At 48.5% G+C, this 69832-nt stretch overlaps 4 protein-coding genes across 8 annotated transcripts; 1 reads left to right on the top strand and 3 right to left on the bottom strand.

Moving 5' to 3' along the window:
• Positions 1-6345: 6345 nt before the first annotated feature.
• Positions 6346-11383, top strand: LOC133078934 (protein FAM187B-like). The gene is made up of 2 exons (XM_061174157.1): positions 6346-7055; positions 10268-11383. The coding sequence occupies exons 1-2, from the start codon at positions 6346-6348 to the stop codon at positions 10653-10655; spliced, it is 1098 nt and encodes a 365-aa protein (XP_061030140.1). The 3' UTR covers positions 10656-11383.
• A 32179-nt stretch (positions 11384-43562) lies between these two features.
• Positions 43563-55372, bottom strand: FXYD5 (FXYD domain containing ion transport regulator 5). 5 transcript variants are annotated; one of them, XM_061174192.1, is made up of 10 exons: positions 55237-55365; positions 54600-54715; positions 54449-54509; positions 52561-52641; positions 51756-51809; positions 50333-50431; positions 47619-47687; positions 46321-46350; positions 46167-46241; positions 43563-43882 (listed from the first exon to the last, which is right to left on the bottom strand). In XM_061174192.1, exons 3-10 carry the CDS (start codon positions 54507-54509, stop codon positions 43833-43835), a joined length of 519 nt encoding a protein of 172 aa, XP_061030175.1. In that variant the 5' UTR covers positions 54600-54715; positions 55237-55365; the 3' UTR covers positions 43563-43832. The 5 variants fall into 5 exon arrangements, with proteins under 5 accessions (XP_061030175.1, XP_061030178.1, XP_061030176.1 ...); XM_061174195.1 differs by lacking the exon at positions 47619-47687 and having other exon boundaries at positions 55237-55372; XM_061174193.1 differs by lacking the exon at positions 54600-54715 and having other exon boundaries at positions 55237-55366.
• Positions 55373-55796: 424 nt separating this feature from the next.
• FXYD7 (FXYD domain containing ion transport regulator 7) lies at positions 55797-64166 on the bottom strand. The gene is made up of 6 exons (XM_061174211.1): positions 64045-64166; positions 59792-59821; positions 58096-58170; positions 57937-57979; positions 57738-57778; positions 55797-56170 (listed from the first exon to the last, which is right to left on the bottom strand). Exons 1-6 carry the CDS (start codon positions 64073-64075, stop codon positions 56148-56150), a joined length of 243 nt encoding a protein of 80 aa, XP_061030194.1. The 5' UTR covers positions 64076-64166; the 3' UTR covers positions 55797-56147.
• Positions 64167-64363: 197 nt separating this feature from the next.
• On the bottom strand, positions 64364-68909 carry FXYD1 (FXYD domain containing ion transport regulator 1). The gene is made up of 7 exons (XM_061174206.1): positions 68795-68909; positions 67527-67591; positions 67027-67059; positions 66369-66443; positions 65842-65878; positions 64864-64913; positions 64364-64668 (listed from the first exon to the last, which is right to left on the bottom strand). The coding sequence occupies exons 2-7, from the start codon at positions 67585-67587 to the stop codon at positions 64646-64648; spliced, it is 279 nt and encodes a 92-aa protein (XP_061030189.1). The 5' UTR covers positions 67588-67591; positions 68795-68909; the 3' UTR covers positions 64364-64645.
• Positions 68910-69832: the final 923 nt, after the last annotated feature.

Genomic DNA, 69832 nt, shown 5'->3' with positions numbered 1-69832 from the left:
CCTACTAGAGAATGGACTTGAGGATATGGGGAGGGGGAGGGGTGAGATGTGACAGGGTGAGAGAGTGTCATGGACATATATACACTACCAAATGTAAAATAGATAACTAGTGGGAAGCAGCCACATAGCACAGGGAGATCAGCTCGGTGCTTTGTGACCACCTAGAGGGGTGGGATAGGGAGGGTGGGAGGGAGGGAGATGCAAGAGGGAAGAGATATGGCAACATATGTATATGTGTAACTGATTCACTTTGTTGTAAAGCAGAAGCTAGCACACCATTGTAAAGCAATTATACTTCAATAAAGATGTTTAAAAAAATAAATAAATAAATAAATAAAAAAAATTGGGGCGTCATTGAATCTAAAGATAAATTTGGGTAGAATCAATATTACAATATTTAGTCTTCCAGTCCATGAACATTGTAAACACTTTCATTATTTAGGCTTTCTTTAATTTCTCCCAGTAACGTGAAGTTATTAATGTAGAGGTTTTACATTTATTTTATTATATTTGTTCCTAAGTATTTGATTTTTTCATGCAAGCTGTGTCTTTTTTTTCCAAATTTTGTTGTATATAAAAATATTTGGTATTTATATATGACCTTGTAACTAATTATTTTGCTAAATTCACTTACCTCCCGTAAAATGCTGAATGGAGAAGTTGATGGCAGACATGCTTATGTTATTCTTAATATTTCACTATTAAATATAATTCTGCCCTAGGTTTTTAATAGAACTTTAATAGAAGATTAAGAAAATTCTTTTTCATTCCTATTTTGCCAAGAGTTTTGAGCCATGAATGGGTGTTGAATTTTATCAAATGATTTTTCTGCATCTACTGAAATGATAATATGGTTTTTTTCCTTCATTCTGTTAGTGTGGTGAATTACACTGATTGATGTTCAGATGTAAAGCCAACCTTGCCTTCCTGGGATAAACCCAATTTGGTCATGATGTTTATCCTTTTTATTTATCATTGGAGGCAATTTGCTAATATTTTGCTTAGGATATTGTGTTCACGTTCATGAAAAAATGACCTGATATTTTCCTTTGTTGTAATGTCCTTATACGTTTTTGGTATCAAGGTGATTCAGACCTCATCAAAGTTTGGAAGTGTTCCATCCTTTTTTATTTCTGGAAAGATTTTGAAAGATTTATGCCATTTCTTAATTGTTAAAAAATATCTGGAAGAATACACTGGTAAATCTCCCTGGTATTGGAGGGGGCTTGTGCATAAGTTTTAAATTACAGACTCAATGCCTTTAATAGTAAATATAGAATGGTTCAGTTTTTTCTTGTGCCAACATTGTTGAGGTTTTCAATGAATTTACCCATTTAATCTAAATTTTCAGCAGTTTTGACCAAAAGTTTTTTGCAATATCCTCTTATTATCTTTTTATGCCAGTAATTTCTGTAGTAATGTCTCCTTTTTTTGTTACTGTTATTAGTTATTTAAGGCTTCTTTCTGGTTTTTTCCCCCTTGATCATTCTTGCTAGGGCTTTATCAATCTCATTCATCTTTTTAAAGAACCAACTTTTGGCTTGTTGATTTTCTTTATTGCACTTTTGTTTTCTATCAGTAGATTTCTGGTATTTGAGATGCTTGCTTAGATCTCCAAGTTTTATCCTTTTTTCTCCAGGGTATGTATTTAGGCTGTAAATTTCCCCATAAGCACAACTTACCTGCATCCTGCAAGTTTTTATAAGTTATACTTTCATCTTTGGTCAAGTTAAAAATACTTTCTGTTTTCAATTGTGATTTCTCTTTTGATCTATTAGTTATTTAGACATTTCATTGTATAGTTTTCAGATATCTGGGGACGTTCTTTGTTGTCTTTTTGTCATTTGTGTCTAGCTTAATTCCACTGACCAAAAAATGTGATTCTATTCCTTTAACGTTTATTGAGACTTGTTTTATGGCCTAGAATATGGTCAATTTTGGAAAATATTTCATATGAATGTGAAAAGAATGTATGTTCTGAAGTTAAGTGCAGAGTTCCATATATATGAATTAGGTCAAGTTTATATCATATGGTTCAAATCTTCTATATCTCTCCTAAATTTTTGTTTGCATGTTTAATTGTGGATTTGTCTATCTCAACATTTAGTACTATCAGGTTTTGCTTTATATACTTCTAGGTTCATACAAACTTAGGATGTCACTGTATCTTCCAGTTGGATTGACATTTTATAAAATGTCTCTTGCAAGTCTCTATTAATACTTTGACCCTTATATCTACTTTTGTTATTGGTATAACTACTACACCAGTTTTCTTTTAGCTAATGTTTGCATGACATTTTCCCATGTTTTTACTTTCAACTTTTCTATATTCTTTTATTTAAGGTGAATCTCTTTTAAGCAATATATATTTAGATTTTTGTTTTGGTATTAAGTCTGAAAATCTTTGCCTTTTAATTTGAGTATTTAGTTCATTTACTTTTAATGTAATTACTGATTTAGTTGGGTTTAAATCTACCATATTCCTATTTGTTTTCTACTTGTTCTGTCTCTTCTTTAGTTATTTGGCCTTTTCTTGCTTTTGAATTCACCAAGTATTTTTTTAAATTGTCATTCCATTTTCTCCTCTGTTAACTTATTAGATATGCATTCTTTTATCATTTACTCTAGAGCTTACATTAATTCTCACTTACTACAATCTAATATAAATTTGTACTTGTACCATTTTCTAGACAATGCAGAGACCTTACAACCCTTTAGCTCCATTTACTCCCCTTCCATTTGTTGTACTCTTGTTATCAGGTATTTTTAGTTTACATATATTTTAAACCCCACAAGACATTATTTAAAACACTCTGAATATTAATTTAGTTTTAACCACATATTTATTCTTCTAGTGCTTTGCATTCCTGTATTACCTTGCTTCCATTTGGGATCATTTTCCTGCTGCCTGGAGAATTCTCCTTAGTATTACCTTTAATGTGCTCTGCTGTGGTGAATTCTCTCAGCTTTCATCTGAAAGTATCTTTATTTTTTACCTCCACCTTTGAAGAATATTTTCATTGTGGTATATAGAATTCTATATGTAGAATTCCAGATGGCAGTCATTTTCTTTTAGTGTTTTGAAGATGTCATTCCATTGTCTTTCTAACTTTCATTATGTCTGTTTTAAAGTCAATGTAGAGTGTTATGATTGTTGCTTTGAAAGTAGTATATCTTTTTCTCCTCTGGCCATTTTTAAAATTTCCTCTCTTGTTTTCTGCAGTGTTTTCCTATAAATTGCCTAGGTGTGGTATTTTTTTTGTCTTGTTTTGGTTTTGATATCTATCTATCTATCTATCTATCTATCCTGTGTGGAGTTTGAAGACCTTCTTGAATTTGTGCCTTGATGTCTTTCATCAGTTTTGGAATATTTTCATTCAGTATCTCTTCAAGTATTACTTATGTTCCTGTCTCTCCTTTTCTTCTGAATCTCCATTTACATAAATGTTAGACTATTTCACCATGTCCCATGTCTCTTACACTCTTTTGTGTATTTTCCTATTGTTTTCCTTAGCATGCTTCAGTATAGATATTCTCTATGAACCCATATTTCATTTCCTCTCTTCTATTGTGTCCAAAAGATTGTTATCCCACCTAGTGAATCCTTAATTTCACAAATTTTATTTTTTTATTCTAGTGTTTCCATTTGATTCTTCTATATAGATTCAAAATCCTCATCTTGTCATCTCTTAGACATACTAATCTAAGTGTAGACTTTATCTTAAAGTCTACACTTGTTATTAGCAAGAGGGTAGTCTGATATAAGTTACTCAAACATAGCAGTGAGCAGAAATCTCATGCATATTATTTAAAGAATAGCAGGGAATTTGGAGTCTCATGTGAAATGTCTTGGATTTTACATGTTGGTCACAGATTTAAATATTCTAAAAACACCTTAGGGAGGCCAATTAAAACATTTCTTCAGGCTGGCTCCAGCTAGTGTGACTTCTCACCTAGATAAAGTGAAAGTTGGAAGTGAGATTTCTCACAGTGTCCGCATAGCCCTGTTTACTTGTTTAGAAAAGATTCCCTGGGCTGAGGAGAGAGACAGAGAGGGAGAGAGATGGGGGGAAGCAATAGGGGTATAAATGTTAATATGTCTCAGACAGAGGGTCTTTATAAAGTTCTGGGAAGCAGACAAAAACTCTAGATGGTTTTGTAGACCTGAGAGCAGAAGGGATGTGTGACCCACTCTCGGGGTGAGGGTGGCAGCAAGATAACGTAAGCATACAGCTTATGCCAAACATAGCCTGTAAAATTCCCACATGAGGTAGGGGCATGACCAAGAGAGCCCCCAGCCATTAGAAGCCAGGTAGAGGAAGGAAGGATATCTTAGCAAAGACCTAGATGAGCCTCCAACCTCACCCACTCAGCACTCTCCCCCTTGTCCTTTCCTCCTTAGTCACTCTGGCCTCCACACTCTTTACATATACTAATCAGGCAGCCATGTCAGGGTCCAGCCCTCTCCTGGAAATATCCTTCCTTCAAATACCCACATGGCTCTTTATCTCACCTCACTTAGGTGTTTGTGAAAGTTCCCCTCCTCAGAGAGTGCTCAGACAGGCCTGCTCATCCCCTCTAAAACAGCCCATCCCCACACACCAACATTTTACTTTCCATCCTCATTTCCCTGCTCTATTTTTCTCTTTAACAATTATTACATTTGATCCTCATTATTCAAGGATTCCACACTTGTGAATTCACCTACTCACTAAAATTTATTTGTAACCCCCAAGCCAATACCCACAGTGCTCTCATAGTCATTTGCAGACGTGCACAGAGTGGTGAGAAAATTGAGTCACCTAACAATGCGCATTCCCAGCTGAGGCCAAACAAGGTGACCCTCTGCCTTCTTGTTTTAGCTCCCATACTGTGTTAGCAAGTATCCTTTTCATGGTCTATTTAGTGCCATGTTTTTTGCATTTTTGTGCTTTCTATTGGTGATTTTGCTGTTTAAAATGGCTCCCAAGCATGGTGCTGAAATGTTCCTAAGTGCCTTATGAAGTAAATGCGTGTGTTAGATTAGCTTTGTTCAGGCATGAGTTACAGGGCTGTTGGCTACAACTTCAGTGTTAATGAATCAACAGTATATATTGTGTCTTTAAATAAAAACATACATAAAACAAGGCTATGTGTTGATCAGCTGACAAAAATACTGTGACCAAAGGCTTATAGGACCCTAACTTTGTATTTCTCCTAGGACCACTGTTTCATTATCTTGTAATTCAGCGACTTTATAGAACATACTTCCATGAATAATGAGAATCGACTGTATCTGACATTATGTATTATATATTTGTTTATTATCTGTCTCTTCCACTAGAAGGTAAGCTCAAGAAGGGCAGAGGCTTTGTCTAAACTGTTCACTGCTTTGATTAGAATACCAACCAGCACATAGTAGGCATTCAGTAAACATTTGTGAAATGAGTGAACAATGGCATGTCAAGCCTGCACAATAATTATTTTTTAATATTGATTTATTTATTTGGTTGCACCGGGTCTTAGTTGCAGCAGGGGGGCTCCTTAGTTGCGGCTCCAGGGCTCCTTAGTTGCAATTCACCAGCTCCTTAGTTGCAGCCTGTGGGCTCCTTAGTTGCAGCATGTGGGCTCCTTAGTTATGGCATGTGAACTCTTAGTTGTGGCATGTATGTGGGATCTAGTTCCCTGACCAGGGATCGAACCCGGGCCCCCTGCATTGGGAGCATGGAGTCTTATCCACTGTGCCACCAGGGAAGTCCCGTAATTATTTTTAATTTGAGAACTGAGAAGAAGTTTAGGAAAGGGTTTGGGAAGTGGACAACTGAGAAAAATATTTGTTTGTTTAAAATGAATTGAGTCATACAGATATCTGTGGGAGGACCAGCATGTGCAAAGGTCCTGAGGCAGGAGCTCTTTACTTGCCTGATATGTTCAGGGGACTGCAGGGAGGCCAGCATGGCTGGAGCAGTTGGGTGGGGAAGGATAGGATGTCGGAAGGGAACCAGAGAGGATTTATTCACCTCTCCATCCCTAGTACTAAGAAGTGTGCTCAGAACATAGTAGGTGTTCAGAAAAAATGTGTTGAATGTTCACATGTGACACTTTAACACCAAAGTAGGGGGATGGTAGAGAAAACCCTGAATAGACAAATTAGGTGTCCTGCTGACCAAGCAGAGTGGAAGGCTTGTCGTAGAAATGAAATAAGATTGTTAACTTGTCACAGAACAAATGTGGGAATTGTGACCTCACATCCCATGGGGGTGGACTACAGTTCATCCTGCTGCCCAGGGCTGAGACCTGAGTTTCATGGATGACCTCACAAAGTCCAGGGTGGTGCCCAGCCCACTGCCACAGTCCCAGTGCACCATGCTGCCCACCCTGTGGCTGCTGCTCAGCTTTGCTGTCCCGCTGCTGAGGTCCCACTTTTCCATCAGCTGTCCTAATCGGCATTGCCAACTGGCCCTACTCTCAAACAATGATATCTTCCTGCACTGCAATGCCTCTGGGGCACAGTGGCAATTCTTCTTCCTGCCAGTCAAGACCACCTGGACCAACAACCCCTTCACTAACTCCAACATGGAAACAATGCCCGATGGCAGCCTTCTCATTAGAAATCCATTGCCCTTGCAGACAGGCTTCTACAACTGCCAGGACAAGGATGGCAAGAAAGTGGTACAGTACGAAATTGACTTCCAGGATATTGAAACCATACATATCACACACAAAGACCTGGGCCAAGAGCCCCTGCAGAATGAGACCCTGAGTCTGGGTGGCAAGGAGCTCATCTTCACCCACTGGGAGCCCTGGCAGGGCTGTAACCGCTGTGGGGAGCCAGGTGAGCGCAAACGCCTGGGGTACTGCTACATCGAGAAGCCCCTGGAAACGCCCATGCCCTGCTGGCTCTATCTGGGAGATGTGAATCTGTGGTCCAGCCGCACGCGGCCTGAGATGCAGGTAGAAGCCTGCCACGTCCAGTGCACGTCATCAAATGTGGAATACGTCACTTTTGACAACTTCAAGCTCAGTGAGAAGTTGGGATCTGCATGGCTCACCTGCCCCTTAGGATCCATCTACAGGTGATGGAAGCGAGTACCTGCCCTGCCCTTGGCCCCTTGCCAGGCTCTCCCCATCTGGGAGCCTTTGTGGGTTAATCTGTGCAGAGAGGGAGGGGGTCTACGTGGGTCAGCCCCACAGGCTCTCTCCACTAGCTTCTTTAGATATTCCTTTGGCAAGAATCTCCTGGTGCCCACTGAGTCACACACAGGTAGAACGAGGACAGCTAACACAGAGGGAGCGCTCAGCTGACTCCGTGTCCAGCCCTGTGCTGGGTGGTGCTATGGACACGGCAGTCGTCAGACAGCTGCAGGCCTGGCCCTTAGGAAGCCCCCCAGCCCAGGGGGGAGACGGCCCAGGGCGGTTAGGGCTGGGATGGGAGAAGCCCATGATGGGGCTGTGCTGGGGGTAGCCTGGGAAGCTGTGAGACTCTGAGGCCTCAGACTCATCTGGGAAGGTCAGCAAGCCCGGGAGGAGAGGACGGTGCCCCAGGGATGCCCATCAAGACCTGTGCCCCGGCGCTCCCATTCATGTTTTTGTATTCCTGCCTGGAGCCCCTGGGAAATCTCCCCGTCCTCTCGTTTTCCCCAGCCCACCTGCGCCTACCCCAGTAATAAGAACTACAGCCACTCACAGTGCTGCACTTTCCCCATGGGCTGGTTCCTGGGCAAACTCTCTTAATAAACTCCAAGGAGGCCCATTTATAGATGGGGAAGCTGAATCTCAGAAGGGTGCAGTCCTTGCCTGGGGGAATCCGTGGCGGGAGGGGGCAGCGCAGACCCCACTGCTCACATACTTGGCCATGGGGACCCTCTTGCCCTCCTTCCCCGCTTGCCAGTGGCAGCCTCTTCCTTGCAAGCGGGGAGCCGGAACAACCTCTTGGGGCCTCTGCAGCCACAGGCTCTGTGGAGTCTGGCCTCACCGCCTCCATCTGGTTTTCTTTCCCTTGCTCATCCCAGCTGTCACTTCTATTCTTCTCTTTTTCTCTCTATATCTTTTTGTCTCCCTTTCTCCTTTCTTCCTCCTCCTCAAAGTATAAAAGTAACACCTGCTTCCTTAAAAAAGCCCGCAATTCAGAAATGCAGGAATGTGCACATACGTGACCCCTCCTCCCAACTAGACCGGACGCCTACTCTGTGTCTTTGCCAGATAAGGAGCACCCAAGTGCCCATCACAGGGAACTTAAGAAGAGAGGTCAGTGAGGCTTCAGGAATTGCCAGGTCTCTAGGGAGCCGAGGGGAGTAGAATTTCATGTGAGGTTTCTGTCTCGGGCTCTGGATTCAGCCAGGCCTGGATTCCCGTCCTAGCCCTGCCACTTTCCTGCTGTGTGACTTTGAGCCTGTGGCTTCTCTCTGGGCCTCAGTTTCCCCATCTGTAGAATAAGGGTTGTATTAGTTTCCTACGGCCGCCGTAACAAAGTACCACAAACCAGGTGGCTTAAACCAACAGAAATTTCTTCTCTTACAGTTCTGCAGCCTAGAAGTCTGATCAAAGTGTCCGCAGGGCCCTGTACCCTCTGAGATGCTGGGTAGAATCCCTCCTTGCCTCTTCCTAGTTTCTGGTGGTGGCCGGCAATTCTTGGCCTGCCTTGACTTGTAACTGCATCACTCCAGCCTCTGCCTCTGTCACCACCTGGCGTTCTCCCCGTGTGTCTGTGTCTCTGTGTCTCTTCTCCTTTTCTTATATGGTTACAGATCATATTGGATTTAGGGCCCACCTGACTCCAATCTGACCTCATCTGAACTAATTACATCTGCAACAACCCTATTTCCAAATAAGGTCACCTTCTGAGGTTCTGGTTAGGACATGAATTTGGGGAGTACAGAGGTCTTGCTGGCCCTGGCCTCTTGGGGTCATTGTGATCTCTAAGGGGGCAAATGCCTGTAAAGACACTTACAACAGTATCTGACACAGGGTTCCACACTCTAATAGGTGTTACTATTGCTTTTATGATCACTGGCCTTGTCAGTATTGTCTGTTGACAGTCCCCTCTGTTTCCCAGCCACAATCGGTGTGTTATATGCCCGATTCATGTATTCACTCATCACATTGTTCCCTGAGCATTTACAAGCCAAGCACTGTTCTAGGTACCGGAGATGCCATGAAGAACAAAACTGAAAAAGATACCTGCTCACAGAAACTAACACACCATTGTAAAACAATTATACTCCAATAAAGATGTAAAAAAAAAAAAAAAAAAGATACCTGCTCTCATGGAGAGATAAACCAATTACATGAATGAAACACAGTTATTATATTATATTTTATTTTATTTTTGGTAGAAAAAAATATTTTATTGTAATAATCATTTATCACCATCATATAACTATCTGTACTAAAAATATGTTAAGTATAAACTTCTTTATAATTGCCACAAGAAAATTATAAACCAATTTCACTTACGAACATTGTTGGAAAAACTCAATAAAATTTAGCAAATGAAATACAACTCAAAAGAATGGCTGCTGGTGGTCTGGAGGGGTTGACAGCATCCTCAACTGACAACCAGCAAGGAAACGGAGACCTGTATCCTACAACCCTACAACCGCAAGGAACTGAATTCTGCCAGCAACCTGAACAAAGTTAGAAGGAAACACACAGTATTTTAGATGGTGATAAAGGAGGGGGAATGGGAATGAGGGAGGTGAAAGTTTTAAATAAGGGGGTCAGGGAAAGTGTCTCTGAGAAGGTGCCATTCAGCCAAGACTGAGAGGAGGTGAGAGAGCCCTGTGTGCTGAGGGAGAGCGTTTCAGGCCGAGGGAATGGCCAGGGCAAAGGCCCTGAGGCAGGACTGTGTCCAGCATGTCAGAGGAACCTCTAGGAGGTGTAGCTGGGGCAGAGTGAATGAGGGAGAGCAGAGGAAATGGGGCCAAGCAGGTAAAGGGGAGCATGCCTCAATTAGGGAGTGTCCTTGCTAATTCCTCCAAAGAACCCTCTGAGGCTGTGGCAGTCATGACACCCCCAGGTTTCTTTGAGCCTTCAAATGGAGGCTCAAAGAGCTATAGAGGCATTTGGCCAAGTGGCCAGGGCAGTAAGGGGCAGGGCTCTGAGAGCTCCCAGCCGTCCAGCCCCCATCCTCCCCTTACTCACCGCTGGGTCTCTCTCCTTGGAGGGGGTGCTCTGTTTGCTGTTCCCAGGGAGAAGGGAGAAGGGTGCTGCTGTCTCCACCTCCTTTCAGGCATCGGTCCCCCCTTCCTCTCTGGGGCGCTGCAGCTGACCTTGTCCTCCTTTGCAGGCCCATCATCTGGGAAGCCGACAACATCTCCCTGACCTGGAAGGACCAGCTCTCGGGCCAGGCTGTCAGCACCGTCCTGGACACCTCCAACGGCGGCAATCGGCTGCAGGTCTTCCAGCCAGCCACTTATAAGTGCTTCGTGCAGCAGGAGCTCTCGGCTCAATTCACCCCCAAGTCCGATCTGGATATACTGGCGTCTCTGAGCACAGAAGACTTTGGACAACAGCCGGAGGTAGAGGAGGCCCAGAAAGGAAAGGCTGACTCCGTCCTCAAGGGGCTGAGGCTGATGCTGCTGGTGGGCACAGCCCTGGGCCTGCTAGGGGTGCTGCTCAAACTCTTCCACCCTTCCCGGGGCAGGAAGAGAAACCAGGTGTTGCTGGTGAAATAAAGCGAGCCCTCGGGGCCCAGGAGACCTGGCCTCCTGCGCCTTCATCGCCTCACCTGTCCTCCCATAGCTCCCGCCCTGGGCCCACCCACACCTCCCACTCTGAACGTGTGTGGACCAAAACAGACCCGGGGCCACAGCCAAGGGTGACTGACCTCTCCCTGGTCCGGGTCCTGCTCTGTTAACTCATTCGCAATCCCCATGCCACAGATGAGGAAACTGAGGCTAGACTACCTGTCTAGTCATTGGATGGGGGGCGGGGCACCAGTTCAAACCCAGGTTGCCTGGCTCAAGCCTCATGCTCCGGGAGGAAGGGAGGGGTGCAATGAGGCCATTTTGGGGACGAGTCTCTGGGTGTGTAAATTGTAGCCACCTCACTCACCACTCTCCCAAGGATGAGGGCGGGGATGGGGCATGGGAGTGGGTCACCCTCAGACCCCCCAGATCTGCACTGGGCTGCTGCCTTGCCCATCCCTTGCTCCCACCTTGCCTCAGTGGTGCCTACGGCCTCCAGGCCTCGCCATAGCTCCCCAAGTTAGAGGTGCCACCAGAGTGGTGGCCCGGGCAGCAGACACGCATCACCCTTCCTGGCTCTTGCAGTGGAGAGAGCTCCCTCGGACACCCCAGAAAGGGGAGACAGGCCCCTCCACTGGGACAAGGCACCAGGCCTGGCCCAGCTGACCTGCGGGAATCACCAGTCCCAGCTGTTCCCAAAAATGTTATACACTATTTAGCAGGGTGCAAGTGTCAGAAATAAAATATTAATGCCTTGTAAAATTCATGGCCCTGCTATTCCATTGTGAAGCAACAACAAGGCAGATCTGAAACTTCCAGAACTTCTGCCACCGAGGAGAGGGAAGCGCTCACCCCTCACATCCCAGACGCCGTTGCCAAAACACCTAAGGCTTCACGTGGTGCCCAGAGATGCAAAGATTCCTGCAGAAAGGGGAAATGTTCATGGAGAACTAAAGGGGGTGCATTGGGAAGCAGAAGCAGAGAATAATGACAATAATAGCAAACATTTGGGGACCTCCTGGCATGGTCAGAACGCACACCCTTTGCAAACGTTATGTCCTCACAGCCACCCATGAGGCTGGGGTTACTATGAACTTCTTTTTGTAGCTGAGAACACTAAGGCACAGAGGGCTCAAGCAAGCTGCCTGAGGTCACATAGTGAACTTGGGAAGGGGCCAGCAATGGGAGAGTGAAAGAAGACCTCTGGGCGGCCCCCAGACCTGCTCCCAGGAAACCCCCAGGGCCCTGTATCCACAGCAGCCCATTGTGTAGCAGCTGGAAGTGGAACAGCCAGAGCCAAGCATGGGTCCAATGCCCAGGCCTGTCTGCACAGCACTGAAGGTCACCCAACCCACAACAAGGCTGTCAGTGCCCTACTGTGGAGGGCAGACCCTAAGGTGACCCCAGTGATTCCCAACTCCTGGTGTCCGTGCCTTTGTGTGACTACCCACGCCTTCCGTGTAGATGGCACCTGTGACTTGCTTCTAACCAGTGGAATATTATGAAGGTGTTTGGTGTTGCTCCTTTGATTAGGTTACCTTACCTGAGACTCTGTCTCAGCCAACTAGAGCGGGAGAGGCTTGCTGGCTTGATGAAGTAAGTGGCTGTGTTGAGGAAGCCCACTTGGCAGGGAGCTGTGGGCAGCCTCTGGGAGATGCAAGTGTTCACCCTTTGAGGGTGACAGCCTCTATCACACAGTCGCAAGGGAATGAATTCTGCCAACAACTCGAATGAGTTTGGAAGCAGATTCTTCTCCAGTTGAGCCTCCAGATGAGAACACGGCCTGACCAACACCTTGACTGCAGCCTTGTAAACCCTGGGTAGAGGACTCAGCCAAGCCATGTCTGGACTCCTGACCCACAGAAACTAGGGGATCGTAAATGTGTGCTGTTTAAGCTACTAAATGTATGGCAATTTTTTATGCAGCGATAGGCAACTGATAACACCCAGCCATATCCCCCAGCCCACCATGAAGTCCCCCAAAGCTTCAGCTGTCACATGGATGGCTCCTGAAGGCACCAGTGACTTCCTAACTCCCGTGAGAAGCCTGCTGAGCCAGGTGTGGGGCAGGCTGATAGCCAGGCCGTCAGTGCTCCCAGGAGAAATCCATACTCATGAAGGGTGGGAGTGGGAGGGTAGACATCCAGCTTCCCCAACCCTTGATGGTACAACTCAGAGGCACATTCCACACCTTCTCTAGGAGGGTCCCCAGTGATCCCAGTGTGCACAGCTACAACCAGCTCATTAGGGCACCTTTTATCAGCTTACCCCCTGACCCGCCTCAGTCTCTTACCTCTGCCTCCCGAGAAAATATTCTTCAAATATTTTTTCAGCGCCACATTCCCCCCCCTCTCCTGGGACTCCAAAGACATGAATTTAGAGCTGCTGTTGTCTCACAGGTCCCTGAGACTTGGTTAATTTTCCTCCAATCTTTTCTGCTGTTCAGGTTGGAGAATATTTACTGGTCTGTCTTCAAGTTCACGGACTTCTTCCTCTGTCACAGCCATTCTGCTGTTCAGTCCATCCAGTGAGCCTTTTACTTCGGTTATTGTATCTTTTAGTCCTAACATTTCCATCTGGTTGTTCTTTATAGGATCTTCGATCTCCTCATTGATATGTTCTATTTTCATATTTGCTTTTAGGCAATCCTTAACTGAGACACCAACGTTGCTAACTCAGTGGCCCCCATGAGCCAAGCAGAAAACATAAGTCAGGAAAAAGGCCTTGGGAGGCTGCTGCGATGTAGGGGTTCTTACCCCAGGTTGATGGGCCTGGTACTTCTGAAAGTTCCATGTGATTCTAGAGATTGAGATGTTTGAGTGAAACTATCCAATTTATGAATATTGGCTCAAAAAAGTTTTCAAACACAGTGCCAGCCAAATAAGACATATCTGCAGGCTGAATTCAGCCCATGGCTGTTAGTTTGTGAGGTCTTGCTTCAACCTTGATTGGCGTCAAGTGTATATTTCCATTTTTGATTACTCATTCAACAAATATTTGCTAGCTGGAGTAGCCAAGGACAGCTTCCCTGAAGAGATGACATTTCAGATGAGCCCGAGTAACAAAAAACTGGGCAAGTAGGGATCTGGAGGAAGGGTGTATTAGTGTCCTATAGCTGCTGTAATGAATTACAGACTTAATGGCTTAAAACAACACACATCTATAGTCTTATAGTTCTGAAGGTCAGAAGTCCTAAATGGGTCTTATTTGGCTAAAATCAAGGTGTCAGCAACTGGATTCCTCCGGAGGGTTGAGGGGGAGAATCCTTTTGCTTAAAGCCAGCAACACTGTATTTTCAAATGTGTCTCTCTCTCTCTCTCTCTCTCTCTCTGACTCTCCTGCTTCCCTCTTAGAAGGACCCTTGTGATTATATTGGGCCCACCCAATAATCCAAAATAATCTCCCCATCTCAAGATCCTTACCTTAGTCACACCTGCAAAGTCCCTTCCACCATGTCAGGCAACATATTCACAGGTTCTGGGGATTAGGAGTGACCCTCTTTGGGGGGCCACTATTTAGCCTACCCTAAACAATTCCAGGCAGAGGGAGCATTTATAAGGGCTCTGGGTGGGTGTCTGCAGTGGATAGAGGACTACCAAGGAGGTAGCCAGGGGCCAGATCATGTAGGGCCCTGTGGGCCAAGGTGAGGGCTTTGGACTTTATTTGAAGTGAGAGGGGAGCCATGGGAGGCTTTTGAGCAGTGGAGGGACATGATCTGATATTCATTGAAAAAGGTAATTCTGACAAGGTAGAACTCCTTGCAGGTAAGGGTGGGAACAGCCCACAGGTTGGAACAGGGAGTAGCAGCCACTCTCCATCTAGCCAACTGGACAATGAGAAGCTTTCATCACCTAGCAGGAGAAATGCCACCTCTTCCCCACACCTGCAAGTGCAGTGTAAGACACAACATGCCCCATATTCCACCTTTAGCCATCTTCTTCTACCTTTTCCTTTCCATATTGTAATTTTTAAAAGACCATTTTTAGAGCAGTTTTAGGTTCACAGCAAAACTGAGGGGAAAGTACAGAGATTTCCCATATACGCCTGCCCCACACATGCATGGCTTCCCCCATTATCAGCATCTCCCACCAGAGGGGTCCATCTGTTACAAATGATGAACCTACATTGACACATCATAATCACCCAAAATCCATAGTTTACATAATGGTTCAATGTTCTGGATTTTGGCCATTTTGATAGGCGTGTAGTGGTAGCTCTATTTTTCACGGGAGGAAACCAAGGGCCAGAGAGGTGAATTCACTTGCCCACGGATACAAAGTTGGTGTATCAGTTACAGCTGCAAAACAAAACATACCCCAAATCAGAGACCGAAAATAGTAAGCATTCATTATTGCTTACAAGTCTACAAACCAACTGGGTAGTACTTCTGGTCTCAGATGGGATCGATCGTTCGTGCTTCTCTGATCATCAGTGGGCTGGAGTTGGCTCTGCTGATCTTGGCTGAGCTTTCTCACATGTTTGGGGGTTGGCTGTCTGTAGGCTGGACCAGGTGCCATTAGCTGGGGAAACTGGACTGTCCTCCACGTGGTCTCTCATTCTCCAGCAGGCCAACCCAGGCTTGTCTACAAGGTGGTGGCAGGGGTCCAAGAAAGTGAATAGAAGCCACAGGGTCTCTTGAGGTCCAGGCTCAGAACTAGCACATGACAAGGGACTGGGACAGGGTGGCCTTGGCTTGCCATGTGACCTGAAGGTCAGGTTTGGGGGAGACCCCTGGGCGAGATATCAGTTATCTACTGCTACATAAGAAACCACCCAAAACTCAGCAGCTTAATACAACAATTATTTATTTCTCTCTTCAGTCTGTAGGTTGGTAGTATAGGCTGGGCTCAGCTGGGTAGTTCTTCGGGTCTTGGCTGGACTCATTCATGCATCTGTGGTCAGCTCTGGGTGGGTAGATGGCTCTGCTTCAGGGGGATAAATGGCATTTGCTTGGGGAACCTCCAGTCTCTTATCTTCCAGCAGGTTAGCCCGGACATGTTCACAAGGTCATGGCAAGAGTCCAAGAGAGCAAGTGGGAGCTGGAAGGCTTTTTGAAGCCTAACCTTAGAACTAGCACAGCATTACTTTCGCCATGTTCTATTGGCCAAAACAAGTTACAAGGTCAGCCCAGATTCAAGGGGTGGGGGAATAGACTACATCTCCTGATGGGAAGAGTGACAAAGTCACATTGTAAGTATGTATATATAAAGGAGTGAAGTATTACGACCATTATGTAATCACTTTACCAAGGGCAGTAAGTAACACAGCTGGGATTCTAACCCAGGATGACTGCTTCCGCATAGCCTTCTCTTCTCAAGGTGTATCACTTCTGTCCTTTCTTTAGCTTCTCCACCTCCTCTAATATCTTCCCTAACTGTTATTTAAGCCCTTCAATAGCTTTCTGTATTAGAACACATTTAACTGCAAGTAACAGAAATCCAAGCAAAGTGGCTTAAGCTAAGAAGGAATTTATTGGTTCTTGGAATAAGAAGTCCAGCAGGTAGGTCCTGCTTCAGGCACAGTTAGATCCAGGTGCTCCAAAGACATACTCCAATATTGTCTTCCTTCATCTCTCTACTCCACCTTTTTCTGTGCTGCCTTAATCCTCAAGCAATGCTTCCCAAGAATAGATGAGGGCCACTCCAGAATCACATCACAGCAGCTTAGCAACCTTGATGGAAAGAGAGCAGACCTCCTGTAACAATAGCAACAATGGAGCACTTGCTGTGTGCCAGGTGCTGTTCTAAGCACTTAGCAAGTATTAACTTATCACTCCTCACAACACCCTATTAGGCATAATCATCATCCCCATTTTACGGATGAAGGAACTGAGGCACAGAGAGGTTAAGATCCAGGTCTAAGGGTACATAGGTAATAAGTGGTGGGGCTGGGAGCTGAACCCAACCAGGTTGGCTCCAGAGTTTTTGCTCTTAACTACTTACCTAGTCTAGTGGGAAAGTAGTAATAACAGCAAACGCTATTCACAGCAGATACTCTGACACTGCCTGACACTGTCTGGGACATCAGAATATTATAATAATAATAATAATATTCATGTAATCCTTCCAGCAACTGTATGGGGTTGGCACTGTTATTATTTCCATTTTACAGATGGGGAAATTGAGGCACTAAGAAGATAGAGAACCCTAAGTTCACATGTGGGGCAACTGAAACTTGAATCCAGAGAGTAGGGTCCAGAATCTGTATCTGCTGCCTTTAGGGTCCCACTCCTGAGCCAGGGGTGAGGTCAGCCTCTGAGAACTTGATGTAGTGAGATGGAGGGAGGCCCCAGGACAGCCCAGCGCTCACCAGCTGGGTCTGCCCCTCCCTCCTCTCCCCTCAACCCGCCGCCTGGCACAGCCTTCCCAGAACCCACGTGTGAACAGACTGACCTAATGCAGGCTGGGCCAGAGGGCTGAGTCCAGACAAACAGGCAGTGGCCAAGAGAGGCCATGTGAGGCAGTCCCGAGGCGGGCGTGGGGTGGGAGGGACAACACCTGGTGTCATGGGGCAGCTACGGGTTGGAACCCATGAATTTGACACCCGTTAGACCTCTGCAAAACAACCCTTGCCCACCGACTGCCCTGACAGGGAGGCTGGCCAAGATGCCAAGTCATATTTAATGCATTTACGAGAAACTATTTATAGCCTTTTGATTTGCCTGCCAACTGAGAACTGGGTAAGTGTAGTAACATCCCAGGAGCAGAATACAGGTGAGGCCACCCGTCCCTTAGCAAAGACAGCGAGTGCACTTCGCCACATGGGCTCTCATATTCTCGTGACCAGCTGTGGTCCTGGGGAAACCGAGCCTCTCTCATCCCTCATAGCTGGGACGTGGCAGGGCTGGGAATGGCATCCAGGAGGACTCAACCCACCCAGAAAACCGCCTTGGCTGCCTGGTCAGGACCCTGCCAACAAGTCCTCTGAGGACAAAACTCTTTCCTCAGTTGTCCGAGGGAATCTTTGAAACACTGTAGCACCTCACACTTTCTTCTTTCCTCACCCACCCCTTCCTCCCCACACTCTTCCTTCTTCTTCGAGATTAAAATGTTTTCCTCTTTCTTCTTTATGTCCTTTTATCAAGGCAATCGTCATAACACAGTAGGTAGCATTAGAGAGAGAGATCAGGTGTGCCCTCAGCCCTCCACAGACAGAAACTCACCAGCCTCAGCCGACTCTCTAATAAATGCTATTCGTAGCCCCATTTCACAGATCAGGCGAGTAGTCCGCCCACATCAGCTAGAATGCCAAGTGGCTCCCCAAGGCTGCGTCTCCTGGTGCATTTAGGATTTGCCACCCTCCTGCCACTGACGCTCTCAGCACTTGCCCCAGCCGATGATCCCGTCACTGTGGCTGATATTCAAGAGAGGGCACCAGAAATGAATCAAGAAAGTGTCCACCTTTGGAGGAAGCTGATGTTTGGTTTATTCTTACTCTGCAGTGATCATCTGTGGCCCCCAGTGTGATGGCTCTTCAGGCGGGTGCGGGGAAGTGCTGCTCTGTGCCTCAGTTTCCCCCCCATCCTTATTGTTGGAAGCATCAAATGCATTGATACGTGTACAGTGCTTAGAACAGTGCCTGGCCCAACACGCACTTCCACAGTGTTTGCTGTGGTAGCTGACACCATTGTTATTCAACCCTGGCTTTGGAGAGCTTGGGCGGGACACTGGACAAAGCCCTGTGGGTTTGCCCACGTGGACTACTCCTGGCCTCATGCTTCCAGGCTGGGCCTTCCCTGCTGCCAGGCTGTCCAGCCTCCAACGGGGACCTCCAAAGCTCCATCATCAGCTCTCATTTTGTCGCCCCCTCTTCCCAGATACCATCAGTGGGGTGCGGACGCTCACACGAATGAGAGGTGCAGACACTTGGGATCGCATGAGCGGAGGCCGCCAGATTCTGAGATTCATAGCTTCCGGGCCTCATTTCCCGACGGCCGCTGTGGCAGTGCCCTGTCCCCTCACCCTACCCCCCACCCCCACCCCCGGGCTTCCCCCTCCACCGCTTCCTCCCTCCAGGGGCGAGCGGTAGCCACGGATTCTGCTGTTCCTCCTCTGTCACAGTTTCCACATCTCTTAACAAGATGTTTATGCCTCTGGCTTTTGATTCATCAGCGTTACCCACAAAGCCATTCTCTGTCGACTTCCTGCCCTGGAAGATGAGTATTCGATTCCTACCATCCTCTTCTGATGTAATGATACCACTCAACCTCCCGGTGCTTCAGTTTCCACATCCGTAGATGGGAATAATAACTGTACCTACCTCATAAGTTATTATTACCCATATTATTACCTCGTAAGTTTGCCTGAGGGGCAAATGAAGTCATTCATGTGACGTCCTTAGAACAGGGCCTTGGCTGTTGTTGTTGTTCTAATCATCTTCATCATTTTTGGTTTCTCTATTAGTTATCTTTCTAACTCTCAGTAACAAAGATCTCCATTTCTTCTTACCTTTTCTCTCCCTTGGCCTGGAATGTGGGCATGGCAGTCATTAGCCGCTGAGGACAGCATCCGTGGGTGACACTGCAGCAGGACAAAAGGGCCAACTGGGCTGTCACCAAGAAAGATCCAGAATTCTGCCTGGTTTGAGCCACTGTTATTTTAGGTATCTGCCACAGCAGTGGAACTAATTGCCTAGGCTTTTACTTTTTCCCCAACATTTAATTATGAAAACTTTCAAACCTACAGAAAAGTTAAATGCCTTTTACCATAACACGCATATACCCTTCATCTAGATTCTACGATTGTTAACATTTTTCCATATTTGCCTTATCGTATACCTGTCTTTCCCTCTATTTATTCATTAATCCATATGGTTTCTTTGATGGATTTTTAAATAAGTTATAATGAAGTATTTGAAAGCAGGCACCAGTACTCTTTTTTTGGCCCACCATGCATGTGGGATCTTAGTTCCCCCACCAGAGATGGAAACTGTGCCCCTTGCAGTGGAACCACTGGACCACCAGGGAAGTCCCCGGACATCAGTACTCTTAACCCTTAAACACTTTAGCATTCATGTCACTAACTAGAGTTCAATGTTTACAGTTCAAAAATGAGGTAAAATTTGCATACAGTGAAATGCACACATTTTAAACATGTTTGCAGAGTTTTGACTAGTTCATATACTGTGCAGTACAAACCCCTATGAAGATAAAGAACATTTCCATCATCCCATAAAGTTCCCTTTTACCCCTACTCCAGCCCCCAAAGCAATCATGGTTCTAACATTTTTATACATTTACCATTAAATTATCAAGGTTGATACATGTATGTTCTGAGAGTGATCTTAATTTAATTTTGTGGGTTAGTAGCTAGAGCTGAAAAAAATTCACTGTTCCCTTCTACAGAATATGGGACCATAGTCAACACCATGATGCCAGCAGTGCCTGGGACTGGAGAGGATGAGGGTCTCTCAGTGTTGACAGCCAGGACCATTCTGCTGAAGGCGGTGGTCTGAGCATTGAATGAGCTATACTGTTTAAGTTCCTGTGCCATCTCGTGTGCATCACTTATCCTGGATGTACTGCATAAGATGTTATTGGCTGAAGTAAGGGAAGAACAAATTCCAAACATCTTAAAAATAAAAGACTTTATTATTTGACAAAACAACTAGTTCCACCAAGGTAGGGAGGCTCTACAGAGGTCAGTGCCTCAGTTGAATGGTATCCTCATGGACTAAGATTCCCTGGCATGTTGGCAATGTCATCCCTCAAGGTGGCAACATGGCTGCCACGATTCCAGCCTTCATTTCCTATAGATACAAAACATTACAACTTTACACTTCCTTTTGCTAAAATCCTACTCCACCCACTTTCCCCCCATATTTTAAGCATTTAGCCTCTCTGATTTTGCTTTTGGTACTAACCACTGGAATTCTTGACGTTGGCTTTGAGGCTCTTGGCTCTTCTAAGTGCCAATGAAAAAAAATTACAGAAAGATAAGTAGAAAAAGTATCTTTCTTTGCAGCTGCAGAAAATCAGACACTCCTCAGCATCATTAAACTCCTCATACAAATATTCTTTGTAGGCCATAGGGGCTTCAGAGGTGATTAGAACATCCCATGAAAGAAAATTTTAACTTTCCAAAATCTGTAATTCTGATTTCTTGTCCTACTTAATAATTTACTACCCTGGGACTAATACTTAAATTGGCATGTAGATTCTGAAAAAGAAATATTTGTGAGCTTTTTCTTTGTTAAACCAGAAGAATGTTATTACCACCCCCTCTTCTCTCACATGGATGGAGGGGAAAACAAAACATAGACTCTCTTATGATTTTGCTTTAGACTAAGAGTTTAAAAGAATCGAATTCCAAGGCAATTAATGCCTCCTCACATTGCCCCACTTTCTGTGCGAGGCAGAAAAGTGAAGTTTCTTTCCCCTGCACTACTTTTTAAAGAAAAAAAGTTTACCCCAGAAACCTCCCACTAACCACTCCCCAACTGACTTCCCCTCACATTATCTTGGCCAGTAGTGTGTCACAGCCCCTTTCAGAACTAATCACTAACAGAAAGACTGGAGAGCTATGACCGGCTTAGACCGCTTTTTCTGAACACATGAACAGGGCTAATAAACAAACTAATAAAATCAGGGCTCTGCCTACAAAGAAGAAGGAAGGGACTGCCCTGGTGGCACAGTGGTTAAGAATCCGCCTGCCAATGCTGGGGACACGGGGTTGAGCACTGGTCTGGGAAGATCCCACATGCAACGGAGCAACTAAGCCCGTGCGCCACAACTACTGAAGCCTGCGTGCCTAGAGCCTGTGCTCCACAACAAGAGAAGCCACCGCAATGAGAAGCCCGCGCACTGCAACGAAGAGTAGCCCCCGCTCGCCACAACTAGAGGAAGCCCGCACGCAGCAACGAAGACTCAATGCAGCCAAAAATAAATAGTTTAAAAAACACAAAGAAGGAAGGACAATGGATTTGCTTATTAATAATGAAGATTCCTAGCTCCTGCTGCTGGTTTCATGCTTGCTTCTAGAGTCACCCCACCTCTGACCTGCCACTTTGATTCTTCTTTTCTCTCTCAGGTTGAACGAACCTCAAACACTCAAGCCTCATAAAATAGGAGCTTCTAAAGAGGGAGTGGCTTAGGAGTGAAGGAAGCACCTGCCCACATCCCTCAAGGGGAAAGTACCTAAGCTTGACTGTCTGCATATCTTTGAGGCTTTATTATCAACCAGACTTTGTATTGCAAGTGACTGAAATCCAAACGAGATCAAGCACAAAGAGAACTTATTGATTCTTAGAATGGAGAACTCCAGGAGGACTTGGATTTCAGGTATGGCTGAATCCAGGTGCTCACACTCAGGACTGTGCCTCTCTCCCTCTCTCACCTCTGCTTTCTTCAATATTGATTTCATTTTCAAGCAGGTCCTTTCCTCCCCCAGCACCTGCAGCCTTACAGCCTACCAGATAAGTAACCATGGCAGAACAAAAACTCAGTTTTCTGAGCAGTTCTGGCAAAAGTCCTGCAGCTGTCTCTCATTGGTTTTACTTGGATGATATACTCATTTCTGAAGCTGGGGAACAGGGTTGGCCCCATCCAGATCACACAAGGAGAAGGAAAGGATGGTTCCCAAAAGAAAATGAGAAGGGGAAATTAATGCCCACGAGGCTAATATATCTCTTATAGAGAGAGAGAGCCAGCCCTTGGGGGTACCAACCCATCCTGTTTTGTCATGAAGAGCAGTTTAGTTGCCAACAGGCTGATAAGGGGCTAAATTAGCTGGAGGTAGTCAGGGATGGCATCTTGGAAAAAGTGAAGTTGGAAGCAGAACCCTGAGGGATAAAAGACAGTGTTCCAGGGGAAGAGACCTAAAAGGGCAAAAGACCTGAGGCAAATCAACGTTTGGTGGATGAGTGGATAAGTACATGAATTAATGGGTGGATGGATGGATGCCTACAGGTGGGGACTATATATGAGAGCACATCTTCCTGCTCAGAAGGAACCCATGAGCCCTCATAGTAATGAGGGAGCTGGGGTTGGACCGGGGTAGACCTTGAGGGGAAGTGGGGTGTGCAGACGTTGCCTGAGAGGAGGAGGCAAAGGGGTGTTTAGACACCCCAGTAGCCAAGAGGAGGGGTGGACAGTGGACCCTACCTTGGAGATGACGTCCCACATCCCTCTCTCCACTCCCGAGGCTCCTGGGGCTGCCCTGAAACCCTCTCCCAGTGCAAAGCTTCCCCTCTCCTCCCTCTCTCCCTCTCCCACAGCATCCTCACTTCCTCTTTTTTGTTCCTCAAACATACCAAGCTTGTTCCCACCTCCAGTCCTTTGTGCCTGCTGTTCCCACTGCCTGAAATACCTTTCCCCAAGAGCTTTGGGAGGCTATCTCCTTCTTAGCCCTCAGGTCTCAGCCAAGTGTGCCCTCCTAAGAGCCGCCCATCTGGACCACCCCAACTGAATCACCGCCCCCGCCCCCGCCCACGGCAGCCCCTTCCCAATCACACCACCCTGCTTTACCTCCTTTCTTGGAAACTTGTGTGAGCCTGTCGCAGTCCCAGCTGTCACGCCAGTGCCCAGCACAAACCCTGGCACAGAGTAGGTGCTCAAAGGGCTCAGGATCCAGCAGCTCAGAGCCCCTCAGTGCCGGGGACTAACACCCCTGTGCTCCCTGTCTGTTCTTCCCAGTGTGCTAGTGCCTTCTCTGTACCTCAGTTTCCTCCTCTGTAAAATGGGCATAGCAATAGACACGACCTCTGACAACCTATCTAAGGCACACAGAGCACATGCAGCCTGGCTCATAGTAGGTGCCCCATAAGGTCAGCCTCAGTAATATTACTATTACCAGCCCAGGCTTGTTGTGAAGTCTTTGGGAGGGAATTGGGCACAGATTCCAGCCATGACTGGAGCTTCCTGGCCGTGTGACCCTGTTCAAGTGACCTCCTCACACTGGGACCATATCTTTTTTTTTTCTTTTAACCTTTCGGCTGTGCCACGTGACATACAAGATCTTAGTTCCCTGACCAGGGATCGAACCCGCACCCCCTGCAGTGGAAGCGCGGAGTCTTAACTGCTGAACCCCCGGGGAGGTCCCACTGGGACCATTTCTCTCATTGTAAAAGGGGAGCTCACTGCAGCATCACCATGCTCCTCCACTCCCCACCACACCCCCCCACACACACACATGGCTGTGCAGGTTAATGAGCTCATGCAGATAAAAGTTAGTGCAGCGTTTCAGGCAGTAAATGGGAAGTGATGGATGATGTAATTTGTTCAGCCAACTATAATCTGGAGAAAGGTTTCTTGGCGGGACATGTGACTTCAGCAATGGCCTTCACCTCCAACCCTCCTCTCCTTTCAGCTTTCAAGGGCCAGCTAGGGGCTGTCCCCTGCATGTAGGGAGGATGGGGGCAGCAAGTATCAGCCCCTGCCCTGCCCATGCTGTCGGCAGGTGAGGGCAGCTGAATTGAAAAGGCTCTCGCTCACTGCCAGGGGGAGTAGAGGTGAGGTGGCGGAGTGGAACAGGAAGTTCCATGGCCTCCAAGACATTCTCTCTCTCTCTCTCTCTCTCTCTCTCTCTCTCTCAGTCTCTCAGGGCTTAGTGGTCTTAACCCTTAGGTCCCTGGGGGATGGGAGACAAGGACTTGGGAAGGTTTTTTTTTTTAAGACGTTGGTGGTTGGTTTGTTTGTTTTTTCACAAACTGTTAGCGCATGCAACAAAAATATGAAGTCTGATATAGTGTCCTTACTTTTGAAAAAAAAATTGCAAGTAAGGACATGGAAAACAAACAAAACTACCAAACGAAAATGCATTGCTATAGGATTTTGAAATGGGCAAAAGACCTGAACAGACACCTCACCAAAGAAGATATACAGACAGCAAATAAGCATATGAAAAAATGCTCCATGTCACATGTCATTAAGGAAACGCAAATTAAAACAACAGTGAGATACTACTACACACCTCTCAGAATGGCCAAAATCCAAAACACTGACATCACCAAATACAGGTGAGGATGTGGAGCCACAGGAACTCTCACTCATTGCTGGTGGGAATGCAAAATGGAACAGTCATTTTTTAAGACAGCTTGTCAATATCTTATAAAACTAAACATACTCTACCATACAATCCAGCAACTGTACTCCTTGGTATTTACCCAAAGAAGCTGAAAACTTATGTCCACACAAAATCCTGTACGCATATGTTTATAGCAGCTTTATTCATAATTGCCAAAACTTGGAAGCAACCCAGATGACCTTCAGTAGATGAACGGATTAACAAACTGTGGTACACGCAGACAATGGAATATTATGCAGCACTAAAAGGGAATGAGCTGTCAAGCCATGAAATGGCAAGGAAGAAACTTAAATGCATATTTCTAAGTGAAAGAAGCCAATTTGAAAAGGTTACATACTGTATGATCCCAACTCTATGACATTTGGAAAAGGTACACTACAGAGACAGTAAAAAGATCAGTGATTGTCAGGGGTGAGGAGTGAGGGAGGGATGAATAGACAGAGCATAGAGGATTTTTAGGGCAATGAAACTATTTTGAATGATACTACAATAATGGATACATGTCATTATACATTTGCTCAAACCCACAAAATGTACAACACCAAGAGTGAACCGTAATGTAAACTATGGACTTTGGGTGATTATGATGTGTCAGTGTAGATTCATCGATTGTAACACAAAGACCCCTCTGGTGGGAGATGCTGATAATGAATGGGGAGGTTGTACCTGTGTGGGGAGATGGAATATATGAGAACTTCCTGTACTTTCTATTCAATTTTGCTGTGAACCTAAAAATTGCTCTAAAAAACAAAGTTATTAATTTAAAAAATTGCTATCAACCACAGTGACTTTCAAACTTTCTTGACTCTAAGAAACTCACTTTACACCCTAACTCAGGAGGAACACAGAATTACAACAAAAGTTTCCCAAAACAACACTTCCTAACAGCCCGAGACAAACACTGATACTTTAAAATTTCTCTTCTCTTCTCCTTGATTTCATTTTTTAAAAAATGCTTGTCATGACCTTCTAAATGGATCTTGTGAGCCACTATTGAGTCACTACCCACAGTTTGCAAAGCTCTAACTACACGCGAGAGGATGATTTAACACCAGGAAAAAGTGGGAGGGTTGGACCCAAAGAATATTCCATTATACTGAATACATTTTTTGTATTTTACTTTATTTTTTTATTGAAATATAGTTGATTTACAATGTTGTGTTAGTTTCAGGTGTACAGCAAAGTGATTCAGCTATACATACATATATATCTATTTTTTTCAGATTCTTATAGATTATTACAAAATACTGGGTAGAGTTCCCTGTGCTATAGAGTAGGTCCTTGTTAGTTATCTATTTTATATATAGTAGCATATATATGTTAATCCCAAACTCCTAATTTATCCCTCTCCACCTTTCCCCTTTGGTAACCATAAGTTTGTTTTCTATGCCTGTCGGTCTGTTTCTATTTTGTATATAAGTTCACTTTATACTGAATACATTGTGCTTGATGAAAACACCATAGTTTGCTTTTTAAAAAATCAGACTGATGGAGAGCGTGCATGGATAGGCACAGATAGGGGAAGCTAATTCTATGGGATTGATTTCATTAATTCATTTACTCATTCAACAAATCTGTGCTGGGTGCTGGGGTGTCGACTGCAGTGGTGTGCTGGAGCCCGCTCCTACCAGGTGGCAAGAGCCTATTGTTAAATTTTTCAGGAATTTTGGTTGAAATCACATTGGTGGCTTGAAATTGTCCACGGTGGGAGATTTACACCATGCAAATCAGCAAATGCTATCAATCAGCACTCACGACCCCTACGCTGCCACCCCACCTTGCCCCACCTTGCCCCAGAGGCTGTTGTTAAACATTCATGAGCACATTGGTGGTCAGCAGTGACCAAGACCTGGTCCCTGCCTGGACAGAGCTTATGTTCTAAAGAGGGTGGAGTGAGGAGCATAGTTTACGGAAATAACCACAAAAATAAAATAAACATGATAAATGCTATGGATGCTATAGGAATCCATGAGAGCATATAATATAAAAGGGGGCTCCAAGAAAGCTTCCCTGGAGACATGAAGTTTGATCAGAGACTTGAAGGATGGCAGGATTTAACTAGACAAAGAATGCAAGGAAAAGTATTTCAGGGAGCAGGAATAGCATGTGTGAAAGTCCTGTGTCAAGAGAGAGAATGGTGACTCTGAGCAATCTAGCTGGAGTAGAGAGCAAGTGGGCCAGTGAGAGATGGGGAGATGAGTCTGGAGGTGTGGGCAGCCAGGCCAAGCAGGGCTGGTGGCAGGGTAGGGCATTTGGTATTTATCCTAAGAGGAAATCACACAAGGTTACTCCCATGTTGCATGAAAGATGTTCTCGTAAATGCCCTCTTTCATACCTTCTTCCATCAGGTTCTGTGAACTAGATTTATGATGCGGATTGCACACTGCTTCAGGGCAGGGAAGACGTTTCCATCTCTTCCTGATGCGCCTTTTGTTAATGAGGAAGACTTGCATTTTAAAATAAACCTCTGGAAGGTCAGATGTGACCATCATGAGCAAAAAGCAGCCCTGGAGAGCTCAACATTTTGCTGGCACAATGGAGAAAGGGTGAAACTGATTTTACTTAAAAATAATGAAGTGAGGAATATTTATGGTTTTTCTTCTAGCCGAAGGTGAGCTTTGAGGTGATGTCGGGAGGTGATTAAGTGTGGTAGCTCATCAGCCCACACCTACAATGTTCGCTGAGGGCAGCCAGAACAGCAGCGAAGAAACCAGGGGTTGATGATGGAGAGAAAACTACTTCCAGCATCAGCCGGTCTTGGTGTGGGAGACCTGGAGCCAACTTACCTGTGACCATAGAGGGCAGAATGAGGACTGTCAGATGGCAATTATAAGGGGGCAGCTTTTCACCCAAAATGTAAAAGGTTTTCCTTGACCAGCCAGAGGCAGGACTCCTTCAGTTCTGCCTTGCAAGACATTGTTCTTGGCTAACCTGTACCGGGGGAATCAGGGGATGTGACCTTCCCTATTTCCAGACCTGAGGAGTCCTCTCAGTCACTGTTGCCAAGACGTTGTTGGCATCCCTTTCCCTCTGTTGCTTCTTACTTATTGTGTAACCTTGAGGTGGCTGCCTAAGCTCTCTGTGCCACATCTAAAATATGGGGGCCATCTTGGTAGCCACCTCATAGGGATGTTCTGGGATTAGAAGAGATAATACACGTAGTATTTAAAGGGCACCTGGCACATAATAAGTGCTCAATAAAGTTAGCTGCCATTGTTGGTGGTATCTCCAGCCTCCCTACTTTTCCCTCAAATCAAACATCTTATATGTGAGGCATGTATAAACAAGTTCTTTTACTGAGGGGTCAATTTATTAGTTTTGACTCTATTGCAAACATTAGAACCCTACTTTCAAACAGAGTTAAACAACAACAACAAAGGAGATGGAACTTTTTGGTACACTAAAATGTCCAGATGTGTTTGACTTCAGGCATAGTTGGATCCAGGTGCTCAGAGGACCCCATTAGAAGTGTGTCTCTGTCCCTTTTACCTGCTCAATCTGCCTCTATGTTGACCTCATTCTCAGGCTGATTCCTCCCTGCTGAGGGAAACAATGGCCCCCAGCAACTCCAGGATCAGATCCTATCAGCTGAGGAACCGAGACAAAATAACAACAAAGGTTCCAGAATTGTCTCATTGGCCCAGCTTAACCATGCACCCATCGCAGAAACAATGACAGTGGCCAGGGGTACAATTTATTAGGCACGGTGCATATGCCCATTCCTGGATCTAGGAAAGGGGGTCACACCCCAAACTCTAGGAGCTGAACATGTGGGCAAGTGTTCCCCAAAGGAAAATATGGGTTCTCTTACCCAAAGAGGAGAGAATGGTTACTGGGCAGGGGGAAGCAAAAGATATCCCCTACAGTCAAATAGATATCTGCTTGGAGGGCTCAAGGGCGTGAATTTATCCACCTTTCTTGCTTCCTTGAACCATATAAGGAAAGTGAGCCACCGAGGCTTGCCTCTTGGAAAGGAAGGTGTCGGGAGTGAAAGATTCTCTTTCTTGCTCCCTCTTTTCTCAATCTTCCTCCTACAGTCTCCTCTTTCCAGACTTTGAATCTGGTATTCCTCCTTTCTTCCCTGTGAGACTTGTGAGACTTCATCCTCCTATTTTTTTTTTTTTTTTCTTTTGGATCAAGGCTTCAGTCAGATGCTAATAGAAGCTCTCCTCTGGCCAGCTCTCCTACTCCCGATGGGTCATGCCCACGTTCCAGGTTCTGGTTCTGAAATAATAAGAATTTGGTGAGTGTATCAGGATTCAACCAGAGAAGCAGGACCACTAGGATATGTCTATAGAGAGGTAAATAGCTATGAAGGGACTTGTACCTGGGTTTGATCTTATGTAATCTGGGGAGCTGGTGAAACAGTCTCTGTCAGGGTGTTGTCTCTGAGTCTGATGCTCTAACTTGAAGTCCACAGGGCAGGCAGTCAGGAAGGGAAGATGGATGTAAGATCGATGAGAGTTAAAAATAAGCTGGAACACAGAGCCCAAGCTGGACTCCATGAGGCTGGACTGAACCCCTTGTCAGTTCTTGTTGCCTCTGATGACCTTGGTGGCGTGGGTGTCCTGCTGGAGCCAGGGCGCTTCACCATGGGGCTAAACACACCTGGCCCAGGAGGTGGAGAAGCTGAAGAAGGATTGGTGGGGGGGGGGGGGCGGGGGGGTGAAGGTGGAGCAATGGCAGGACTAATGAAGTGAGCCAGCAGAAAAGAGAAAGCATTATGAGCTACTAAATGGCTGCTACTTCCCCCCTCCCTGAATCTCTCCTGGTTAAGAATCCGCCTGCCAATGCAGGCAACACGGGTTCGAGCCCTGGTCTGGGAAGATCCCACATGCCGCGGAGCAACTAAGCCCGTGTGCCACAACTACTGAGTCTGCGCCCTAGAGCCCGCAAGCCACAACTACTGAGCCCGCGAGCCACAACCACTGAAGCCCGCGCGCCTAGAGCCCATGCTCTGCAACAAGAGAAGCCACCACAACGAGAAGGCCACGCACCCCAGTGAAGAGTAGCCCCCGCTCGCCGCAACTAGAGAAAGCCTGCGCACAGCAATGAAGACCCCACGCAGCCAAAAATAAATAAATAAAATAAATTAATTTTAAAAAGAAAAAAAAGAATCTCTCCTGTAGCTCAACATAATTGGAAGCATCCCGAAAAGGGAATTCGGGGAAATGTAGTTCAATCTAAGTGAGTCAAACCATTACAAAGCCACCACAGTACTCCCCTTGTCAACTTGCACATACACACCTCCTTAAACCATACTTAATCTCCAAATAGAGTAACAAAGTCATGCTTTTACCTAAAATTAACCACAATTTACCATCCAAGACTTCCCCTGGTAGTTGTGAGCCAGAGTTCCAAATTAGTTCCATCAGACAGACCCTGCCAGTACAATGTTGTCTAGATGGGGAGACAGACATTCCTGCTGTTTCATCCATCATCTTCCAAGAATGCTCCTGAGGTTTCTTTTTGGGGTGATGAAAATGTTCTAAAATTGAGTGTGGTGGTGGTTGTACATATCTCTGAATACACTAAAAATTATTATTTTGTTGTTTTTTAAAAAATTTTATTGAAGTATAGTTGATTTCCAATGTTGTGTTAGTTTCAGGTGTACAGCACAGTGATTCAGATAGATAGATATATATATGTACATATATATACACACACACACATATATATATACATATTCTTTTTCAGATTCTTTTCCCTTATAGGTTATTATTAAATATTGAGTATAGTTCCCTGTGCTATCCAGTAGGTCCTTGTTGGTTATCTATTTTATATATAGTAGTGTTATATTAAAAATCTTGACTTGTATACTTTAAAGATGTGAATTGTATGACAAGTGAATTATATTACAATAAAACCGTTACCAAAAAAAAAAAAGAACAAAGTGTTGCTCTTTCCATGAAGGAAGCAGTTCAATGTAATCAATCAGCCATGGTCCACCTGGTTGATCCTCTTGAGGAATGAATGGTGTCGTAGCAGGGATTCAGTTTTGGTCTCCGCTGCTGGCAGATGGGGCACGTATCAGTGGCAGGAGCCAGGTCAGCCTTGGCGAGTGGAAGTTCTTGTTGCTGAGCCTGTGTACAACCTCCATCACTGCCACCTTGGCCACACTGTTTATGAACTTATTGGGCAAATACAGGAGTCATTGGAGAAAGTGGTTGACTGGTGTCCACAGAGTGGGTTACCCTAAAGTAAACCACAGTGTGGGTTATTCCTAAAATTTTATTTTCCGAGGTCACTCTTTGTTGAGCATTCACACGGGACACAAATATCTTCCCATTCTGTAGAGATCTATCCACATACCTCTTCCCCAGACTCTGTAGCAGTCTCTGACCATCTAGCCGAGAACCATTAGTCCCAACACGTGAATTGATGTAGAGCCATATTTCTGGACATCTCTTCTTCCAATCAAAATGGACAACCAGATGCACTGCTCAAATTTCTGTCCACTGGGAAAATTTCCCTTTACCCCAGTCCTTCGGGGATGTCCCAGAATGGGGCTATAGTGATATGGCTGTCCAGTTTTAGGTGGTGCCTGCATGTCCTGCAGAACTATATGTAAACCAGGTCTGAGTTTTTTCTTCCTCATTCAGCTGGTCACAGGGAACTCCCCATGAGCCATCCGTCTTGTTTGAGAGACAGAAGACAATGAATCACGAATAAGGGATCTGGACATCCGAGCAACTTCCTCATGCAAACTACCTGTGCTTCAGGACCTGCTAGAGCCCAGTCTTGCATAAACCACTTCCACGGAGTGCTGCTGTGCGTGCCCAATGTTATGGCTTGTTGGGTCAGACAACACAGAGATAATGATGGGTAGTTCAGATTGCATGGTATCTTGGTGCCCGTGGTAAAGCGTTCAGTCTCTACTAAAGCCCAGTAGAAAGCCAAAAATTATTTCTCAAAAGTAGAGTAATTATTTTCAAAGAATGACATAACTTTCTTTCAAATCCTAGTGGTCTACGCAGTGATTCCCCAGCTGGGGGCTGCCATAGTCTCCAACAGCATCCCTATCTACCACTGACACATCAAGCACCATCATATCAGCCTGAATCTGTGGCAGAACTTTCTCTTGTTCTGGATCCTACTCAAAACTGGCAGCTTTTCAGGTCGCTCAGTAAATGAATCACAGCACATGAGGTGTGTGTTGTTTCCAAAATCCAAAGGGGCTCCCCAGGTCTGTGCCTCTCTCTGAACGTTAGGAGGGGCCGAGTGCAGCAACTCTTCCTTCCCCATCAACATGCCTCGAATCACTGGACCCCAAGAACTTTCAGTGAGGTGACAGACCCCTGAACTTTTGTGGGTGGGATTGGTTTCCCATCCTCTGGCATGCAACTGTCTTACAAATGTGTCTAAAGGGGTTGCTACTTCTTGCTCATCAGATCCAATCATCATAATATCATCAATGCAGCATGAGGTCCTGTGGAAAAGGAAGGTAAGGTTAATCCTTAACTTAAACCATATTATGACACAGGGCTGTTAAACCATATTATGACACAGGGCTGAAGCACTGATATACCCCTGAGGGGGGGACAGGGAAGGTGTATTGCTGGCTTTGCCAGCTGAAAAGAAACTTCTTCTGATGTCCTTTACTAACAGATATAGATTAAAAAGCATTTTCCAGATCGATAAGTACATACCAGGTCCCAGAAGATGTGTTGATGGCTCCAGCAACAAAACCCCCTTTGGAACAGCAGCTGCAATTGGAGTCACCACCTGATTAAGTTTATGATGAGTCACTGTCATTCTTCAATGACCCATTTATCTTCTTCACTGGCCAAATAGGCAAGTTGAACGGGGTTGCAGTAGGAATCACTACCCTTGCATCTTTCAAGTCCTTAATGGTGACACCAATCTCTGCAATCCCTCCAACAATGTGGTATTGCCTTTGGTTTAGTATTTTCATAGGTAGAGAGAGTTCTAGTGGCTCCTACTTGGCTTTTCCTATGATAAAATCCCTCATCCATGGGTCAGGGAACCAATGTTGGGATTCTTCTAGTTGCTCAAGATGTCTATTTCAATGATGCATTTCAGCATTGACGAAATATCCAGAAGGTGTATTCAGGGACCGATTAGGCCTTTTGTGAGACAGATCTTCCCCAAAACTCCATTGATCACCTGACCTCCATAGCCCTACTCTGACTAGTGAACCACAGTGATGTTTTGGAATTCCAGGAATTAGAGTCAGTTCAGACGCTGTGTCCAGTAATCCTTGGAAAGTCTATTTCCCTTTCCCCTTTGCACAATCACCGGGTGAATGGCCACAAGTCTCTTTGGAGAAGCCTGGGAGGAAGATTAACAGCATACTTTTTTGGCAGTGTAACAGGGTCCTTCCTCAAGGAACCTGGCCTCTCCTTTAATCAAGGGCTCAAGCCTGGGAAGTGACTGAGGGTCCATGACTCTCTGTTTTGAGCATTCTGGTCAGGCTTCCATTCGCCAGACCCAGAACTCATTCGCTTATTCAGATCAAGCAAGACTTCAGTAGGCTCCCCGTCTACTGCCATGGTAAACTAGTGAATGCTAAAGATCTCTGTGAGTCACACTACACTCATTACTGTTTTGGCTTCACTATCCACTATGGTAACCATGCCCATCTTATCTTTGGCATATGAGTGCCACCAGGATCCCTGCCACCTCTGGGTTCCAGCATGCCTATTGCATTTAGAGATCCCAATTAATCGTAGCCATTTCCACTAGAATTTCTGACCTACAAAGAAGCGCCGTCACAGAGGTCTTCAAGGATGCTCAGACTCTCCCTCATGAATTTATTTCTGATAGCTACGGTGAAAATTGCATCCCCCTGACCCTCCTGGTGAAGGAGGGGTCGGCAAACTGCAGCCCAGCGGCCAAATCTAGCCCTCAGGGCTGTTTTTGTATGGCCCACGGGCTAAAAGGGGTTTTTACATTTTTAATGGAAATTAAAATCAAAAGAAGAATATTTTGTGCCACTTAAAAAAATGACATGAACTGCAAATTTCAGTGTTCGTAAATAAACTTGTATTGGAACACAGCCATGCTCATTCATTTACAGATGGTCTTTGGCTGCTTTCCCGCTATGACGGGAGAATTGAATAGTCACAACTGACACTGGCCTGTGAAACCTAAAATGTGTACTCTCTGGCCTTTTACAGAAAAAGTTTGCTGACTCATGCTCTGCAGGTTACCAAGGAACTTCTGACATTTCCACCCAGGATAGGCCACCTTTGGGAACATACATCAGTCAAATAACCAAGCAAACTGTCAGAGCCATTCCTAGCCCCTCTACCTCAACCACTGAATCCAGAATCTCTGTTTAGGGGACCAATGTCAATAAATTTGGCCTGGCCCACTTTATATTCTTCCACCTTGATTCATCACTCTTAAGACCCATTTCCATACATATGCCCCAGTTTTCTCTTGATATAAATTGGCAAACAGAAATTGGCAATTGTTTTGATATTATATCACACCTCTTCATGGGTCATGTTTTGTACCTCAGCCTTTGGTTTCTGTTGAGACTTGAGTCTAGTTATAGGTGTTGGAAGCAAGAAAAGGGCGTAGGAGTAGGTTCTGAGGAGGATCCGCAGTGCCTTGCAGGGAAAGTGCCTTGGGGAGGCCACCATAGCAGGGGTGCAGCCTGCTGCTTTGGGCAAAGAAGATGGCAGAATTTAGGGGTTTGAGGTCCCCAGCCTTATTAGAATCTCCTCATACATCCTAATCCCAATTTTCAGGATCCTAGTCCTTCCCAATCAATGCCCTAACTTTAACAAAAAAGACCCCATGAGGTTGGAAGTTCAATTTGTGTTGTAATTCAGCCACTCACAGGATCGGACTTTGCGCTTGGTCTTCAGAACTCTTGGCCCGGTGACCATGAGAAATAAGTTTCTTTCAGTGTAGTCACAGAAGCTTTCGAGTCCCTTATACAGGTCTTGACTGGGAATTTAAAGCTCTGAGCTCATCATTTTCTTTCCCCCATGTTTTCCAGCACAGTTAGAAACAATCAACCAATCCAGCACACTCCTTCGTTTTACTGAAATGTTCCATGGAAGTAAATGCTTAGTCACCCAGAACCTTGCCTCCTATAGAACTGATTCAGGAAGCTACAGGTAATGACCTGAGTAACTGTTCTGCCACTTCATGCTATGGATTATCAGTGCCCCCTTTACCGCTGGAAACAGGGTCATTAATGACTTCAAATCTGATTAGATCAGAGAACCAATTCCAGAAAAAAACCAAAACTCATCCTTAAGAGTCTGTTCTGGGCTTCCCTGGTGGCGCAGTGGTTGAGAATCTGCCTGCCAATGCAGGAGACACGGGTTCGAGCCCTGGTCTGGGAAGATCCCACATGCCGCGGAGCAACTAGGCCCGTGAACCACAATTACTGAGCCTGCGCGTCTGGAGCCTGTGCTCCACAACAAGAGAGGCCGCGATAATGAGAGGCCCGCGCACCGCGATGAAGAGTGGCCCCCACTTGCCACAACTAGAGAAAGCCCTCGCACAGAAACGAAGACCCAACACAGCCATAAATAAATAAATAAATAAATAAAATAAACCCAAAGTTTAAAAAAAAAAAAAAAAAAAAGAGTCTGTTCTTCTAAGAGTCTATCCACTCTTAGACTTAATTCTATATCAGCAAAGCAGAACCACTGATACACACACACACACACATACACACACACACACACGCACACGATTTGTTACAGGGATTTGACCTTTCCCCATTGTGGGAGCTGGGTACGCTGTCTCTGTAAGCCTGTTGTCTCTGTACTTGATGCTGGAACTTGAAATCCACAGGGCAGAAGTCAGGAAGGGCAGACGGATGTAAAGCCAGGGAGAGCAAGAACAATCTGGAAGCCACGAGGGTGGACTGAACCCCATCATTCTTTATTTTTTTAAAATTTATTTTATTAAAGTATAGCTGATTTACAAAGTTGTGTTAATTTCTGCTGTACAGCAAAGTGACTCAGTAATACATATATATTCTTTTTCATATTCTTTTCCATTATGGTTTATCACAGGATATTGAATATAGTTCCCTGTGCTATACAGTAGGACTTTGTTGTTTATCCAGTCTATATATAATAGTTTGCATCTGCTAATCCCAAACTCCCAACCTTCCCTCCCTCACCCCCCTCCCCTTTGGCAACCACAAGTCTGTTCTCTATGTCTGTGAGTCTATTTCTGTTTTGTAGATAAGTTCATTTGAGTCATATTTTAGATCCCACATATAAGTGATATCATATGGTGTCTTTCTCTTTCTGACTTACTTCACTTAGTATGATAATCTCTAGGTCCATCCATGTTGCTGCAAATGGCATTATTTCATTTTTCTTTATGGTTGAGTAATACTCCATTGTATATATACCACATCTTGTTTATCCATTCATCTGTCGATGGGCATTTAGGCTGCTTCCATGTCTTGGCTATTGTAAATTGTGCTGCTATGAACATTAGGGTGCATGTTATCTTTTCAAATTATAGTTTTGTTCAGGTATATGCCCAGGAGTGGGATTGCTGGACCATATGGCAGCTCTATTTTTAGTTTTTTGAGGAACCTCCATACTGTTTTCCATAGAGGCTGCACCAATTTACGTTCCCACCAACAGTGTAGGAAGTGAACCCCGTCATTCTTGTCACCTTTGACCTTGGTGGTGCAGGTGTCCAGCGGAGTGAGGGTCCCGATCACAGGGCTAAGCACGCACCTGGCCCAGGAGCTGGAGAGGCTGAAGATGGATCCAGGGGGAGCTGGAGCATTTACAGGCCCGGCTGTTGCCTGACGCCAACGAGATGAGTGGGCAGGTAAGTGACAACCGGTGTGAGCCACGGAACAGCTGTTGCTCTAATCTCCCCCCAGCAACCCTCCCGCTAGAACATCTCTCGTGGCCCACCCTACCCAGAAGCACACGGGGAAGGGGAGGACTCTGGGAAATGTAGGTTAACCTCCCCAAGTGGACTCATCACAAAGCCACTCATAGGGCGTTTCAAATCCTGTTTAATCTCCCACCAGCAGGAGCCGGAGTTCGTTCACTCACCAGACTCTTCAGAAGCAGCACCCCTGCCTGGAACAAGCATTTGGAGGACGCTCCCGACGCCCCGAGAAAAGCACAATGTAGTCTCATATGAGCAAAGCAGATTTCTTCCGGTTACTGTGATTTGGCCTGAATTCTTCCAGAACAAGGACATTGTCAGTATTGTACTCAGGAGCCTGGCTGCATGACAAGAACCACTGCATTAGCTATTGGCAAGAAATCTCGTCCCTGATGTAAGAGTGGAGGAAGAGGCTTCAGTTCAGACTACACAGCAGAAAAAGGTGTCGTGCTAGAAGGGGTTTGCGCAGCAGATAAGAGCCTTTGGGGAGCCCTGGGGCACTAGTGGCCAGGTTTCTGAGTGTCTTTTCCAAGTCTGAGATCCAGTGTTGCTGTCCCCTGGAGGTCTCAGCAGACTCCAGTCTTAAGAATTACCTTCTCTTCTTGTATTTGAATAAAAATTGCTTGAGCTCCCATCCCTTGACTTGGGAGAAGCTCAGCATCCTCCTCACCACATCCACAAATTCCTCCAGGCTATCGTTTTCCCTGGTGGTATTCAGAGTGTTGTAGACTCAGCCAAAAGACTACATTTCCCAGTTTCTTTTTGCAGATAGGAGTGGCCAGTCAGAAGTAAGTAGAAGTCTTTGGGAGGGGATCCTGAAAAGTCTCTTTAAAAGGAGCTGACTCATCAGTGGCGAGTGGGCAAATAAGTGACAACCAATGCGAGCCAGAAAATGGCTGTTGCTCTAATATCCATCCAGCAACCCTCCCACTAGAATGTCTTTCGTGGCCCACCCTAACCAGAAGCACACGGGGAAGGGGAGGACTCTGGGAAATGTACGTTAACCTCGCCAAGTGGTTAACCCTGCCTTTTTCTTTTGCTCTTGCTTTTTCCCCTGGAATGTGGCATGATGGCTGAGGCTCCTGCAGCCATTTTGTGACCTTGAGGATTAGAGCCACATTCTAAGGATGGCAGAGCAGTAAGTCAGTAGGAGCCTGGTCCCTCATGACATCAAGGAACCCCTTCCCCAGCCTTGGACTACATGCTTCAGAGTTCTGTTATGTGAGAGAGAAATAAATCACCTTGCTTACATCACTGTTGTTTCTGGCTTATGTCTCTTGCAGTTGAATATGGTTTCTGCTTCCAGAATTCTTGCTATGTGAGATAATAAACTTCCTTTGCGGCAAGCTATATTACTGTTCACCAATATCCAGTTCCCTCCCTATAAGAAGGTTGTAGTTTCCTGCTCTCTTGAACTCAACTGTAGCCATGTGATTTCCTTTGGCCAATGAAATCTGAGCAGAAGTAGTAAGTGTCCCTTCCCGGCAGAGGCTACAAGAGTCAGTATGTGTTTCATCTTATTTTCTTTTCTTTCTGTCAGTGATAAGCAGGAATATTTCTGTAATAGCTTCTCCATCATCTTAGGTCACATCATAGCTCTTGGCTGACCCATGATGGACATGCAGTGTGAGTGAGAAACAAATCTTTGTTGTTGTAAGCCACTGAGATTTTATTGTTTATTACTGTCATATTTAAGCAAAAATGGGCTGGCTTGATACAGGGAATTAGGGACTGACAAGCTGTTTGACAAGGCTAGTGGAAAAGAAAAGAAAAGAAAAGGCTAGTGGAATGGGCTCTAGGTTAAGACTTTGCAAATGATTCCCAGAACATGACTGTAAGGGGAAACTCATTCCTCCTCCTGTGCATTTCTCCTTTACCCTCACACTACTGCCACACTCACAACGCTTCTGATACCAGATGTGGGGTTTTTTTCCCCACACCAAGCAGTTCTCTGTGACACCAGTTGGATGTCCTACAGTTCAATTCAATTCTGGCACTAACCAGAATTAGTGCAGACACCACAGGTTAAGGGCTCAATCCCACAAGACTGCCCCCCACTTCAGATGCCAATCACTAGCAGGGCCCCAAGTTACCCACAACTTGTGTCCAACTTGGTTACCATTGGAGGTTCCCATGACTCCCCCCAAACCTTGGATTTGATTGTTTCCCAGAATAGCTCACAGAACTCAGGGAAACACTTACATTGACCAGTTTATCATATAATAAAGGATGTGATAAAGGATACAGATAAACAGCCAGATGAAGAAGTTCATAAGGCAAGATCTGGAAGGGTTCTGAGCACAGGAGCCTCTGTCCCCCTGGAGTTGGGGTGCATCACCCTCCTGGTATGTAGATGTGTTCACCAACCTGGAAGTTCTCTGAACCCCATAATTTTGGGATTTTTATAGAGGTTTCTTCATCGTGTAGGCATGGTCAACCATTAACTCAATTTCCAGCCCCTCTCTCCTTCCCGGAAGGTAAGGAGTGGGGCTGAAAGTTCCAAGCTTCTAACCGTGGCTTGGTCTTTCTGGTGACCAGCCCCCATCCAGGAGCCCACCAGGCATTGCTTCATTAGAACAAAAGACACTCCTATCAGCCAGAAAATTCCAAGGGATTTAGGAGCTCCACATCAGGAACTGGGATCAGAGACCAAATATTAGAATGAAAGATGTTCCTAATGTAATTTCCTATCACTTAGGAAATTACAAGGGTTTTAGGAGCTGTGTGCCAGGAACTGGGAGCAAACCCAAATATAAATATATATATATATTTTTTTTTTTTTTTCTCATTTCACAATAACCAAACTGACCCACCTGGGGAGCTTCTCCCTCCACCCCAATCAAGAGGATCCATTGTACATGGCATCTTCAGAATCTTGTAGCTCTATCTCTGATCCAGGACCTGGAAGTCATCACAGCCCAGGACATAACTGCCCTTTTGTTTTCCATTTTGTTGTGTTTTGTGTTGAGGTATAATTCACATGTAGTAAAGTACACAAATCTTAAGTGTACAGTTTAGCCAGTTCTGACCAATATATACATTCAATTAATCTGCATCACTGTCAGGGTACAGAACATTTCAATCCTTCAAGAAAGTTCCCTCATGTCCCTTCTACATCAACCTCTTGCTCTCATAGTAAAGGCAACATAATAGTAGTAGAGGCAACTATTATCCTGACTTCTATCACCATCAATTAGTTTTGCTTATTCCAGAATTTCATATAAGTGGAATTATACAGTGTGTGCTCTCTTGTACCTGCCTCCTTTCACTCGGGATAATGCTTTTGAGATTCATTCATGTTGTCGTGTGTACCAGCAATTCTTCTTCTTATTGCTGAGTAGTACTCCATTGCACAAGTATGCCACAGTTTGTATCCACTCACCTATGCTGATGGATATTTAGATCGTTTCCTGTTCTTCGCTATTACAAATACTACTTCTATAAACACTGGTGTAGTACAAGTCTTTTCTGGACATCTGGTTTCCTTTCTCTTGGATAGATATTTAAGAATTGAACTGCTGGATCATATGCTAAGTGTACATTTACTTTTTTAAAGAATTGATAGCTTTCTAAAGTGACTGTACTGATTTACACTCCAATTTACAGCAACGTATGAAGGTTCCACTTGCTCCACATCCTCTGCAGCATTTGGTATTGTTAGTCTTTCTAATTTTAGCCATTCTGTGTGTGGTGGTGTCTCATTCTCGTTTTCATTTACTTTTTGCTCATAACTAGTGATGTTGAGCATCTTTTCATGTGTTTATTGGCCATTTAGATATCCTTTGTGTGTGTGTGCATAACTGCCTCTCAATGCCCACGAAGCTAGCGACTGGACACTGGAATGGCGCGGTCCCAAACTCATCACCTTGGCAACCCTACTTGTCAGCAGAACACAGCCAGTTGAGCAGAAAGATGATCTCTCTGGCTTTCCAATTTCATACGAGGGCCTCTAATTAGCAGAGCTGAATCCGCATCCAGAACTCCATATCAAGGGCATCTTTGAAAAACAGTATCAGCTTTTTCATCTCTACCCCATGGGAAGATGGAATGAGGGGGGAGTGGACGCCCAGCACCAGTTCCCCAGTTATGATGAAGTGGGTCAGCACTGCCCTAGTTCTGCCCCGGAGGCTGTCAGGCACGCTCGTGGGCTGGTGATTCCTCAAGTTAAGGCTGTGCTCCAGTGGTGGCATGTGAAATGGTTTTAGGCCCCAAACAATATTAACTCACATTGAATTGCATCACGAGAGTAAACTGCTTTTTGAGTATCTTTTAATCCATCAAATGATATGAGGGAGAAAGACTCTGTTTAGTAAAGAGATGGCTGGCTTTCGTGCTCAGCTCCTGGAAGGTAATCTCTAAGCCCCTGGAATGTCCTGCCTGAAAAGAGTGTCTTTCTTTACCTGGGGGACTTGGGCCAGCCTAGATAGTTTTTAACAATGGGATTGATGGTAGGGCCTTTGGGTCGCAGGTATCAGCCCCAGAGGGGCTGGAAAGTAAGGTGACCACGTGGGTGGTCAGTCATGTCTTTGTGACTGAGCTCCAATAAAAACTTTGGACACCAAAGCTTGTGGGAGCTGCCCTGGTTGGCAGTACTCCATGTGTACTGTCACACATTGTTGCCAGAAGTTAGCACCGTCCACAGCTCCACTAGGAGATGACAACTGGGGGTTTCATGTCTGGAACACTCCTGGACTCTGCCCTATGTGTCTCTTTCCTTGGCTAATTCTAATCTGGTTCCCTTCACTGTAGGGAACTGTAAAACACTGTATTTCACTGTAATAAACTGTAACTGTGAGAATAATGACTTTCAGTGAGTTCTGTGAGTCCTTTTAGTGAATTATCAAACCCAAGGGTGGTCTTGGGCACACTCAGTCTTATAGTTGGCATCAGAAGCGAGGGTGGTCTTGGGCCTCCCAAACTCTGCAGTGTCTTTGGGCAGTAAGGAAACAATCACAGCCCTGACACCTGATGCTCTCCTCCAACAGAGCAGACTCTGGCCTCCAGCTCAGAGCCCTCAGCCAGCAACTCAGTATCCAGCTCGAATGCAGTATATTTTTCTCCTTGTTTGTCTTCATTGGATTTATCTTTATGGCTATCTTCTCTCTATATCAAGCAGTACTAGGTCTCCACATATGAGTGTGCCTTTTAAAAAAATGTATTTAAGTTAAAAAGGGAGCTGATTTTTTAAAAAGTGAATAATAAAAGTACAGACAGGATGAAAATACAGCAAAAATTGTGAAGAGCATGTGTGATGATTGAAGTTTGGGAAATGCTACAGACATCTTCCACATACTCCTGTGGCCATCCAGCCAGGGGGCAAATGTGGCTGCCAGCACTTCCTGTTCTGAGAAAGAACCTTAGTTCCTTTGCTGTGACAACCTATATGCTCCCTCTCCCCAGTGCTTTTCAATATTTTTAAAAAGTGACCTGCAGTATGAAATCTGTTTTATACCATCATCATTAGGTTGAGCCACATGAAATTGTTTTTATAGGTCAAAAAAATTTGAATAGGTGACAATTTCATATTTAATTTATATTTCAATTTAATAGATATAACACATTACACATGAATATATACATATATGTGTAATATATGATATATATATATACGAATGATATTCCCTCCTGATTGGTTAGGTATCTGTTCTGATTAGTAGGTGGGGGGTGCCAATCAAAAAATATTTTTAGTATCCCCCCATATGTATATTATATATATATCATGTATGATATATATCACATAGATAGTATATATGTATTATACATAATATATGTCACATACAGACATATACAATATATTGCATAAAATATATGTGTTTGTTTCATTGAATTTATCTTTTTCGCTATCTTCTATTTATATGAAGCAGTACTGGTTTTCCATATATCATTGTGCCTTTTTTGGGGGGGTTTTTTTGGCCACGCCATGCAGCATGCAGGATCTTAGTTCCCTAGGCCAGGGATCTAACCTGTGCCCCCTGCAGTGGAAGTGTGGAGTCTTAACCACTGGGCCGCCAGGGAAGGCCCCCTCACTGTGCCTTTTAAAATATATTTATTTAAGTTAAAAAGGGAGTTCTTCTCTTAAAAAATGAATAATAATACAGGTGGGATAAAAATGTGGCAAAAAATTGAGAAAAGAATCTATCTACAATGTCATATTATTTGTGATATATTCTGATATTTTCTTTTCTATTTTATTACTTCTTTTTCTTTTTTTTTTTAATGCTACTCACAGCCCACTAAACTGATTTTGTAACCCCGGGAACAGGCTATGACCTGAAGTTTGTGAAACATTGTTATGCAACCGCCTTGAACAGGACCTTGTCTCTTGGCTTTGGCATGATGACCCTTGACCCTGAGCAGAGGTCCCCACCCCAGGCCCTGCACTTCAGAGGGCCTGCTCCCACCTCATCTGGTTGAGTCCCTCCCCACGGGCTGCAGAACCTAAGGGCTTTCAGGAAGTGCCCACAGGAGCCTGTGCCCCTTCTCAACCATGCTCTGGGCCCCCAGGACCCTGGAATTCCCCACCCAAACTACTCTGAGCCCACTCCAGGGCCTGCATGGCTTTCTTTGTGGGCACAGCCCTAAGACCAAGAGGCAACCAGGGGTGTGGAGGGACCTTGGATGTGCAGGGCGGGGTGTGCACACTCACGTGCTGAAGGGACCCAGAGTGGGAAAAAAGTGGGTCACTGTGGGCCTGGGCCCTCCATTTGTGTTTGCCCAGTTACCAGCGCTGCCTCTCAATGTCAGGGGTGAGCTGGCCCTAGACACCAGGCTCTGCACAAGGACCAAGCCAGGGGTCTCAATCTACCATGGGTGGAATCCAACACTGACCCTCTCATTGGCCAGATTCCCCTGTGGCCCGCCCCTGCCCCCATCCTTCCCGCCTCAACCAGGCTGGCTTCGTTCACTGTGGCCCCCAGCTTGGCTTTGGAGTCTGTGACTCCCTCACTTTACTCCTGGGGGCCCTGCCCCAGCCCCTGCTGCTTTCTTCCACTCCCCGGTCAGGAATGATCAGAGACCATGGGGCAAAGACCACAGTGCTTTACTTCTTGTCAGAACAGAATGGATAAATGGGGAGCCAGTCAGCCTTCAGGGAGGGCAGGGCTGGGAGAGTAGGGGGCTCAGGCCACCAGTCCCGGCTCTGGCTCCATCCACGTCCTACCTCTCAGGCTGGGCTTTGCTGACTAGTCTGTAGGTCCTTCGAGGGGAGGGAGGAGGCCAGGCACGGTGAGCCAGCGGGGACTCAGTCTCGGGGTACCCATCGGGTCATCAGCCCCCATTTCCGACGGACTCATCTGTCATGACTCCGGCATGACCGGGGCAACTGCCTACACTTGCCACCTGTAGGTGAAGGAAATGGTTCAGTCACGAGTTGGAACAGTATTGATTATTGTGATCTGGGTGCTGGAGGACGAGCTTCCCCTCGGGAGGCTCCAAGGCAACTCTGAGCAAGTGACAAGAAACTGACGGGGGAAGAGCTGGTGCAAGGGTCCGCAGGGGGGACCTCCCCCCACCCCTACACAGAGGAGCCCTAGCTTGTGTGTCATTCATGTGTTCAGCAAACATTTATTGTGCACCTACTCTGTGCCAGGCAGTGATCTAGGCACTGGGCACACAGTTGGGAGCAAGAATGGATAAAATCCCTGCCCTAGTAGAGCTTTCTAGTGGGGGAGACCGACAATGAGAAAAAGAACTAAGTCAAGTGCACATACAATGATGTGTCAGACAGTGATGCATGCTATGAAGAAAAATAAAACAAGGAAGGATGCAGGGAGACTCAGGAGCTGAGGGCATCCTCATGGCAGTGACTAGAGGGGCCTCAATGAGGAGGTGAGGGGGGAGCCACATGGACATCTGGAGGAAGGGTGTTCCAGGCATAAGGAACAGTCAGTGCAAAGGCCCTGAGGCAGAAGTAGACAGGTGGGATTAAGGGAGAGCAGGAAGGCCAGGGGGCTGGGCCAAAGCAAATGAGGGGGATCTTAGAAAACAAAGGGGACTTCAGGAAACAGCCCTCTCCCATCTCCTGGCTGCCACCCTTGCTTACACCTCCCTGTCCCTCTGGACTCACCTCCTACCCGTCTCCCGCTCACACTGCCCCAGCCACCCTGGCCTCTTCCCGTGGTTATTGCAACACGCTAAGCTCATTCCTGCGTCTGGGGCTTTGCACTTGCTGCTCTCTCTACCTGCTTTTTAAAATCATCTTTCTTATCAGAATCCATTCTGATTTTACCTCTTTAGAGGGAGTGCCTCTCCCCATCCTTCTCAATCCATCTTTATTTTCCTCCTGGTAATTCTCTTTTTCTGTATCTCTGCTCCACTCTGCTCATTAATGTGTTGAGCTGTTTATTGTCATCCCCCCACCAGCTGTGAGTTCTCCCGAGGGTGGGGACCAGGGCCCCCAGCATCACAGCACAGGCTGGGCACAGAGTAGGTGCTCACAAATGTCACTGGAACAGTTTATGGCCCCAGAGCTAACATTTAGGCTCTGCCCTCACACAGACCTGGGTCCAGTCATTCCCTGATTTTTATGTGCTGTGTGACCTTGGACAAACTTCTCAACTCTCTGAGCCTCACTTTTCCCACAGGGGAGAGAACAGGGTCTGGCACTAAGTCAGGATCTATAAGCACAAGTTGAACAACTGAGGCAACAGTGCTTGACTCCCTGATTCAACAGGATCAGACACGCATCAGCGATCTCTTTTTAATTCTGTCAGTGTTCCATCTCCCACCTTAAGGCAAAAAGCTGAGGCTGTGCCCATTTTCCTGATGAGGAAGTTGGACAAGAGAGGTCACTCATAAAACTTGGCATGGGTTGTACAGCTTAACTGAGAGCTTGCAAACTGGTTGCCCTCGTGTTTTACTTAATCTGTAACATTTTTTAAACTTCTTAAAAAATTAGTTTCTCCGCTTGTTAATCTCCCTTTGCCCCCCTTCCCCGCTCGACACTGGGCCCTGGGAGGCTGACTTGAGAGGCCGCAGCCCCCAGGCCCTGGAGGGAGAGAGGAGGGCAGGAGGAGAGAGAGGCTGAGGTATCCGATCCCCTCGACCCCTGCCCTGCTCCCTCCCGGTGGGCTTACCAGGAGGCATGGCTGGAAACCTCTCTCTGAAGCCACAGTTCCTGCCTGGGGCCCCCTCCTCCACTTCCATCTCTCATCAGGCCCTGGCGCAGCCATTACCTCTGCTCACTCATGCAGCCCGGGGCCATCAAAGCTTCCCGCTATTGCTAATCCTGGGGAGCTGCACCATCGCATTGCCCTGCCACCGCCATGTGAACAAGCGCAGGCTAGCCTGCTGGAGGAGAAGACCACCAGGTGAAGAACTGAGGTGCCCATAGAAGCAGAGCTCCCTGCTGACCCGCGGCTGACCTCAGACACATGAATAAATCCAGCTGCAACCAGAAGAACCGTCCAGCTGAGCCCAGCCTAAGTTTCCAAATTGCTGAACTGAGAACTCAGTAAATGGTTATCATCTTAAGCCACTGAACTCTGGGGAGGCTTATATGGATATGCCTCCTTTAAAACAACCTTGCTCAGGGGCCTTCAAGAACCTACCCTCCGTCAGAGTCCAAGCCAAGGCCTCCTCCCTCCCAGTCCTGATGCCCCTCCCGCCCAACCCCCGTTCTCACTGGTGAGGATGACGATGCCGGTGATGAACAGCACGGCTGCCACCAACAGCCCCCGTTTCCGGAGGGTGTCCTCGTCTGCAGAGAGAGAAATGGAGGCGTGTGGCAAGAGGGGCCTGCACCCTCCTCTCCCCACAGCCTCCCATGGGTAACTTACCATAGGAGAAGGGGTCGTCCTCGCTTGAACCTGGAGGGGACAGAAGGGAGCAAAGGTTTGTGGAGTGAATCGGTGAGTGAGAGTCAGAGTCAGAGAGGAGACACCTGGGTCTCAGCCTTGGTGCACTTAGAGCAAAACTGAAGTCCTTACTCAGCACACAGTCTGGTTCCCATCACCTCTAACCTTTTCTCCTCACTTGCCCCCCTCACTCACTGTGCTCCACCCCCTCCGCCCCCATTGGTGACCATGCAGACCCTTTCTCACCCCAGGGCCTTTGCACTGGCTGCTCCTGCTGCCTGAAGCTCCCTTCCCCAGATGTCCACATGGCTCCCCCTCAGCTCCTTCTCAGTGAGGTCTCCCTGGCCCTTTACAGAAAATACTCTCCAGTCATTCTCTCACCCTAACCCTGCTTCGTTTTTCTTTTTTTTCTTCGTTTTTCTTGATAGCAGCTTAAAACCACCTGATATATAGTTATTATGATTCTTATTTATTGTCTCTCTCTCCCCATGAAAACGTTTCCTTCATTAGGGAAGAGATTTTCGTCTGTCTCATTCACTGTTGTAGCCCTGGCACCTAGAGCAGTGCCCAGCACACAGTAAATGCTCAATGAATATTGCTTGAATGAATGAATGAACTCTCTATATGACCCGTAGGTGTATCATTTCCATCTGTTCACTGGGGTTGGCTGGACAGGAAGTGGAAGATAAGACCGGGAGGGGAAGAATCAAGGTGCCCCTACAAACCGAGCTCCCTGCTGACCCCAACCTGATCTCCAATGCACAAGTAAGTCCAGCTGAGACCAGAGAAGCACCCAGCCACACCCAGACTAAACTTCTAAACTGCAGACTTGAGAGCTACATAAATGGTTGTCATTTTTTTTTGTTTTGGTTGTGTCGGGTCTTAGTTGCGGCACGTGGGATCTTCATTGTGGCATGCAGGCTCTTTTAGTTGTGGCATGCGGGAACTAGTTCCCTCAGGGATTGAACCGGGCCCCCTGCGTTGGGAGCGCGAAGTCTTAACCCCTGGCCCACCAGGCAAGTCCCTAAATGATTGTCATTATAAGCCATTGGGTTTTTGGGTCGTCGGCATGCAGCACTCACTTATGCATTCATTCACCTATTCAGACATTTATTGTGTGCCTACCCTGTACCCACCCACAAGAACACCAGCCCTGAAGTCAGGTATTCGCCCGACACCTGTTTACTGAGCACTATTCTGGGCTGGGCAGTACTGAGGCGCTAGAAACACACAGTGAGTGGGAAATCGCCTGTGTCCAGTCTGGGAAGGGAGTTACTGACCAGTCTGCTTGAGGGCGGGGTCCGTCCTGACGTTTTTGCGTGGGAGTCGGGTCTTGGGGGGCGTGGGGCCTTGAGTGGGATCAGCAGAGAGAGCGGCCAGAAGATGGTGGAGGGCAGGAGTGAGCCGTGGAGGGAAACAAGAGACAACTGAACGTCTGCGTCCGGGAGAAGCCCCTCTGCCACGACTACTTTCAGGGCGCAGGCCAGGTATCCCCGCCTCCCACCCACACGGGCAGCCAGGAGTGGCAGGTATGGAAATACTGCAATAAGCCTGCACCCCCTGATTAGCACCAACGGCTCCGACTCCCGAGGAACCCCTGGCTCCTCTCCTAGGACCTCCCGGACCACCCCGTGATCAGGAATAAAGGGTCACATCTGTCAGAGCCAGACAGGGGCCTCCAGAACCCTGACCCAGTTACAGAGCCTGGAGATACTTGTTAGAAAACATGTTGAATTTCGCCTCTGCTCCCAGACCAAAAACACCAGAGGGTTCCTCTCTTTAAAAAAAAAAAAAAAATCAATACCCAAGGAAAGACCTGCCCCTCTGGCACTGAGAAATGTCCTCAGTCATCCCTGACTGATGCCCCAGAGTGAAGCCAGCAAGCAGAGAAGCTGCCTCATGAACTGGCTCCCCAGGCCAGCCTCAGCACCTCGTTTCCTAAATATGAACCGACAGCCAAGCATTACGAGATGTTCAGGAAACCTTTTTCCAAGAAAAGGGATAAGCCAGATCAAGGGTAAAGATGGAGGGACCACAGGAAATGTAATAAAAGGACAGCCTCAGTGGTAAGTGGTGCTCATGCACCCCCCCCCCCGCCCCGCCCTCACCCCGGCCACCCCGGTGTGAGGGAACCTGGCCTCAAATTCTGGTTCTGCCACTTTGCACTGTGTGGCCTATGGCCAGCCAAGTAACCTCTCTGGGCCTCAGTTCCCTCCCCTGTAAAATGGGGTACCGACAGCTCCTACCACATAGGGTAGTTGTCAGCAGTGAACGAGTGACCACGTGAAAGCTTAGCACAGTGTCCCGCATGGAGCAAACCCTCAGCATGTTGCTGCTATTGTCTACTTGGCTCTCACTCCTCCCTTCTTCTGGCAACAGTCCCCCTTCTTTGGGGGAAATGTTCCTGCTTCCCCAGACCATCTGGGTCTCCTATTGTAACCCAGCCACAAAGGGGAGCATGTGACCCAGTCTCACCTTTCCCTACCTTTCAAATTACAAGTAGGGCTTTAGATTGGACGCTTGGTGACGGAAGTTCTGAGCTGGCCATTTCCTTGCCAGGTGGAAAACAAGCTCCAGTGCAAGAGAGACAAAGACGAAGAAGGGACAGAGGCTCTGGGGGCGCTGGGCTCAGCAGTGCCTTTTACCACTTGGCTCCTTGACCCCCCTCGGCCCAGTTGAATTTCCATCACGTATAACCAGGAACGTGGAATACCACATAGGGTAACCCAGGTCAGCAAGGACTCAGAGTAAGTGAATCCGGAGATGTGAAGATGTTTTCTCATTTGGAAAATGTGGAAACTGCTGCTACACCCCCAAACCCCACTGTTGTACATAATAAAAAAAGCTCCCTTCCCCAAGACACCGTATTTCCATCTGTTGTAAAATTGTTTTAATAGACAGATTCTTTCAGAATGAGATGCTTTACTGCCATCACTGGGAGGCTGTAACAATGATAAAAAAATCTACAAGGAGAATGGTGTGACCTTCTAGGCAGTGCTCTTGTGCAGTGCCCAGTCTTAGCAACCGTGCATGCAACTCAGCCTGGGAGTGGCCTAATCTATAGTACTTTCCAGTGGGGGCTGCCTCTCAAATATGGATCATCACACAGGCATTAGAGACCCCCTGCTACCTTTATTTCCGCTCATCCCCCTTTCCCACGCCTCTGGTAACATTAACTCACTTGTCCTGAGGGGAGCCACCTCTTCCCTGACTTTTGGTCTATGCAGATCAGACATGGGGCACAGACTCAGGCCTGACCAGTCAGAGCTGTTCATTTCCCAGGCTCCCATTGGTCAGACATGGGCACATAACCCCAGCTGGGCCAATGAGAGTCAACTCTAGGCCTTTCAGCTAGAGACGCACTCTAGCTGCTGAGTTTGTAGCCTAAACTTAGAGCTACGGGACCACCTTTGTCACTAAGAGGGGAAAAGCCGCTTGAGAATGAAGACAACAGAGCTGAGAGAGGAAGCAAGTCAGTCGTGATGACAGAGCTTGAGCTCTTTGACCCAGCTGTGCCTGAAATTGGTGCCTCTGTACTTTACAGAGCGTATATCGCTAATACATCTTTTTTCTTTTTTTTCCAGTTGGGTTTTCTGAGTTTTGCAACTGAACAGCTCCTGCTCTAACATTAAGAAGATCTACACCAAGGAAACACCTACAGGTACATTTCCCGCACCAGCCCTTCGAAGGGATCTGAATAAAGAGGGTTCCTGAGTCTACCAAGTTTGGAAAACGCTGCAAACTAGATGCTCCCTCTTGGGATGCCTGCTACAAACAAGCTTTATTACGACTCCGAAAAGTCCCGCCAGAGAGAAACGTGCTTAACTTTAACTCAGAGTTTCCCAAATACCTTTGACCGCAAACCGAGAAAAATTTTTTGAAAAATGTATTAATTCCCCAAACGGGTGCTCTGAGAAACGTACTCAGGGAAATGCCGACCTAGATGGAGAATTAAACACAACTCATACGTTGCTGTTCTAGTCCCAGGCTCTACCTTGCGTCCAGCTCTTGTCTGTCCCCGGACCTGTTGTTAGAAGCACATCCATTTCCGTCGGTTGCTGGGTGTGGATCTCCATCTGGTTCGGGGTTGCTTCTACTCAGGTCGGAAGAGAAAGGAGGGGAGGGTGAGAAAGAAGCGAATCAGGGACCTGCAGAAAACAGCAAGGGGCCCTCTCCCCTCCTCAAGTTGGCAAAAATCAAAGACATCCATGTACAAGCGCTGCTGTGGGCATGAGACAGGGGGACTCTCTCACACGCCGCTGGTGGCGGGGCAAATCAGTGTGCCTTTGCCCCACCGTGTCATGGGTAAACTTTAGAGCCAGGTTCCTGGACCCTCACCCTAGCCGTGTCACTGACTTTCAGTGACACCTTGGGTGAGTTACTCTGAGCCTCCTGTAAAGTGAAGATAATGCTCATTTCTACCTCAGAGGGTTTGTGTGAGGATTGAATGAGTGAATGCGGGTGAAATATTTAGAACCATGACCGGCGCTTAATTTCTGCTATAAATGCTCAAGGAGGAGGGGACAGGCTTGCTCATTGTGGCACTGTGACCAATGGGAAGAACTGGAAGCAACCAAGATGCTCATCAAGATGGGCATGGCTTCATCAGCTGTGCACCGGCACCCTGCAGAATGCCACGCAGTGAAAAAGACCAACACGGATGCTTCTATAGGACTGTGGGAAGAGCTTCCAAACACATTATTGCATGGGGGAAAAAAAGCAAGTTGCTGAACAACAGTCATACAATATCCTTAAGCTCCCACAACGACACCTCCCAATTAGTATATTTTCCCCAGGTAATACACATGTGATGCAGTATCACTGGGGAACTACTCCCAATATAACACTAACGGTGGGGACCTCTCAGAGAGGGAGGAGAGAATGAGAATGGGGAGTGGATGAAGGGATTTCATCTTGCCTGCAATATTCTTTTTATTTCCAAGGAGAACGTGTCTATGTACCACTAAACATTAATGGACAAAATTGGTGAACACTTTTTGAATGATGTTATACTCCAAGAAAGAGTTAAGAAATGATTTGAAAATTCAAAAAAGGAAAAAGATAAAGAGATAAAAGAAAGAAAATGAAGGGGTTGGCATACAGGGAGTTTCTGGGGTGTCTGCAAAGCTCTATTCCTTGACCTGGGTGATGGTTACATGGGTTCAACTTAGAGTAATTTAAGTTGTACACTTACGGTTTTTATATTTTTCTATAGGCATGTTATTTTTCATGATTTCAAACCATTTTTACAAGAAGTGAATGGAGTTAGCTGGCTGCCCCATGACAAAGTAAACCAGGGGATTCAGCATTGGGGGACTGAAATGGGTAATCAAGGACCCAGAGTGTCAGAGGAAGAGGGGCAACAATGTCTGTCCCAGGCCCACCTCCCCACCCTCTGCCCCTGCCCAACTCATTACCAGCCTGCAGGGTTGAAGTCTGAGGAGTGGGCTGGAGTTCTGGGTGGACGGTGTCTGGAGTCCGGAAACAGGAAGAGAAAAGAGAGAAGATGCAGAGAAGGTGCATGGATGGAGGTACAGGGGGATTTCCATAGCAACTCAAATTTGATGTCATGGAAACGAATTAATCCAGCCATTTGCTAACTGCCCAAATGCGATGCCAGTATCTCCCTGGCCTCAGGCCCTCCCCTCCCACAGATGCCTTTTCCCCTACTCAGCACCCACCTGCCTCTGGTAAGAGCCCCCGGAACTTCCTTTGGGGAACCATCCTTCCCTGACTCTCAGTCCACTTGGTTCAATGGGCCTGGCACCAGCCCCGTTGGAAGTTAAACATGAGACCCAGGTCTGGCCAATCAGTTTTCTATCCCTGTGGCCACAATGATCAGCTCACAGGTGGGGGTGTGACCTGAGCCTGGTCAATGACACTCAGTTCTGGGACATTTGCTGGATTGGGGAAGGGGAAATTCTCTTTCCTCTGGATTCTTAGCAGGTAGGATAGACGCTCCAGGTCTCTATGGGCCATCTTGGCTCCATAAAAGGAGAATCTGCCTGAAAATGAAGCCATCACAGAGAAAACAGAACCAGGAGATGGAGACAGGTTCCTCATAGCATAATTTGAGCCTAGATGGAGCCATGCCTGAAGGTCTATCCCTGGACTTTTCAGTTACACAAATCCAAAAAATCCCGTTTGGTCCAGTTTGAGATTTTTGTTGCCATTGTTATTTGCAATGACAGGATCTTGACAGACCTGTCCCTCTTTCCTCACCAGGGGCTGGAGTCAGGGCATGAATGTTCTCAGTGACTGGGTCTGCTAGAGTAATGGATGTGGCCTCCTCCAATGTCTGTCCTGGGAAATCAAGGATGAGAAGTCAGGAAGGAGCCTCTGGTCCCCCTTCTCTCACCGACACCCCCACCCTGCCCTCCCTCCTGAAAGCTTGGGGGATAACCAGGAAGTCCTGTCTGCTGGTGGAGCAGTAGACAGATGTGTGATTGATCATCTTTGGTGGAAGTGTTTTCAGAAATGCTAATGCCCCAGCACCCTACCTGCAGCTGCCTCTCCCTGCCCATCCTTGTGGGATGAGAGAGGCAGTTTAGCCTAGGAGCCCAGGTGCTAGACTCAGCCAGGGCCCTGATCTCAAAATCTGTTCCCAATAACTTCCTTGCTGTGTGTCCTGGAGCAAGTGAAACCCCTCTCTGAGCCTCGGCTGCCTCATCTGCAAAGTGGGGATAATACTTGAATGTACTTCTCAGGACTGTAGAGAGGGTGAAAGGAGATGGAGGTGGGCAAGGTCTCCCCCACTGCTGAACATGCAGTCAGTGCTGCATAGAGCCGCTGCCCCCACCCTGGCCCAGCCTCCATCCTCTCCCTCCTGGACCATCACACAGCCTCCTCCCTGGTCTCCCTGCTCCCATCCCGCCCCCTACAGTCTGCTCCCCGTACACAGCCAGAGGGAGCCTGTGAACCCCTGAGTCAGATCAGGGCCCTCCTCTGGCTGCATCTCACTCCTAGTAAGAGCCAAAGTCCTCACCTGGCCCATAAGTCCCCCCTCCACCCGGTCCCCTGTCACCTCTCTGACCTCTCCTCTTACCACCCTGCCCCTTCCCACCCTAACCCGAACCCTAACCCGAACCCTGGCCTGCCTGCTGTCACTCACACTCTCCAGACAGCACTCGTTCCTTACATACCTGCTTGGCTTGTCCCCTCCTCTCCTTCAAGTGTCTGCCCAAATGTCACCTTCTGGTGAGGTCTTACCTGGTCACCCTATTTAAACAATCCTCATTTCTCTCCTCTGTTTTTCTCTATAGCACTTTTCACCTTCTAGCATACTATATAATTTACGGATGTGTCAGTTACTGTGTGTCTTTCCAACTAGAATGTGAGCTCCTGTTTTATGCAATTGCTGTTTCCCCAGCGCCTAGAATAGGATCTGCTCAGTGAAGGCTTGTTGAATGACTGAATGAACACAGGAAAACCATTTTATCAAAGAGAAATGGGGCAGCTTCAGTGCAGTTTGCTCTGGGTTCCAGGGTTGTAGCCCAGCCCCTCCACTCACTAGCCTCTGGCACAGGGCACTTTCCTTCACTGAGCCTCAGTTTCCTCATCTGTAAAATGGTCATGACAACAGCATCATAGAGTAGAGCTGAAGCTGAAACAAGCACCTGTCATGTAGAAAGCACCTGCAAAGGCCCACCACAGGTACTGCCTTCAGAAAACACTTCTCAGGCAAGGGTGAGACATCTCCAACTCCTGGACTGGCCCCAGCTCACCCTTTTCCCTAATCATATATCACCCGGGAATCCAAGGGAGCTGCTCTGCTGTGAGTCCGGTGTTCCTGGCTGCCAAGTAGGAAACTGACACCCATCTCCCTGCCAAATCAAACTCCGTGAGTCCTTCTTGGAGGTGAAATGGAGGATGCTCAGCAGGACAGGCCCTGGCCAGACTCGTTGGAAGCAGCCATCCAGGTCTGAGGTATCTAAACAGGGTGTAACCTTGGCCCCCTTATTGGGGCCCCCACTTCCTGGTGCCAGCTCAAGAGGGGACTAAGGACACAGGACAGAGCATCCAAATTCACCAGCCGCCCACCCAGCAACACATGCACTCGAAGTGGGGCTGGGGGCTCTGCAGCAGGGTGGAATCAAGGGCTGGGCCTTACCTCTGGTGGGGAGAATCAGGCCAACGAAGACCAGGAGACACAGGCGACCACAGGGCGACATCTATAGAGCAAGCCAGAGCTGGGGTCAGCCATGATGTCAGTGAGGCAGGCCCAGGGCAACCCCCGGGGACCCTGCAGCCCCCTTCCTTACCCTGAGCAGGCACGTCTGGCTTCAAAGACCCCTGCCAGGGTCTTTGGCTGAGGGAAGGAGGGCCAGGGGGAGGGTCTCAGAAGTGGGGATCGCCAGCAGTCACTCCCTCTTTCCCTCTGCAGGTCCCCAAAGAAAACAAGAAGCATCAGACTAAACCAGGCTTCAAGTAGCAGCCACTGCACAGGGCTGAGGCAGAGAAGCACTCAAGGGCTAGCCAGGACCGACCCTGTAGGGCAAGGGGAGGGATTTGGGGCACAGGAGTAGATCTGAGGACCTCGGTCCCTCCCTCTGGGGCAGTCCTCAGAGCAGAGGAGTCAGCTAGGAGGGGGAAAGAGGAAGAGTGAGTAATGCGCTCCTGATCTCAGAGGAAAAAGTGAGTTGGTGTTAGGGGCCTCCCTGCAGGGACAATAGAGCAGGATGCTGGGCAGATCTGGGAGGGTGAGAGGGATGGAGGCGAGCTGGGGAGACTGAGGCAGGAGGAGAGAAGCAGTGCCGCACACTGTGGTACCGGAGAGCAGGAGGGACGGTGAGCATGAATGGGGGAGCGGAAAGGCGCCCAGAAGATCGGTCTCTGCCCACCTGAGCCCGGCCCCTGGGCAGAGGGGAGCGGATGGAGGAGGATGGAGGAGAGACTCACGTCAGAGCTGGGGGTCCCGAGCCGGCAGCCTCGTGCGGAGAGGGCAGCTGCAGTGGCTGAGTCCGGGCGGAGGGTGTGGCCAGGGGAGCGCTGGCGGGCGGGCGGGGACCGAGACGGGCTCAGTCATTTCCTCTTGGGTTTCCTGGCTTCAGAGCCCGGGGTGGGAGCAGGAGGGGGAGACGTTGAGGGCTATTGGGGGGGCTGGGGTGAGAGGCTGGGCGGAGGCCTCCACCCACCCGGCCTAGGGGAGGGTGGGGGTGGGGAACAGCAGGGCGGGCAGGTCTGGGCGGGGTGGGGCTCCTGTGGGGAGGGAGCGAGAGCGGGGGAGGGGTCTACTCTGGGGTCTCGGGGATGAGAAGGGAAGGGGCAGCTGGGGGGCGGTGGCGCTGAGGGAGGGAAGGGAAGCTTGAGGGGCTCTGAGAGAGAAGGCAGCCACTGGGGCACTGGGGGTGGGGAAGGAGAGGAAGGGGGAAAATCTGGGGATGGGGGAGAGAGCTCCCCAGGTTCAGCTTTGTCCCCTCCCCCGTTTTGTCCCCACAGATGAGAAGACACAGACAGAACAGGGGGAAAAACCAAATGCACATTTATTAAGCTCAGGACATAGACTCTGAGGGTGCGGGGAGCAGGGAGGTGCCGGGGAGTAGCACACAGGGATTGTGGGGGGCTGAGGGTGGACTCCGGGACCCCAGGAGCTGGAGGCCTGAGTCCCTGGGTCTGGGATGCAGACGGGCTCTTTGGGGGGTCGTAATTGCCAAGGCCTGGGGAGGTGCAGCGGCTCCAGCCTTGGAGTGGGTGGGACGGCTCATTCAGGGGAGCGCTCCCTGGGCAAGGCTGGGGTCCCCACCGCCTCCACCCGGTCCTCAGGCTCCCGCACTCAGGCAGGGACAGTAGTGGAGGTGCCCAGGGCTGGTCTACACGCCGCCACCTCCAGGGGCTGGGGTGAGAGGGAGTGAGAGAGAGAGAGAGAGCCAGGGAGCTTCAGTGGGCAGCAAGAGGGGTGGAGGCAGCCCCCCGCCACACACTGCCAGGGGCCCTTCATGGAAGTCAGATCTCCAGACTGTCACCCTAGAGCTAGTCCTGGGAAGTTGTCTTGCCTCCCTGCACCCTAATATCTGGCCATAGAGGGACACCTTTGGGCCTTTTGTCCTGTCCCACAGGGCACTGTCATGAGAGGAACACATCTGTGATGAGGCCGAAGACCCCTGGCCCAGCCTAGACTTTTCTGGGGTGTCCCCCTGCCAGAAAAGGAGTCTCCATCCCTCTCCCATGCTCCCAACGTCCTCCTATACCCCCACTCCTTTCCAACACACCATCTCTGGAACATTTGGATACAAAAGGAATTCCCATGTCTCCCACCCACTTGGGCCCATCATTCAGCTGGAATGGGTCAGAATTCTGTACATACTCTTAGACTGTGGCCAGGTACCCAGGCCAACCGTACCCCCCCCCATCATCCACAAAGTGACCCATTAATGTTCTTAAATCTCATTAAATAAATATGAAACTAAACACATGAAATTCCACATCAAATCCTCCAAATATGGAGTACCCCAAGGCCCATTTTTTTCGTTCTAAAAACTTTATAAGAGGCAGAGAGATTCCCATCTCTGATTTTTTAAAAGTCCCTGGAAAGGACACAGTTCCACTAAAAACAGGTCGAGATATTTTTACATAATTAAAATTAACACCCCCAAGGAGTCACAATCTTTCATCTACATGCTTATCCCCCCTCCTACATCCTACATCTATCCACCTGCACTCACTCTCCCCCTCCTCCCCCTCCCCCCCTCCACCCCCTTCACCCCACCCCCTCCCACATTCCACCCTCCTCCTCCATTCTCCACCCCTTGTAACGACTCCTTCCCCCTCTTCCTCTATCCCCTCCTATACTCCCCTCCTGCACACTTCACCTCCTCTTACACCCACATCCTCTTCACTCTTTATCCTATACTTTCCATCTTTCCATCTTCATACTCCTCATATCCTCTCCTATATTCTCTCTTTTCCAATATCAATTTTTAAAACCCGTATTCTATATGTCTCTCCTTTTGTTTTTTGATACAATTATTCACAAGCCTTCCTTCCTTCCTTCCTTCTTCCCTTTTTCTCAGTCATTTCATCCTAGATCTTCCCAACTGAACAGTAAAGTCTGGAAAACATTCTATCTTCCTGCCTTCTCTAGTGCTCAACTCTGCCTTCATTCTGACTGCCAACATCCTTTTCCCATGTGGACCCCTCTCTCCACAGGCTGTGGCTTTCTCATCTGGGGAATTAGTTCATCCTTGCTTTTATGAGATTAGGTACTTGTTTCTGGGCAGTTTCAAGGACACTTTAGGACATTTCACATCCCGCTAACTTCATGTTTTACCATGTTTGATCTGCAGGGTCTCAGCTCCATTGTTGGTGGCCCTATTCTTAGGGACATCCAGTGCAGTTTCCCCTCTGACTCCCCTGCCTGCCCCCACCCATCTTCCCAGAACCACACCCTTTCACACCCTCACCTGAGGAGGGAAGCTCCGACTTACAGGATTTGCATGTTGGGCTGTGGAAGCAAAGATGAGAGAGAAAAGCATAAAGAGGCTCAATTGCGCAGGCTTTCTGGGAAACACATGGCAGGCCCTGGGGGCCCTTTTGTTTGGCAGCACCCCTGCGCCCCAGGCTGCTCCCACCCCTCCCCGTCTCTCCCCACTGCTGCCGGACCTCTCAGACCTGGAGTCCGCCTTCCTGCACTTCACCTTCTTGCCTGTTAGGACAGAGACAGAACAGAACAAGGAGACAGGACATAAGGGTCTGGACAAAAGCCAGCAGGGGAACTGTAGGTGCCCGGGGCTTTGGAGCCCAGGAAGGGGTCACACTTACTGATGATGATGAGGATGCCCAGCAGGAACAATATGGTAGCCAGAGTCATGCCCACGGTCTGGACAGTATCATAGTCTGGGGAAGATATTGGAGGACATCAAAGTGGGGGCAGCACCTCAGCTCCCCTGGAGCCTTAGCCTGGGTTCAAGGCTGCAGGCTCCTCCAGTGGGTCAACGTAAGGATCAAGTGCATGGCCTTGAGCATTGGGCGCTCCCCTTAACCTCTCCTCTTTACCTTTCTCTGGATTCTTTGGCCATAGATATAGATATAGATATGACCTTCCTCTACTGCATATATATATATGTATATTTTTCAGCAAACAACCTTCTCTGTGGTCTCTCTGTCACCCATCCCCCTACTCAACCCTCCAGCCATAGGGATCCTGTTAACACCTGAGTCTGATCAGGGTCTTCCTGAGTTCAGAGCACACCACTCCACCCCCTCCAACTTCCACTGCATTGCAAGGAAAAGCCAAAGTCCACCCCACAGCCCATGAGGCCCTGTACCATCTCATTCCTATCCCTTCTCAGACCTCATCCCACTCCACTCTCCTCCTCAGTCCCCTACTCCAAGCACACCAGTCTCCCTGCAGTTCCTGGAGCCTATCAGGCATGGTCCTACCTCAGGGCTTTTGCACCTGCTGGGCCCTCTGCCTGAAAGCTCCTCCCCCAAATATCCCTCCCTTACCAACTTCTGGGCTTTATTCAAATGTTAGTGACACATTCTCTGGCTGTCTCATTTAGAATTTTCCATGCTCTCCTCAACATTTCTTAATCTCATTCTTTCTTTTATTTTCCTTCATAAGAATTATTCTTGTCTAGTATGCCGTAGTAAACATTTATCGAAATATTAATTTATAAAGCATCCACTCCGTACCAGCAGCAGCCCAGGCCCCTGCCCTCAGGGAGTTGTCGTTCATATTGTGATAGACAAAAGAAAACCAAAAAACTCAGTCATGTGACCATGGCTAGATGTGGGTGTAGCCCCTCTTGCTGGGGAGTCAGGAGGGCTTCTCCTAGTAGACAGTCATTATTTGATCTGAGGCCTGAAGAAGAAAAAGGAGCTGTGTGGAGAGCTAGAGGAAGAGTATTCTGGCAGAGGGAACAGTAAGTGCAAAGGCCCTAAGGCAGGAAAGAACTTGGTGTATGGAGAAGCGGTATGCGCGAGCAATGGGAGAGGGCAGGAGGGTATTTAGAGGGGGAACTGGGGTCAGTTCCGCTAGACCTGGAGCAATTTTTTGAGCTTCAATGCTGTGGGGAAGATTTAATGATATCATCCGAGTAACTCTTTCCCACAGTCCTTATAGGTGGGAACAATTACTATTCTTTATTTACAGAAGGGCCCAGAGAGGCAAAGTTCCTTGCTCAAGGCCACACAGCTAGTGAGTGGATAAGCCAGGATTCAAATCCCGACAGCCTGGTGTCAGAGCTGTTTGCTTCTCTGACGACCCCAGTGCACCAGCCCAGGGTGCTGGTGAAGCCTGAAGAGGGTCCATAGAGGGTATGCCCTCCCCAAGTCTGACTCGACCCTCCATGAGCCCAGCTGATGTGAATTATATCCACATGGTCACATGGCCAGTGGGCCAGCACGTAGCATGTAGCCATAACTGAAGCCACTTCAGCAGTGACCCATGGAGATCTACAGCCACCCCTCCATCCAGCCCCAGGGTACCCTCATCACAGAATCTGCCACTCACCGTAGTAAAATGGGTCAGGTTCCTGAGGAACTGTGGCAAGAAGGCAGAGAAAGAGAGAGAGGGGAAAAAAATTTCAACAATGAGCTTCTTAACATTTTTGAGGATCCTGATGGGGCCACTGGTCCAGTGGTTTCTGTGTAGGAATCAGATAATGAGACCTCTTGCTCTGGATGATGTCGCCTCATGGCCAGACACAAAGCTTAAAGAGAGGAGCATAGGCTGGATTCCAGCCCCCACTCATTCCATTGGTTGATACCTTCCCTTGTACAGTGCACAACCTACCTAACCATACATGGCGGTCCTGGTCCTAGCCCCCTGTAGAGGTCTAATGCAAGCATGGACTCATTTCCTGAAATACACATATATACTCCCATTTGCATACGATGCTGAGACTCCAGTCCCACTGCTGAGTGGACTGCTGAGTGTATCGGCTTCCCCTGAACACTCCCTGAAACTTCTCAGCCATCTGAGAGCTCCAAAAGGCAGGCACTGTGGCTACTGCTCTCATCCACTTGCTCCTGCCACCAAATCCAGCAGAGCACAGCTGTCCAAAATTTTATATTATATTATATTTATTATATTATATCATACTATATTATATATATCCTATATTACTTATTTCTCAGACATCAATTTAAAGATTCAAAATTGACTCTGTAATAACTTTCCCAGTGTGTGTGTATATGCACGCATATGTATGTAGCTGTACCACATAAAACATACTCAACCATTGGAAGACTCACTCTGATTTCATAAATGTTAACATGTGGATAAAACGTGTGTGTGTCTGTGTGACTGTGGATTTTCTTTTCCCCAACTCCCACCTCCCTGTCTCAAACTATATTCCCCTTCAGGAGAGCTCAGAACATCCTTCCCATTCAAGAAACCCATCCTGATGCTTCCCTAATTCCTCTGACAGCTTTTAGTACACTCTGCCTTGATTAGAGCACAAATCTGCAAAACATGCACCACTAGGGGAGCGGGGGTGGGGGTGGGGTATCAGGAGTGCCAGGGCGATGCCAGATGTTGTCATTAATGTTCTTCCCCTATCCAGGCTCAGGAAGGATGGCTACCTTGAGGTTGGGAAGGGGGACATATGACTAATTCAGGCCAAGGAACTGTAAGTCCAGTCTGCAGCATTTAAGTGCCCACACAAGAGCTCTCTTTTGCCTTTGGCCTGGTGATATGAATGTTCAAGATCGTGGCTTCTCCAGTTTTCTTTGGTGAGTAGAGACCCCCCAGTTGACCTGTGGTGGCCGTATAGTCTAAATGAGAAATCTACCTTCATTGTGAGAAGCCACTGAGATTTTTGGTACTATTTGTCACCACAGCATACTCTAGTTTAAACTGACTCATGCAGGTGGCACCCAGGCAAGACCCTGATTAGCACTGATTCACAGTGCGTAAGCTCACCCTTCTCAGTTCCCTGTCCAATCTTCAAAGAGCAAGTCTTAAATAGGAGCTGATGTAACTCTACACCTTCCAACCCTTGTTAATCTCCCAAGATAAAACAGGCCTTGGGTTCAGGGCCTTCAGCAGGCAACAATATCTAAATAGACTGTTATGACGTTATTGGCTTTTCTCCTTTATTTATTTATCTAAGCGGCATTTGATAGCACTGAGTCCATGCCAGGCTCTCTTCTAAGCACTTTACAGATATTAACACACTTATCTTCTCAGCAGCTCTCTGATATAGGCGCTATCTTCATTCTCATTCCACAAAAGAGGAACACTGAGGCTCAGAAAAGTGAAGTCACTTGTTTAAGATCATTTTAATACTTGCCTTCAATGTAAGACCAAAAAAAAAATTCCTGATTTTCCATTGTGGTGGCAGTATAAAATAAAGCTAACAAAGTTTTTTAAAAGTTAATTCTTTGAAGGGAAAATGTTAAATAAATATCATTGTGGGGAACATTTGGGCAGGGCAAAAATCATGAAGGTGGTATTCATAAGCATCAAGATGGGGAAACATTATTTTAGAGTCATCCGTGCTCTCTCTTAGCTCCCCCACCAGATGGAGAGTAAATTTATTTGATTCATCTCTACTGTTAATCCTGGCATTTATAAAGTTTTTCAAAGAAGTTTTCTAGAATGAATGAATGAATGGATGAATGAATGAATGAGCTCCTGCTAGGCTGCAAGGAGACTGCATCAGAAGTGGAGCAGTTGAATTATCCTGCTTTTGTCTCCTGTGTTTCCACACATCCTGCCTCCCCAAACCATCAGAGAAGCCCAGTGGGTGAGCGCCTGCCCCAGAATCCTCTTTGGTTCCTCCCTGGGTGCTCCTTGCTCCATGCAGAAGTTCCTCTTCTGGTCTCTGCTGCCCCAGCAATCTGGGTCCTCAGGACGAGGCTGAGCTAAGGGTGGAGTCAGGAGGCAGGAGAAGGAATGTGCACCACTCCTGGCCAGTTGCCAAGGAGACATCAGGAAGGAGGTGGTTACTATGGCAACTGGGGCATCTTGAGAGGTGAAGAGAGGTGATGGGTCTGGGTACCCCAGGCTGGATAGGGTCCTGTGTGGGACTTGGGGGTTGGGTTTCTAACTCTGGGGCCAACCTTGACTGCCTCTGCTCCCTCTGTACCTCCTATTGTTGCCTCTGCAGGACTGGCTTCTGGCCAAGCGGAGGGTCCTTCTTAGGGATAGGGACCCAGGCCCAGCTGTGCTCCTGCATCTTCTTTCTGTTTGTCCCCAACACACCCTCCTGCTCTCTGATGGGGTGGGGGATGGGGGGATGCGGGAGCCATCCCCCGCCCCAAAACAATCCATTAATTAATTAATTAATTTCATTAAGTGGTTTGCAACAGGCAACATGCACTTCCTCCCCCGGGGTTTCCCAAGACCTGTGGTCCCCTCTCCTGCTGTGACTGGAGAAAGGGTGTGGGGAGGCGGGGGCATCTGTCCTCCCACCTCTGCCCGTCTGCTGCCATCGATCCTGCTAACCACCATCTCCGCAAAAGGAAGCACTAGGCTCCCTCCAGGCTTGCTGCCTCAGCCCTGCCCCCTCTCCCTAGGGTGGCTTCCAGCCTCTGCAGCCGCCCCCCCACCCCCACCCCCCGCCCTGCTTCAAATTCTGCAGATATGGCTCAGTGCAGCAGCCCCCACCTGCCGGGAAAGCGGGCAGGGAAGGAGAGATCAGAGTGGAATTGGGGTTCCCTTCACTTGCCAGAGGTTCCTCAGCACCGCTGGCCTCTCCCCTGGCCCTGCTCTCAGCGCTGGGGACCCTCCCTCGCCCACCTCTCCCCCACCATGGAAGCATCCTTCCCCTTGCTCCTCTGCAGAAGTAGGCTCAAGAAAGGGGGCTGTTGGGGGGGAGGGTGAGTATTTCGGGGGTGCATAATTGGGCTAATGGTGTGAAATGTAAATCTCTGTGTGGGCGATGGAGGTGGGGAGGGGCATCTGTGTGCACACCCAAGTGCACCTTTCGGACCAGACAACACCCCGAATGTGGGCTGGGAAGGAGGGTCCTGACACCCATCCCTGCCCATGGGGGCTCACTGCAGTGGTACGGGCCCCACCCTGTGCCACCCCCCCCTTCTCTTTTCCATTTCCCTCTCATGCTGTGGGTCCATCTCTCTCTCTCTCCCCCTGTGTCTTTATGCCTCCCTCTCCATAGTTGCCTCAGTCCCTCTATCTCTCAGTCTCTATCTCTTTCAGGCTCTCTGTCAGTCTCTTTCTATATTCCTTTCGGTCTCCCTCTCTCTTGCTCTCTCTGTCTCTCTCCGTCTCTCTCTCACTTCCTCCAGCTCCTATCTTTCCCTCTTTCTCCCTGCTTCCCACTGAACCTGCCTGTCAAAGATTTCAGGAAACAGCCACCGTAGGTGCCAGCACTAGAAAAAAAGAGGCATATGGACCCCCTCCCCTTACCCTCCGCAGAGACCCTGAAATCTGCGAGAACCTCCGTGGCTGCAGATCCACCCGCTCGCACCTTCGGAGCCCATCTCTTCGAGGCCACTACCACCGCTGTGCTGGACCAGCCACCCGGTTGCTATAGCTACCGGTCCGAGCATCCTTTCTCCCGGGACTGCCGCTCTCCAACCACGGGTCCCGCACAGGAACGACACCACCGGGAGAGGGTGTCCAAGAGGCCTGGAGGGGTGCCAAGGGGTGCACTGCAGGGGCCTCCGCCCATGGTAGGAAGGGACATCTCCTTCCCCATTCCCCTCCCCTTCCAGTACTGGAATCTCCCCAGATCCTCTCTCTTAAGCTCTAAGATCCCGGAGCCCCCCTGCGCCCTCTCCCCAGGCGACGCTCACCCTTTGTGGGGACCTGGGTCGGGGTCGCCATGCCAAGCCGGAGCAGGGGGCGGCTGGATGCCGAGGCGGTGAAGGCGCGGCTGCAGCAGCTGGAACCGGGACGGACTGTTGTCGGGGGGAGATGGGGGGAGCCCTGGTGTGGAGGGGGCCGTAGCCAATGGGGGCCCGGAGAGCCCGCCCCCGTCCCGGCCACCCCCGCCCCCGCCCCCGCCCACTGCCGACGTCCCCGCCCTTTCCCCAAGGGTGGGGGCGCCCTCTGCCGGGGCCAAGGGGGCGCCCAGGCTTTCCGCGCGAAGGGACTGACAGATCCACACCGCTCTGTCAAGACAGAAAAGCACGTTTTATTGGAAATCTGAGCGGCAGAGAGGAGTCTGTGGGGGCAGGGCTGGGGAAGAGGACAGTCCAGATGGAGGTGGGCGCGCGGAAGGTGTGTGGGAGGCGTCAGGTGCCAGGGGAATTCTGTGTGGGTGAAAAGGGTAAGAGGCAGGAGAGCCCTCCAAGCCCCCTATCCCAGCCCTTCGCCCCCTCCTCCTCCCCCCCTCCCTCCTCCAGCCTAGTCAGAGCTGCAGGACCTGGCTGGGTTCCATCGCACCAGGTGTCTCTACCGCCTGCGGGTGGACAGACCTAAGGGGGAACACATAGAGTTCGGGTAGCAGGAGGGGCACCCCAGCTCCTCTGGAAGGTGGGAGCACAGCAGGGCAACTCCCCGACCTCGGGTTTCAGATCAAGCCCCCCGCTCCACGCGCCCACGCAGGACCAGGAAAGGGGTTCTTGGAACCAGCCCGCATCCCCGAACACCCGAAGTCTCCCCAAACTCACGGCGGATTGAGCTGCGGAAAGTTCCCTCCTCTTCATCAGGTTCCCCAGTCCTGAGAAAGGAGATGCAGAAGGAATTGGGGATGGAAAAGGAGAGAGGCAGCTACACCCGGGAAACCCCAGTGCAGCCCCCATTTCACAGACTTGTGTTCTGAGACCCAGAGATGGGCGAGGAGCAGGTTCCGGGCCGCCAGAGAATCCAGTGCACCCAGGAGCAGTTTAAGTGTTTGGCAGGAGGCGCTCCAAGCCGGTAACAGCGAGTACCTCCCCGAGTGCTGGAGAAGGAACTAGAATTTGGAAGAGGAGGTATAGCCAAAGCGACTTGAGGGCAGATTGCCTGGAGACGGCCTAGGTTAGAAACCCAGAGCCTTCATCTTGCAGTTGAGCGATCTGGGGCATGTGACCACCTTCCTGTGCCTCGGTTTCCTCATCTGTAAAATGAGGTTAATAACAGCACCTACCTTATAGATATGGTGTGAGGGGTAAATAACACATAATGAAACAGCATCCTGCACGTGGGACACACCCAATAAATACTACCTTTATTTGTAATAACATCTACAAGTATCTTAATACCGACAAGGTATTCATACATCGCCTGGGCTTTACATTTTTATTTAAGGATGAGTCAAAGAGCTAGAAACAGGACTCTGAGCTAAACTGGGCCGCCAAGTGAGGTGATCTCATTTCGCCGCGGCTCTTTCTTTCACAGCACTTATCGTGCTTCGTGATTTTATATTTGTGGGTCTGTTGGAGCCCATCGCCACCGCCCCCACTGGGCTGGAAGCTCAGCCAGGCAGGGAGGGCAGTTAATTCGTGGCTTGGTCCCAAGGCCTGGCTTGGGGCTGGGCACGTAGTAGGTGCTTGATACATATTTGCCGAGGCGTCTCTCTGGCTCTGGATTGAGTGGACTTCCGGCCTCACCCCCAATGCTCCTTCAGAGCGGGAGTAGATGAGTGAGGGCCCAGAGAGGCTTCTTACCTCTGCTGCTGGTTGAATTTGCACCGGCATCTTCTGCCTGTGGGTGGGGGCGTGGGGAGGAGTGCGCTGAGATTCCGCTCTACGCGGCACAGCGAGCCAGAGCTCGCGCTCGCCAGGGCTGGAGCGGCGGGGGGATAAGGGTGGGGCAGGAACAGGGGGGTGCTGGGCCTGCAGTAGAGACGCAGCGGGCCCGAGGGGGGAGTAGAAGGGGCAGGGCGGAGCCTAGGGCTGGGAAAGGGGAGGGACAGAAACAGGGGCGGGGCCGAGGGCGGGGACGTAAACGGGGCGGGCCCGGGGGCGGTGATAGAAACGGGGGCGGGTCCGAGGGCGGAGTAGAAGGGGCGTGGCCTAGAACTGCGATGGGGAGGGGCATAAACAGGGGCGGAGCCGAGGGCGGGGCCGGGGCAGGAAATAAGGGCGGGGCCAAGGGCTCGGATAGGGGCGGGGTTGGAAGCGGAGCGGGGACTGGACGGGGTTGGGGCAGACACCCGCAGATTCGCGGCTGGAGTCAGGGTAGGGGTACTCACTCAAGATGATGAGTATGCCCAGGATGAAAAGGATCCCGGCGATGATGAGGCCTCCGATCCGCAGGGACTGGTAGTCTGTGGGCAGCAAGGAGGAGCGTGAATGCAGGGAGAGGAGGAGGAAAGATAGTAGAGGGGCAGAATGGGGAGGAAGGGGCAAGGAGGAAGGATGGGGAAGAGGAAAGGAGATCAATGAGAGGAGGACGGAGAGATGTGGGAGAAGGGGGATCAGGGAGAAGAGAGGATGTAAAGAAAAGGGAGGGGAGGAGGTGGGCAAGGCAAGGAGGAGGGAGGAAACAAGGGAGTAGTGAAGGATGATGGAGAGGATCAGGGAGAGGAGAAAGGCAGGTGGCAGCAGAGGATGAGCTATAAGATACTAAGAGGTAAAAGGAGAAAGAATCAGAGATACAGAGAGGGATGAAATAGACAGAGACCAACAGAGAGACAGAGACAGAGGGAGATCAAGACAGAAAGAGTCGGAGAGCCAGGTCAAGAGAAAGAGAGAGAATGAGAATGACAGACACATAAACACTGAGAGTCTAGAGATAGATGGAGACACAAACAGAGAGAGGTGGGGGGAGGGGAGGAATGAGGAGAGGACAGACTAACCCAGCCCAGCACCCCCCTAACTCCCAAAGAAAGGTGCCCCTCCCTCCCTCACCATAGGTGAATGGGTCGTGTTCCTGTGGCGCTTCTGGAAAGAGAGAAAGAAATCAGGGTCGGATGCTTCCTGGGATCCTGGACAAGGAGGGGCATAACGAGACCCTTTGGGGGTTTTACATTCCTGGGCCGAGAGTCTGGGGACTGTTGGACCCTGAGCAGGCTGCCTACCCTCTCCGGGTCTTAGCTGCTCCGCTGCACTGTCCTGGGTGGGGCAGCAGGCACCTAACTGCCTCAGCTCTCCGTCTCATTACAGGTTGTCTCTGATTCCGTCATTCACAGGCCTCCATCCTGCCCTCCACCTTTGCCTGACCTGGGGCATCCTCTCCCCTCCCCCAGATACCAGCCTGTGACTGGACCCCACGTGAGACCCCAATTTCCTGGTGCCTCAACTGACTCAGTTCAGATTGGAGTCTCCAACTTGGTTCTCTTGCAGGGTTTCCCCTACCCTTGCCACCCTTGGGGCTGAAGTGGGTAGTGGGCCACCTTCCCCGGACTCACCTGCGTTGACCATGGCGAGGAGACCCACACAAAGAACCAAGATGTGGCTGAGAGATGCCATTGTCCTGGGGGACACCAAGGGTCAGGAAATCTGTACCCTCGTTCCCCCACCTTTGGGGCCTGAACTCTCTTCAGGGGACTGTCTCTGTTAAGTCAGAGACAGTCCAGGGACTTAATTTCAAAAGCGTCCATCATCCAGCTTGGTCACCCTGAGAAACAGAGGCACCCTCCTGCTTCACCGGGACACAGCGTCACCAAAACAACCCACGTGGTAGGGGTCACAGAGCAGCAAGGACAGGGGTGAGACACACACAGTCCACAGGGACCCCCCGCAGGCCAGGGCCATCCCCACAGCAGGCCCCAGATTCCCCACGCCTACCCTGGCGGGGGACAGCAGGATGCCTCGCCCCACCCAGGTGGAGAGACAGACACACTGCCAGGGATGAGACAGCCAGGACCTGCCCAAGGGCCCACCTGCCCGCACACCACGGCCTCGCCGTGTCTGTAATATCCCAGCTCTCCCGCCCTCAGCCGCTGGCCCGCTCTCTGCCTGACCCAGGGTATAAATATCTCCCACTTCACCCTGGAGGAATTTGCCTCGCACAGGCCACCATGGCAACAGCCTTCCTCCCCCCCCTTGGGGGTCATGCACAACCCTGCCCGGGTGAGGCTGGGCTGCCACATTGCCATGGGCTGCCCCCGTGGGAAAGGCCACCCCTTCCCCTCTCCTGGAAGAGATGAGAATAGGGAAAACGTCCCCTTTGCCTGCCTCTGGGTGACATCTTTCATGAACGGACAACGCCAGGCGAGTGACATGAGGCCCAGGCCAGCGGGGCTGAGAGATAGAAGACAGATGCCAGGGGCAGGAACGCACGCACACATGCACACACGCGCACACACACACAGTGCGGCTGGAATGGAGACAACGCCCACTCCCCAAACTTCTGGTTGGAGCAGGACATGGGGTGGAGACCCAGGCACACGTTACTCCTCATCTGGGCCTCCTGCACCCCCGAACAATGACGCAACCCAACCTACACCCTACACACGTGAGTGTCCAAAACCCACACCCAGCCAGGGTGCACGTGCCACGGCAGGAGCAGGGAGGAGTTGCACCCACACTCCCACCCCTGGGAGAACCCCAACGTCCCAACCACACTCTCTTCCTCTTGGGTCTGGCCTGCCTGGGAAGCCACTCCTGTTCCCAAAATAGGCGGCCCAGCCAGGCCAGGGGTGAGGCCTGGAGGGGAGGGGCAGGGGACGCTCACCCCAGTCAGGCTGTCCCCTGCCGAAAGAAGGCCCCAAGCGTCCGGCTGTGCCCTGGGGCCGAGCACTTTGGACCCCCTGGCCCAGAGCTGGCCGCGCTGCCCTCAGCGGTCTCCCCTCCCCGCCCAACCCCACCCCTACCCTCCGCAACCGGCAGCTGTAACTGGAGCCGGGCTGGAGGGGGGCCAGGGGGCGGCCCCCAGCCCAGACCGCCCTGGCCCGCTAGGTTAACTCTCTCAGCTCAGAGGGAGGAATCGTAGGCAGCCAGCCGTGGGGAAAGCTGGGGAGAGGAGGTGCCGGCAGAGAGGACTGTATTATAGGCGCACACACACACACACATACACACACACACACACACGCTCACACGTGAGCCTCGGGCACACTTCAGAGGGCTTCTGAGCTGGGGGGGCAGGGTCGGTGTCAATGATTTTCCACGCTGCTCCCTGGGAATTGGGCCCAGCCTGGGCTTAATGTCACCTGGCCTGAGCGCCTAGGAGTCCACTGACCCCTGACCCCAGGGTCCTGCGGGGCCCTCGTCAGCGCCACAGGGCTGTTTGGAGGGCATTTCAGCGTGTATGTAGGTTGTCTTCTACTGACTGTGAGGTCCCCTAGGGGTACACACCACACCACACCACACACACACACACACACACACACAGAAACCCAAAGACCTGGATAAACAGGCACAAAACAAGACAAATACATGCATGTACATACATACAAATTCAGAATAACACATCCATAGAGAAACCCAAAGACACTCACCAGCACTTCTTACACCAGTCACAAAACACTAAGACAAACTCATTTGTATACACACAAAACACACACGTGTTCATTGAGATGGATGCCCGTATAGAGGCACAAAGACACAACCACACAACTGTGCACTCTTACAAATGGTCACAAAGATACACACTCTTGCGAGGACAATACTGACAAATGTCTGTACAGAAACACACCAACACATGCACACTAAACATAAATACATTCAAAGGCACCGCCACAGCCAGCACTCCTACACAATCTCAGGCATGTGA

This window comes from Eubalaena glacialis, chromosome 18, assembly GCF_028564815.1.
Source record: "Eubalaena glacialis isolate mEubGla1 chromosome 18, mEubGla1.1.hap2.+ XY, whole genome shotgun sequence".
In the NCBI taxonomy this organism is placed as follows: Eukaryota; Metazoa; Chordata; class Mammalia; order Artiodactyla; family Balaenidae; genus Eubalaena; species Eubalaena glacialis.
Note: the sequence above shows the minus strand (reverse complement) of the source record. Positions and strands in the feature narration are given on the sequence as shown.

What these genes read in the sequence shown, in the direction of transcription:
- LOC133078934 (XM_061174157.1), top strand. Translation starts at nt 6,346, where the DNA reads ATGCTGCCCACCCTGTGGCTGCTGCTCAGCTTTGCTGTCCCGCTGCTG. An exon ending in CCCTTAGGATCCATCTACAG is followed by an intron (nt 7,056 to 10,267) that starts GTGATGGAAGCG and finishes CCTCCTTTGCAG; the next exon opens with GCCCATCATCTGGGAAGCCG.
- FXYD5 (XM_061174193.1), bottom strand. Translation starts at nt 54,509, where the DNA reads ATGTCGCCCTGTGGTCGCCTGTGTCTCCTGGTCTTCGTTGGCCTGATT. An exon ending in CCTGATTCTCCCCACCAGAG is followed by an intron (nt 52,642 to 54,448) that starts GTAAGGCCCAGC and finishes TTGATTTCCCAG; the next exon opens with GACAGACATTGGAGGAGGCC. An exon ending in GGACGACCCCTTCTCCTATG is followed by an intron (nt 46,242 to 46,320) that starts GTAAGTTACCCA and finishes CTCTCTCTGCAG; the next exon opens with ACGAGGACACCCTCCGGAAA.
- FXYD7 (XM_061174211.1), bottom strand. Translation starts at nt 64,075, where the DNA reads ATGGCGACCCCGACCCAGGTCCCCACAAAGG. An exon ending in GACCCAGGTCCCCACAAAGG is followed by an intron (nt 59,822 to 64,044) that starts GTGAGCGTCGCC and finishes TTCTTGCCACAG; the next exon opens with TTCCTCAGGAACCTGACCCA. An exon ending in GTCGGAGCTTCCCTCCTCAG is followed by an intron (nt 56,171 to 57,737) that starts GTGAGGGTGTGA and finishes CTCTCACCCCAG; the next exon opens with CCCCTGGAGGTGGCGGCGTG.
- FXYD1 (XM_061174206.1), bottom strand. Translation starts at nt 67,587, where the DNA reads ATGGCATCTCTCAGCCACATCTTGGTTCTTTGTGTGGGTCTCCTCGCC. An exon ending in ACACGACCCATTCACCTATG is followed by an intron (nt 66,444 to 67,026) that starts GTGAGGGAGGGA and finishes TGCTGCCCACAG; the next exon opens with ACTACCAGTCCCTGCGGATC. An exon ending in GGGCATACTCATCATCTTGA is followed by an intron (nt 65,879 to 66,368) that starts GTGAGTACCCCT and finishes CCCCACCCACAG; the next exon opens with GCAGAAGATGCCGGTGCAAA.